This window comes from Chrysemys picta, chromosome 12 (assembly GCF_011386835.1).
Source record: "Chrysemys picta bellii isolate R12L10 chromosome 12, ASM1138683v2, whole genome shotgun sequence".
NCBI classification, from domain to species: Eukaryota; Metazoa; Chordata; order Testudines; family Emydidae; genus Chrysemys; species Chrysemys picta.
This window is the reverse complement of record NC_088802.1, coordinates 2,235,618-2,304,234: the sequence shown is the minus strand read 5'-3', so window position 1 is coordinate 2,304,234 and position 68,617 is coordinate 2,235,618. Positions and strand designations below refer to the sequence as shown.

Genomic DNA, 68,617 nt, shown 5'->3' with positions numbered 1-68,617 from the left:
TAACCCCAGGTGCTTTTGCTTTGCTTGTAACCTTTAAACTGGACCTCACGAAACTGTTCTTGATGCTTAATCCTTATAGCTGCTCTTTTTAAATCTAGCACTAGCCTGAGTTCCCAGATGTATTTTCTTTCTTTTGTTTTTTAATAAAATTTACCTTTTTTAAGAACAGAATTGGATTTTTGTGTCCTAAGAGGTTTGTGCACATGTTGTTTAATTAGCTGGTAACAACAGCTGATTTCCTTTGTTTCTTTCTCAGATCTTCCCCAAAGGACAGGGTGAAAGGGCTTGAGGGTACCCACAGGAAAGAAATTCCCAAGTGCGTCTTCCTGGGTTCTCAAAGGGGTTCTGCACTTGGGTGGTGGCAGCATCTACCCATCCAAAATTAGAAAAAAGCTGTAACCTTGGGAGTTTAATACAAGCCTGGAGTGACCAGTATTAATTTTTAGAATCCTTGTGGGCCCCCACCATCTGCACTCGAAGTGCCAGAGTGGGGAATCAGCCTTGACAATGTGTACCTGGCTCAGCTATGCGCCCGCCGGCCATCACTGAGTGCTGACCCCCTACAGAGTGTGTTGAGTGAACAGGGGTCCTGTTGTGGAGACACTGGCACCCTGAGGGCCTGTTTTGACCAAGCCTAGCAGGGGATCTGCCAGGAGCCCTGCTGTGTGCAGGAGAACGCCAGGCTGCTGATCCGGTGGGGCGAGGAGAAGCTGGAGTTTGTCTCCGGGCAGGGGGAGAATTTAATCACCATGTGTGAAGGTGAGGAGGGGAGAATCATCCTGTAGGTGTCAGGCTGGTGGCTATGGATTGCTAGACTTCTCCCATAAGCTGAAAAGTATTGGGCAGAGACTAAATATCATAGAATCATAGAACTGGCAGGGACCTCGAGAGGTCATCTAGTCCAGTCCCCTGCTCTCAAGACAGGACTAAGTATTATCTAGACCATCCCCAACAGGTGTTTGTCCAACCTGCTCTTAAAAATCCCCAGTGGTGGAGATTCCACAACCTCCCTGGGCAATTTATTCCAGTGCTTCACCACCCTGACAGTTAAGAAGTTGTTCCTAACATCCAACCTAAACCTCCCTTGCTCCAATTTAAGCCCATTGCTTCTTGTCCAATCCTCAGAGGTTAACGAGAACAATTTTTTTCCCTCCTCCTTCTAACAACCTTTTATGTACTTGAAAACTGTTCTCATGTCCCCGCTCAGTCTTCTCATCCCCAGACTAAACAAACCCAGTTCTTTCAATCTTCCCTTATAGGTCATGTTTTCTAGACCTTTAATCATTTTTGTTGCTCTTCTCTGGACTGTCTCCACAGCCTTCCTGAAATGTGGCACCCTGAACTGGAATACAGATGAGGCCTTATCTGCATGGAGTAGAGCAGAAGAATTAGTTCTCGTGTCTTGCTTACAACACTCCTGCTAATACAGCCCAGAATGATGTTTGCTTTTTTTGCAACAGCGTTACACTGTTGACTCATATTTAGCGTGTGATCCACTATGGCCCCCAGATCCCTTTCTGCAGTACTCCTTCCTAGGCAGTCAATTCCCATTGTGTATCTGTGCAACTGATTGTTCCTTCCTAAATAGAGTACTTTGCATTTATCCTTATTGAATTTCATTCTATTTACTTCAGACCATATCTCCAGTTTGTCCAGATCATTTTGAACTTTAATCCTATCCTTCAAAGCACTTGCAACCCCTCCCAGTTTGGTATTGTCTGCAAACTTTACAAGTGTACTCTCTATGCCATGATCTAAATCACTGATGAAGATATTGAACAGAACCGATCCCTATAGGACCCCACTCGTTATTCCCTTCCAGCATGACTGTGAAACACTGAGAATTGCTCTCTGGGAACGGTTTTCCAACCAGTTCCACACTCACCTTATAGTAGCTCCATCTAGGTTGTGTTTCCCTAGTTTGTTTATGAGACAGTCATGCAAGACAGTATCAAAAGCCTTACTAAAGTCAAGATATACCACGTCTACCACTCCCCCCTCCCCCATCCACAAGGCTTGTTACCCGGTCAAAGAAAGCTATCAGGTTGGTTTGACATGATTTGTTCTTGACCAATCCATGCTGACTGTTACTTATCACCTTATTATCTTCTAGGTGTTTGCAAATTGATTTCTTATTTGCTACATTATCTTTCCAGGTACAGAGTTAAGATAACTGGTCCCAGGTTGTCCTTATTTCCCTTTTTATAGATTATCACTATATGTGCCCTTTTCCAGTCTCTTGGAATCTCTCCCGTCTTCCATGACTTTTCAAAGATAATTGCTAATGCCTCAGATATCTCCTCAGTCACTCCTTGAGTATTCTAGGATGCATTTCATCAGGCCCTGGTGATTTGAAGACATCTAATTTGTCTAAGTAATTTTTTACTTGTTCTTGCCCTATTTTAGACTCTAATCCTACCTCATTTTCACTGGCATTCACTATGTTAGACGTCCAATCGCCACCAGCCTTCTTGGTGAAAACCGAAACAAAGAAGACATTAAGCACCTCTGCCATTTCCACATTTTCTGTTATTGTCTTTCCCCCCTCACTGAGTAATGGGCCTACTCTGTCCTTGGTCTTCCTCTTGCTTCTAATGTATTTGTAGAATGTTTTCTTGTTACCCTTTATGGCTCTAGCTAGTTTGTTCTCGTTTTGTGCCTTGGCTTTTCTAGTTTTGTCCCTTCATACTTGTGTTATTTGTGTATATTCATCCTTTGTCATTTGACCGAGTTTCCACTTTTTGTGGGATTCTTTTTTTGAGTTTTAAATAATTGATGATCTCCTGGTTAAGCCAGGGTGGTCTCTTGCCATACTTCCGTCTTTCCTACACGGTGGGATAGTTTGCTCTTGTGCCCTTAATAATGTCTCTTTGAAAAACTGCCAACTATCTTTAGTTATTTTTCCCTTTAAACTTGCTTCACATGGGATTTTACCTACCAACTCCCTGAGTTTACTGAAGTCTGCCTTCTTGAAATCCATTGTCTCTATTTTGCTGTACTCCCTTCTACCCTTCCTTAGAATGGCAAACTCTATGATTTCATGATCACTTTCACCCAAGCTGCCTTCCACTTTCAAATTCTCAACCAGTTCCTCCCTATCTGTCAAAATCAAATCTAGAACAGCCTCTCCCCAGTAGCTTTCTCCACCTTCTGGAATAAAAAATTGTCCCCAATACATTCCAAGAACTTGTTGGATAATCTGTGCCCTGCTGTGTTATTTTCCCAACAGATGTCTGGGTAGTTGAAGTCCCCCCATCACCACCAAGTCTTGTGTTTTGGATGATTTTATTAGTTGTTTAAAAAAAGCCTCATCCACCTCTTCTCCCTGGTTACGTGGTCTGTAGTCAACCCCTACCGTGACATCACCCTTGTTTTTCACCCCATTTATCCTTACCCAGAGATTTTCAACAAGTCTGTCTCCTATTTCCATCTCAACCTCAGTCCAAGTGTATATATTTTTAATATACAAGGCAAGACCTCCTCCCTTTTTCCCCTGCCTGTCCTTCCTGAGCAAGCTGTACCCTTCTATACCAATATCCCAGTCATTTGGATCATCCCACCAAGTCCCTGTGATGCCAACTATGTTATAGTTGTATTTATTTACTAGCATTTTGAGTTCTTCCTGCTTATTCCCCATACTTATAGAATATCAGGGTTGGAAGGGACCTCAGGAGGTCATCTAGTCCAACCCCCTGCTCAAAGCAGGACCAACACCAACTAAATCATCCCAGCCAGGGCTTTGTCAAGCCTAACCTTAAAAACCTAAGGAAGGAGATTCCACCACCTCCCTAGGTAACCCATTCCAGTGCTTCACCACCCTCCTAGTGAAAACATTTTTCCTAATAACCAACCTAAACTTTCCCCACTGCAACTTGAGACCATTACTCCTTGTTCTGTCACCAGGTACCACTGAGAACAGTCTAGATCCATCCTCTTTGGAACCCCCTTTCAGGTAGTTGAAAGCAGCTATCAAATCCCCCCTCATTCTTCTCTTCTGCAAACTAAACAATCCCAGTTCCCTCAGCCTCTCTTCATAAGTCATGTGCTCCAGCCACCTAATCATTTTTGTTGCCCTCCGCTGGACTCTTTCCAATTTATCCACATCCTTCTTGTAGCGTGGGACACAGTACTCTAGATGAGGCCTCACCAATGCCAAATAGAGGGGAATGATCATGTCCCTAGATCTGCTGACAATGCCCCTACTTATACAGACAAAAATGCCATTAGCCTTCTTGGCAACAAGGGCACACTGTTGACTCATATCCAGCTTCTCATCCACCGTAACCCCTAGGTCCTTTTCTGCAGAACTGCTGCCTAGCCATTCGGTCCTTAGTCTGTAGCAGTGCATGGGATTCTTCCGTCCTAAGTGCAGGACTCTGCACTTGTCCTTGTTGAACCTCATCAGATTTCTTTTGGCCCAATCCTCCAATTTGTCTAGGTCCCTCTGTATCCTATCTACCACTCCTCCCAGTTTAGTGTTGTCTGCAAACTTGCTGCAGGTGCAGTCCATGCCATCCTGGAGATATTGAACAAAACCAGCCCCAGGACCGACCCTTGGGGCACTCCGCTTGATACCGGCTGCTATCTAGACATGGAGCCATTGATCACTACCCCTTGAGCCCGACGATCTAGACAGCTTTCTGTCCACCTTATAGTCCATTCATCCAGCCCATACTTCTTTAACTTGCTGGCAAGAATACTGTGGGAGACCGTATCAAAAGCTTTGCTAAAGTCAAGGAATAACACGTCCACTGCTTTCCCCATATCCACAGAGCCAGTTATCTCATCATAGAAGGCAATTAGGTTGGTCAGGCATGATTTACCCTTGGTGAATCCATGCTGACTGTTCCTGATAATCTTCCTCTCCTCTAAGTGCTTCAGAATTGACTCCTTGAGGACCTGCTCCATGATTTTTTCAGGGACTGAGGTGAAGCTGACTGGCCTGTAGTTCCCCAGATCCTCCTTCTTCCCTTTTTTAAAGATGGGCACTACATTAGCCTTTTTCCAGTCATCCGGGACCTCCCCCGAACACCATGAGTTTTCAAAGATAATAGCCAATGGCTCTGCAATCACATCCGCCAACTCCTTTAGCACCCTTGGATGCAGCGCATCCGGCCCCAGGGACTTGTGCTCGTCCAGCTTTTCTAAATAGTTCTGAACCACTTCTTTCTCCACAGAGGGCTGGTCACCTCCTCCCCAAAACAGCAGAACTAAAATTCATTTGCAAATTTAACACCATTAATCTGGGCTTGAATAGGGACTGGGAGTGGCTGGCTCATTACAAAAGCAGCTTTTCCTCTCTTGGAATTGACACCTCCTCATCTATTACTGGGAGTGGACTACATCCACCCTGATTGAATTGGCCCTGTCAACACTGGTTCTCCACTTGTGAAGTAACTCCCTGCTCTCCATGTGTCAGTATATAATGCCTGCATCTGTAACTTTCACTCTATGCATCCGAAGAAGTGAGGTTTTACTCACGAAAGCTTATGCCCAAATAAATCTGTTAGTCTTTAAGGTGCCACCAGACTCCTTGTTGTTTTTGTAGATACAGATTAACACGGCTACCCCCTGATACTCCTCCCCATACTGTGCTGCCCAGTGCAGCAGTCTGGGAGCTGACCTTGTCTGTGAAGACAGAAGCAAAAAAAATCATTGATTACATTAGCTTTCTCCACATCCTCTGTCACTAGGTTGCCTCCCTCATTCAGCATTTCCTTGACTTTCTTCTTGTTGCTAACATACCTGAAAAAACCCTTCTTGCTACTCTTAACATCTCTTGCTAGCTGCAATTCCAAGTGTGATTTGGCCTTCCTGATTTCACTCCTGCATGCCTGAGCAATATTTTTATACTCCTACCTGGTCATTTGTCCAGTTTTCCACTTCTTGTAAGCTTCTTTTTTGCGTTTAAGATCAGCAAGGATTTCACTGTTAAGCCAAGCTGGTCGCCTGCCATATTTACTATTCTTTCTACACAGAGGGATGGTTTGTTCCTGCAACCTCAATAAGGATTTTTTAAAATACAGCCAACTCTCCTGGACTCCTTCCCCCCTCATGTTATTCTCCCAGGGGACCTTGCCCATCAGTTCCCTGAGGGAGTCATACTTCTCACATTAGTATACAGATAATCTAAGATACTTATTTGATTACCCACCCCCTGCCCAGTTCTGTCTTGTCTCTGCTCTAACAGCACATGCTCCCCCCAGATTCTTACCCTTCTCCCAGGTCTCCATGGTTTTGACTTACCTGTGGGCTTTGGTCACTTGCCCCTGTTGAACCTAGTTTAAAGCCCTCCCCACTAGGTTAGCCAGTCTGTAGCCAAATATGCTCGTCCCCTTCCTCAATAGGTGGACCCCATCTCTGTTGAGCAGTCCTTCTTCCTGGAACAGCATCCCGTGGTCAAGGAAGCTGAAGCCCTCCTGGCGACACCATCCTCACAGCCAGGCATTCACCTCCAGGATGCATCTGTCTCTGCCGAAGCCCCTACCCTTGACTGGAAGGATCAAAGAGAACACCACCCACGCTCCCAACTCCCTCATCCTTATTCCCAGAGCCCTGTAGTCCCTTCTGATCTGCTGGGGGTCATACTTTGCAGTATCATTAGTGCCCACATGGATGAGTAGCATGGGGTAGTAGTCAGAGGGCCGGATGATCCTCAACAATCCCTCCATAACATCTCGAATACGGGACCCTGGCAGGCAGCATACCTCCCAGGATGCCATGTCAGGGCTACAGATGGGTGTCTCCATCCCCCTCAGAAGAGAGTCTCCAACCACCATTACCCTACATTTCCTCCTGGGAGTGGTGGCTACGATCCTCCCAGCCTTGGGGGTACATGGCTCCTCCTCTGGGGTGATTCCTCATCTCTCATTGCCAGGGCAGCATGACAGTTTTCCATCACCATGGTGGGTGGGTGGGGAGTAGGGGTGGAGCACTGCCTGCTGCCAGAAGTAACCAGCAGCCAGTGTCCTCCCTGTACCAGAGCCTTTTCCTCCTCCCCCGGGGTGGTGTGACAGCAGTCTGCTCTAGCTGGATAGCACCCTGAGCCTGGGATGTCTCCACATCTGCCACCTCCTTCCTGAGAGATTCCCCCAGCAGGCACCTCTCACACTGGATGGTCCCCCTAGCCTGGCTTTCTGTGAGTGGGAAATGCAGGCCACAGTGTCTGCAAATCCACACCAGGATCTGGGTAGAACCCAACCAGGGGTGCTTATCTGTCTGGATACAGGTGCAGCGCATCTAGGTACGGTGGCCACATGGGGGCTTTAATCCAAAGCTCTTTGCTGCATGTGAGGTAACTTGCAGGATGCAATAATGCCCACACGCAGCCTGGTCTGTTTTCAGTTTGCAGTGTAGGAACACAGAGCACTACAAGTACAACATTCTCTAGGTGTTTTTGTAAAACCCTGTGAATTATTTCTTATTTAAAAGGTTTTTCTGTTTCATAATAAAAACTATTTACAAGCTGCCCATTAGGAGGCCTGATTACATTTAACTCAGGGTTTGTCTTCAGGGGGCAATTGAAAACAGGTAGCTGCATTTACTAAGGCTATGTCTACACTAGCCCATTTATCAGTAAAATGTTATGTTGGTCAGGGGAGGGGGAGAGAAATCAGCCCTCACCAACACAAGTTTCACTGAGAAAAGCGCCGGTGTGGACAGCGCTACCTCACCCAGAGACTCTTTCAGTCTGAAATTGATTCATTCCCCATGAATCAAGCTCACCACTCCCCCCCAAAATGTTCCTCTGCACCCCCCAGACATTTGAGGGTTCAGGTCAGTCCTGCCCAGCAGGGCTTGGGGAGAGAGCACCACCTCCAGCCCCCACAACTCATCTCAGCAGCCCACCCAGTCTGGTTGGGGGGGGGGCACCAAAAATTGCAGCATCACTGCAGAAGAGACATTATCTGCCCCATCCCAGCCTTACGAGGTTGCCTCACAGCCATGGACTCCAGGAGCAGGCAGCAGCTGGCCAAGGAGACACCGCAACTCTGCTCCTCCACCACCACCCCCAACACTTCAGCAGCAGGGCCAAACAGAAGGCACAAACGGGGGGGCACGTGGCACACCCCCCACCTCCTATGTGTCTGCTCTGAATGCAGGTGAGCAGTGAGGTTTTTTCCCTCCATACTATTTTGCAAAGCCCCTGTGCAGTGTCTATGGACCCCTGGGGCCCACAGACCCCAGTGTGAGAACAGCTGGTTTGGGCAGTGGGACATGTTCCCTTCTAGATGGCCTGGCTCTAATCAGGCCCCAGGGTGGGGGGGAAAAATGGGACCTTGTTCCTCAAGGGGCTACTAGACAGTGAGAAGGTAAAGATAAAAAAATTCAAAGTGGGAGAGGAGAAGGTGAAAAGGGTGCAACCCCCTTTCCTCTCTCTCCATTTTCCCTTACCATGGCAAGGAGAGAACCCAGGAGTCCTGGCTCCCAGCCCCCCCCATCCCATAATCCCCAGACCCCACTCCCCTCCCAGAGCCAGGGAGGGAACCCAGGAGTCCTGGCTCCCAGCCACTAGACCATGTTCCAGTATTGCACCCCTAGATTCCTCCATCCTCTATACAAGTCCCAGAGGGATCCTTGTCCCCAAAGGAGAATCCCCCCCACAAACACAGGTCTAGCGCCCCCTGCCTGCCTGGCCTCCACCCAGCCAGGCTGCACTGGGGTGAATAACGAGCCCAGGGACAGCGCAAGGTGACGAGCAGATTCATGTTTATTGGTAGGTTTTTAACTCCCCATGGAGGGGGCGGAGCCATCAGGGAAGGGGAGGAGCCAGCAGGAAAGGGGTGGAGCTACTTGAACTTGATGGACTTGACCCTGAAGTCTCCCTCCACTGAGAAGAATTCAACAGCCTCCAGCCCCAGCCGGTTGGGGAATTTCAGCTGCTGCTCCCCCGGCAGCGCCACCGTCAGCTCCTGGGCATTGAAGGAGATGCAGACCTGGGGGAGGAGCCAGAGGGTGAGGGGTGGAGCCAGAGACACCTGCTCCCTACAGGGTTAAATATCATCCCAACCTTACACCCCCCACCCCCCCCCTCACATCCCAAGCAGGACTGGAGACATCCCCACTAGCAATAGACTCATCTGCTCAAGATGGGGTGGCTGCAGTCTTCCCCACACAGTGCCCTGCCTCCTCCCCCTCGTTCAGCTGACCCCAGCAAACGGGAGCTGTGATTTTCCCCCACAGTCCCCCAGAGATGGAAGAAGGCTGCCCTCAAAGAGAGGGATCTACCCTCACCCCACAATGCCCTGCCCCCCGCCCATCTCACATCATGAACAGGAGCTGTGATCTTCCCCCAAACAGTACCCATCACCCCACCCTAGCTAGGAGAGAAGAGGGCTGTGTTTGCTACCAAGGAGCTCAAGATTCATACACACACACACACACACACACAATCAGTCCACCCCACAGAGGGAGAGCTGGGATCTCCCGCCAGGCAGTGCCCCCCTCACCTTGGTGTCCTGCCCCGGCTGGAAGGGGAAGTCCAGCTCCTGCTGCTCCTCCCCCCACTCCCCACCCTGCAGCGAGTTGCAGATGATGATGCGGGCGTCCCCGTGGCTCTCGAACCGGGGGTTGAAGTGAAGGGCCAGGTCTGAGCCAGCCCGGCCCATGTTCAGGGCAAAACTGGAGGGGAGAGAGACAGGCTGGGACCCGCTGCCTGGGCCAGGCAGCTTCCCCAGGGGCCAGCGGGGATCCCACCCCAGGGCCCCCCCACAAACAGGGACAGCTACTTGCTTTGCATTGTGGGAAGCCTCCAGCCACCCCTGTGCCATGCAGAGCATCATGGGAAATTCCTCATCATCCCCTGCTGCCCTGCACCATGGGAAAATCTCCCAGAATTCCCTCTGCTCGATTTGTTGCACTGGTGGAAGCTTCCCAGCATCCTCTGGGACAGTGCTGCATCATGGAGCCCCCTGCAGTGACATGTGTTGCATCATGGGAATTCTCCAGCATCCCCTGCTGTCACCCCCACAGGCTCTGGGTCACAGGCTAGTCTCCCAGAATCCCCTGGGAGAAAGCCACAGCCCTGCTGCCTTGTGGGAAAGTTTCCCACCATCCTCAGCAGCAGGGTCACCTGCTGGGCATCACCTGGGAGCTTCCCACATTGCACCAGCCTATGGCACAGCTTTCCCAGCATCGCCTCTGCCGCCCTCCGGCCCCTTCCCAGGGTGGAGAGGAGCATCAACGGGCCCAACGCAGCCCCAGTCCCCCTGCAGCCCAGGCCCCCCAGTCTGTGGGGCTCTGTCCCACTGAGCTCACCCCATGCAGGGGTTGAGAGCCAGCCCCACAGAAGGGGCTGGGGCCATAGACACCTCAGGGGTCAGTCCTGGGGAGACCATCCCCCATCCCATGGGGGAGTCCACTGGTACACACCCCATCCCCACAGCTCCCCCTGAAGGGGGTCAGGGCAGAGGCAGGGGACCCTGGAGGATTCAGGGGGGTCTGAGGATGCAGATCCAGGACTGAGATGCCTTCAGGGAGATGTATAGGTCCCAGAGACTCCCCCACTGTGCTGTTGGGGGGCAGGGGAACCCCAGCATTGCCCCCCAGGGATCAAGTTAACCCTTCCCTCCTCACACCCATCAGCCCAGACTCACCTCTTGGCATCCGGCAGCACCATCCCCTTCACGGCGATGCACTCGCCGGGCTGGACCTTCAAGTGGGTCAGAACCATCCCCTGGGGGTGGGGGAAAGGTGAGCACCCCCAGTCACTCCCACCACCCCTTCCCACAGGGGGCAGAGACCCCAATCCAGCCCTAGAGCAGGGACTGGCTGGCTCAGGGGGACCAGGAATAGGGCCTGTCCCCTCTAGGGGGCACTAGATGGGGAGCAGACAAGGAAGATGAATTTCACACAAGGTTGCAGGTGACAAAGCTGTGACCCCTCCAGCCCACTACACCTGCCCCCCCACAACATCACCCTCCCCCAACCTCAGGGAACTCACAGCTTCCCAGTCACCAGGTGGGGCTTGGCTACCAGGAGACAGACTCAACTCCCCAATACAGACAGGGGGCAGGACTAGGGGTCAACCCACCCACCCCCCCCCCCACACACACACACACACACACACACACACACACACAGGGAGAGGAATTAAAGATACCCCCAGTACCCAGCAACCCCCTGCCATCAGGCCTCCAGCCCCACATATCAACCAATCTTTTCCCACAGCTCTCATCTTACCCCCAGAGAACCAGCCTTAACACCCCTCTGCTTCCACAACTCACACACTCCATTATAACTACTCCAGACACAACACCCAGTTCCAACCACCATAGGGGCTTAGCCCAACCATGAGCTTTAAATAGCTGGGACACCCCCCTTGGGACCAATCAGGCATCCCAAGCCCTAAAGAACTGACCAATCAGAGAGGAGAGGGGTGTGGCCAGGGGAACCTTGAGCTCCAGCTGTCTGGGTGGGCTGGGCCAATCACAGTGGAGCTCATATTCCCAGCTAGGGAAGAGCAGAAAAGACCAATGTATTAGACAGATGGTGTCTAGGGCCCGGACCCCTTTCATTCCCTGGCCAATCAGAAATGGAGCCTTTTGCAAACTGATGAAGAAACTACAATTCCCAGCATTCCTAGCTCCCAACTCCCAGCCTGCCTTGGGAGCTACTTGCTTATAAAAAGGACACAAATGGGGCTGGTTTCACTATATTGCTGTGTGCAGTTGTATGCAGTTGTGTGGCTGAAGGGGTATGTGCTGTCTGGTCTTTCTTTTGGCTGGAAGATACAGGAGAGTCCCCTGACCTGGTAAGGGGTTAGGATTTGAGGGGTGGGGTTCTTATAGGCTTGTTCTTGTTATTTAACTTTTATCACTTTTAGTACTTTTTCCTAAGAATGCTTTAACTTTCCAATGTGTCTTGATGAGTGTCTTTAATACCCATGTCTGGGGGGTACTTTAACTGAGGGATTGCTGCAGACAGGTGTATTACAGTAGGGCTTAAGGCTAGGATGCCTGGGTTCTCTCCCTGGCTCTGGGAGGGGAGTGGGGTTGGGTGGGTTAGAGCAGGGGGAGCTGGGAGCTAGGGCTCCTGGGTTCTCTCCCCAGCTCTGGGAAGGGAATGGGGGCTAGTGGGTTAGAGGAGAGCACATGTGGGGGGTCAGGACTCCTGGGTTCTATTCCCATCTGAGCTTTCAGGACCTGCCATGCTGTGCAGAGACAGTCCATGCCCTGAGTTGCTGTTAATCTGAGTAAATCAGATGGTTAAAGGGGGACTGATCCCTAGGGTGTGGGGGATGATCTGACCCCCGGTTTTGTGCAAGTAGCAAACAAGAGTGTGTGGGAATCATTGGGAAAGTTCTGGGGTTCTGGCTGAGCATGAACAGCCTGGAGTGGAGGGGCAGTATCTGAACACAGGTACGTCTACACGGCAATGAGGCCCCCTGGCTGGACTGGATCAGCTGACTGGGGTGTGGGCTGGGGGCTATAAGATTGCAGTGTAGATGTTCAGGCTTGGGCTAGACCTGGGCTCAAACCCTGCAGGGTGGGCCTGGCTCTAGCCCGAGCCCTAATGTCTACACACTTGTAGCTCCGAGCCCAAGCGAATCGACCTGGGCACTCTAATTTGGTGCAGCGGGTTGGCACTGCAGTGTAGACGTAACCCTTAGTGACCTTGGAGAAACTCTACCTAGGGGAGGAGCCAGTAGTTTTCTTCCATGTAGCTGGACCAGGACTTAAACCCCCCTGCCCCAGCAGTATGGGAAAGGCAGGGGCATCGAGCAGAATGGGCTGGGAATTTTGACCCCCAAAAGTTAGTGGAAACTGAAACTTTCAGCCAGAAGGGGGCAGGGTCCGTCCCAGGAGCCTCTCTCTGGTTTTACACAGAGGACTTGGAAAGGGATCACCTCAATCCCGGTGTAGAATAGCGAAGTTTTCTTGAAATCTGAAATGTTTCTGTGATAGGAAAACCATTTTGGGCCCATCCCTAGTCACCAGGTTCTGATGCCCATTCCTGACCCACTTCCCGGTTCGCCAATACGGCAGTCTCAAGGGTGGTGACTTAAAGGCCACACAATGGTGCATTCCCTTGGGAGATCTTAAAACAGCAGCCACCTTTGTCAAGTATCTTCTCTCCCCGCCCCCCCCCCTGTGCCTTCATTTCTCCATCTGCAAAATGGGACATTTATACAGTCAGTGGAAGGCCCAGGGATAGAACCTAAGAGTCCTAGCTCCCAGCTGCCCTGCCCCGCCCCTCCCCTCCCTGAGCTGGGGTGAGAACCCAGGAATCCTGGCTCCTCCTCCTCCCCCCCCCCCACTCTAACCCACTAGACTCCTCTAAGTGGAGACCAGAAATGATGTTCAACTCAGCACCATACATGTCACAAGGAGGGGGAGGGAAACTGGTCAGTTTATTTCAACTAGGTCTACTAACAACTAGGCTGAGACCACATGAAAACTCATCTCACTTTGTGATGGTGAAATAGTGAAACAGTGTTTCCTAATATCTAACCTGGACCTCCCCCACTGCAACTTGAGACCATTGCTCCTTGTTCTGTCATCTGCCACCACTGAGAACAGCCGAGCTCCATCCTCTTTGGAACCCCCCTTCAGGTAGTTGAAAGCAGCTATCAAATCCTCCCTCACTCTTCTCTTCTGCAGACAAAACAATCCCAGTTCCCTCAGCCTCTCCTCATAAGTCATGTGCTCCAGCCCCCTAATCATTTTTGTTGCCCTCCGCTGGACTCTTTCCAATATTTCCACATCCTTCTTGTAGTGTGGGGCCCAAAACTGGACACAGTACTCCAGATGAGGTCTCACCAATGTCAAATAGAGGGGAACGATCACGTTCCTCGATCTGCTGGCAATGCCCCTACTTATACAGCCCAAAATGCCGTTAGCCTTCTTGGCAACAAGAGCACACTGTTGACTCATATCCAGCTTCTCGTCCACTGTGACCCCTAGGTCCTTTTCTGCAGAACTGCTACCTAGCCATTCGGTCCCTAGTCTGTAGCAGTGCATGGGATTCTTCCGTCCTAAGTGCAGAACTCTGCACTTGTTCTTGTTGAACCTCATCAGGTTTCTTTTGGCCCAATCCTCTAATTTGTCTAGGTCCCTCTCTATCCGATCCCTACCTTCTAGTGTATCTACCTCGCCTCCTAGTTTAGTGTCATCTGCAAACTTGCTGAGAGTGCAGTCCACACCATCCTCCAGATCATTAATGAAGATATTAAACAAAACCAGCCCCAGGACTGACCCTTGGGGCACTCCGCTTGAAACCAGCTGCCAACTAGACATGGAGCCATTGATCACTACCCGTTGAGCCCGACGATCTAGCCAGCTTTCTATCCACCTTACAGTCCATTCATCCAGCCCATACTTCTTTAACTTGCCGGCAAGAATACTGTGGGAGACCGTATCAAAAGCTTTGCCAAAGTCAAGGAATAACATATCCACTGCTTTCCCCTCATCCACAGAGCCAGTTATCTCCTCATAGAAGGCAATTAGGTTAGTCAGGCACGACTTCCCATTGGTGAATCCATGCTGACTGTTCCTGATCACTTTCCTCTCCTCTAAACGTTTCATAATTGATTCCTTGAGGACCTGCTCCATGATTTTTCCAGGGACTGAGGTGAGGCTGACTGGCCTGTAGTTCCCCGGATCCTCCTCCTTCCCTTTTCTAAAGATAGGCACTACATTAGCCTTTTTCCAGTCATCCAGGACCTCCCCCGATCGCCATGAGTTTTCAAAGATAATGGCCAATGGCTCTGCAATCACATTCGCCAACTCCTTTAGCACCCTCGGATGCAGCGCATCTGGCCCCATGGACTTGTGCTCGTCCAGGTTTTCTAAATAGTCCCGAATCACTTCTTTCTCCACAGAGGGCTGGTCACCTCCTCCCCATACTGTGCTGCCCAGTCCAGCAGTCTGGGAGCTGACCTTGTTTGTGAAGACAGAGGCAAAAAAAGCATTGAGTACATTAGCTTTTTCCACATCCTCTGTCACTAGGTTGCCTCCCTCATTCAGTAAGGGGCCCACACTTTCCTTGACTTTCTTCTTGTTGCTAAGAAGAAACATTTAACTATCACCCTGGTAACTGCTGGATGGTGAACAAGTGTGCATTGGACCATCTGATGGGAAGATGACACTGTTTAAGGGACAGGCTGGAAGCAGCAGGAAAAGTTCAGAATATCATAGCTGTATGTTGTGTTCCACCCACTAGCTGTGAGAGCAAAGGGACAAGCTTAACAGCTGGGAGGCAGAGTAGCCATAGAAAACAGTAACACCTGGGGGACCTGCGTCAGGGATGCCAATTGTTAATAATTTGAGCCCCATGCCTGTACACGTGTGGTTGTTAGCCTGGGGAATGGGGTGTTGGGATAGATACAATGAAAGCGTTGGGGTATTGTGCATGGGTGGTGGATGTGGAATATTCCCTCTGTGCTTTTGTAAAACCCTGTGAATTATTCCGCCTTTATTTAAAAGATTTTCGGAGGGCTTGTTCCATAATAAAAACCATTTACAATCCGTCCATCATGAGTCCTTAGTGCATTTAACTCAGTATTACACCCCTAGATTTCCCCCATCCACTGTATGAATTCTGGAAGGATCCGTGTACCTAAAGGAGAATCCCCACCACCACACACCCTGGTCTAGCGCTCCCTGCCTGCCCAGCCTCCACCCAGCCAGTTCCTCTGGGCCAGTTGAGATGGGGGCCAGGTCCCCAATCCCAGCTCCCAGGATGCACTGGGGTGAATAACTAGTCCAGGGACAGCGCAGGGTGATGAGGAGATTCATGTTTACTGGTAGGTTTTAGCTCCCCATGGAGGGGGAGAAGACATCAGGGAAAGGGAGGAACTACTTGAACTCTATGGACTTGACCCTGAGGTTTCCCTCCACCCCTCTCCCCCATCTGACTTAGGACTGGAGATACCATCCTAGAAAGATACAGATTTATCTGCCAGAGAGGGGGTAGCTGTGATCTTCCCCACACAGTGCCCTGCCCCCTCCCCCCTGCTCAGTTGACCCCAGCAAAGGGGAGCTGCAATCTTCCCCAGGCAGTGCCACACAGTTCCCCAGAGATGAGAGAAAGGTGGAAGCTGCCCTCAGAGACACTGTGGGAGTCTTGCCCCCAAAACATGTGGTCTCCCCACAACTCCCTACAGGAGAATCCCCAGTTTCCAGCTGCCCATCCATTTGCCCCTGCTCCATCCTTTGTCCCTTTCCTGGGCTAACAAGTCAGCTGGGCCTGCACCTCACCTCTGGGTGTGACAGCCGGCTGGCTCTTGCAGAGGGTGGACCCCACTGCTGTCAAGTTAAAAATGTCTGGCCATTGTCAGGCCCAGGCAGTCACATCAGGCCATCTAGGGGTCCCTAGAGCAGGGGAGGGCAAACTTTTTGGCCCGAGGGCTGCATCTGGGAATAGAAATTCTATGGCAGGCCCTGAATGCTCATGAAATTGGGGTTGGAGCAGGAGAGGGGGGTAAGGGCTCTGGCTTGGGTGCAGGCTCTGGGGTGGGGTCAGAAATTTGGAGTTCAAGGTGTGGGAGGGGGCTCGAGGGTGGGGCAGGGGATGGAGGGTGGGCTCTGGCTGCGGGTGTGGGCTCTGGGGTGAGGCTGGTAATGATGGTTTGGGGGTACAAGAGGGTGCTCAGGGCTGGGACCGAGGGTGGGAGGGGGATCAGGGCTGAGGCAGGGGGTTGGGGCACGGAGGGGGGTGGCTCAGGGGTGCAGGCTCAGGGCAGCGCTTACCTCAAGCAGCTCCTGGAAGCAGGGTGCTCCAAGCACGTGCCTGGGGCGGCAAGCCGCGGGGGGGGCGGCCTGACGGTCGGTGTCAGGGCGGCAGTCAGGCTGCCTTTGGCGGCATGCCTGCAGGAGGTCTGTCAGTCCCACGGCTTCAGCGGCAATTCGGCGGCAGGTACGCCAAAGGCGCAGGACCGGCGGACCTCCCGCAGGCATGCCGCCGAATCCGCAGTGCCAGCGGACCTCCCACAGGCATGCCACCAAAGGCAGCCTGCCTGCCGTGCTTGGGGCGGCGAAATACATAGAACAGGGGGTGTATTTATCATCCATTTCCCGTTTAATGAAATTATGATTCCTCCAGAGTCAATCGGCTATCACACTACAGTAACGAAGGTAGAAAACAGCACCACATTGTGGTTTGAATACTCTAATCTTGGCCTTACCTGGGTATTGATGCCACACACATCACCAGAGTGTCCCATCATCTTACACATTGTAAAACTTACAAGATCTCCCATAAAAAACACCAACCAACTACAAAATCTCATATCCCTACAAGTTGTAGGTAGAGCTAGTCTCTGTAAAAACATGGTCCTGTCCCCTCACCCTCCACCAGCCCCTTTTCTTTGTTGCACCCGCATGTGACATGGTGTCTTAGATGTAGGCTCGTCGGGGCAGGGACTGTCTGTTAACATATGTTCGTACAGCACTGAGTGCCACGGGATCTGGTTTGTGGGGGGACTGTGGGTTCCCTGGGCTATCGATAATAACAATACAGAACGCAAACGGGATCTTTGTTCCTCACGGTGCATGTGGAGATTGGGACTACCCTGAGCGATGCACAAAGCCGTGGCCCCGAAGCTGGCTGGGCCCTCGCTGCGGCAGGAGCAAAGGGCTGCCTTGGACACCTCCCATTCCTGGCCAGGACTAGTAAACCAGCTGCCCCATGGAGTCGGCCCAACCAGCCCTGGTCCAACAGCATCACGGCTCCTGACGGGGGAGGTAGCGACTGGTCCCCGGGCGGGTCCTGTATTGTCACCGACAGCTCAGCACCTGGTGGCCTGTGACAAATTAAAAAATTAAATCACAGACTGGCCTGGTTTCCATGGCGACTGGATTCACTGCAGCCTGTTGGCCTTTAGGCCTGTTCACTGCCCAGCCTGGTTTCCATGGCGACTTGGTTCACTGGGGCCTGACGGCCCTTAGCAGCCATGCCAACTCTCAGGAAGTTTTCACGAGAGACATGATTTCTGAGGGAAATTAAGCCTCACTCATGATCTCGCGATAGAACTCTTAAATGTCGGATTTTTTTGTTTCAGCCCCGTGAGGCTGACGGGGGGGGGGGGGGGGGGGGGGCAGCCACCCAGGGCTGACAGCGGGAGCCCTGGGGAGGGGTGGCATGCAGGGTCATGTGCCCCCCCGCCCCCACAGATTTCTGCCAGGGTGGTTGTCAGACTGAACATGGCTGTGGGGGACGTGCCTGGGAAAGGCACCCGCACCTCGCACTCCGGCTGAGCCCCGCTAGGTGCCCGGAGCAGGGTTCCCTGTAAGCTGTGCACACGTCTGGCTGCGCAGTGATCTTGTCACTACTACACACATCACATGGCTGAGAGCACGGCCGGCACCTGGGTCCTGCTCTGCAGGCCGGGCCCTTCTGAACCCACGGCGTTGTCTCTTGGTGCTGAGGGCTGGGAAGTGGGAGGGACCCAAGACTCGCTGGCAGGGGTAAGGAGCGGGGTGGGAGAGGCAGGGGTCCTGGGAGGGGGTGGGTGTAGAGGCTCATGGGGGAACGTTAGCTGCAGTTGTCACTAGGATCCTTCATGTATCAGCGATCAGACACAGACCCAAACACAGGCCTGACTCGCTACTGTGTTACTCCAGGTTTACACCAGTTAGAGTCCGGTGTAAATCAGAGGGGTTCTACCGGTGTGAAACCAGAGTCACACAGTGGGGAATCTGGTCCACCATATGGATGCAAAACGTTGGACTCTGGAGTTACTCTAGTTTTACGCTAGTATAAATGTCATCAGAATTTAACCCAGCGTGTCTACGAATATTCAGCAAAGCCGGACTCAACACTGAAGCAGGATATTCCACTCGCCTACACAGGAACAAAGGACTCCCCGTCCGGCTTCCCATTCACAGCCAGGACGGCCAGACCAGCAGTGCAGAGAGGGTCGGCCCAACCAGCCCATGTCCTATACAATCACCTGCTGTGGGAGGAGATCAGACACCTGGGGGCCCCCTGATAATTACCTACAGTACCTGGCACCTTATTTGCTGTAAAATAATAATAAAAACAGACTCGCTGTTGTTGGGATCCACTAGGCATAGCTACCAGGTAACTCGGGAGAGTGGAAAGCCAAAGTGTCGATGAAACTCTTTTGCTCTGGGCCTATCTGTGAACCACAGTGACTCCATCTTGGGAACTCTCACCTACTTCTATGCTAACTGCTTACATGTTAAAGCAGAAATGTATTGGTCAGCGTTTCTGGCAGATGGCTGTAGTTTCACTCATATTAGCAGAAATAATAGAGATAAGGAAGAGGGAACAGAGAGAAATAGTTAGTTTGCAGCCGCTTTCCCATATATCCCCAAGGTATTTAGTGCAAAGGGTCAAGGGATGTACCTTGTTCTCCCTTCAACATGATAAATGTATCCGCAACAGATGTCTCTTGTATCCCCCGTCCCCAAAATAATATATGTATTCTGTGTAACCTATTATCTATCGGTCAGCATAATGACGTAAAAAGGATGAGAACTGAATTGTTTGTTACTGGTTATAAAAAGGGCCTATGTTGCCCATGTAAGGTGTGTCTCTTCTGGCATGAGCCGAGGAGCACCCTCTCAGCTGACTGACAAATAAAGGACCTGGTACCCGTCTTCTTGTCTCTCTGTGCCTCCTTGGTGTAATTAGGTAAGCTCCGGGGGGAAACGGGCCCTATTTGGCCAACAAATTGGCGACTCCGCCGGGACTTCTCTCCCTGTGGAGGGCACTGACCGACGACCGAGGGCGATTCCGAGGAGTGGCCACCTCGAGCTGTTGGTTTGCTCGGGCCTCGGGTCGTCACAATCGGTCGGGGCGGCTGTGTCCTCTCTAAAGAGAACTCCTAACGACACGGCGATAAGACGGTACCAGAAGAAGGGGAAGGTCCAACAGCCGGACGCGGCCACTCCGGGCGGTAAGTGCGTTTACCTCTTGGGTTTGAGGGATAACGCCCCCGCAGTGTAGAATTGGACCCTTTGGGTAATCCCTGTGTGGAAAGGTACTGTAAATGGACAAATGTTTTGTGGTCATGATAACTAAGCCAGGCAACGGTTAATAAATAATTTCACTAACTTCCCTAGTCTGTGGACCGTATTGGACAATTACTGGGACGTAGAAAAGCCCCAGGGCTTGCTTTTATTCTTGGCAGGGGTATTGTTCTTTTTCATACTAATGATATGCTGGAAGCCAAAATTGTGATAACCAGGTCTAGGACTTAAACCGACTCTAGCCGCACCGAGACTCCTGCGAGGGGAAACCCCGTGACCAGGATATCTTGATCGCAAGGGGGGTCGGTTGAACCCGTGACCAGGTTTAATTAAACACGAGCATAATGGGGTCCGGACAAAGCACATATGCTGGGACACCCTTGGAATGTATGTTAAATAATTGGAAGGCGTTTAGACGCCAGGCTGATTATGGAATGGTATTATGTAAAAATGATCTGATATTTTGTTCAAGTGCCATTTGACTCCGACAGGCTCGGTAGTAACGGCTGCTAAACCCCAGAACCCTCCCACTGTTGTAATGCCAGAATCGGTGTCCCCTTCGGCTCCTTCACCCCCACAGGCTTTAGAGAGTAACCCCCCCCCCCTTGGTGGGATTGTATCCGTTGATTACTGAGAGTGTGTTAGCCCATCCAGGAACACAGGATCTTGTGTCATGTTGCTTTTAACATCTGGCTGCTTTTATCAGCAGAATCAAGGGAAGGGTAGGGACGGTTTTGTGGCCTGCAGCATGCAGGGGGTCAGACCAGATGATCATAATGGTCCCTTCTGACCTTAGAGTCTATGAGTCTATGTGTCTAAGGCAGAGGCAGGAGAATTCTCAACGAATCCAAGCAAGTTCATTTCTATCTTTGAATGTTGTCTAGCTAGCCATAAGCCTCACGAGGGAGGACTCGGGTAGCCTTATGAGTAAGAATGTTTAAGGGAAGAGACCAGGAAGGGTGGGGGCTAGTTGAGAAACCCACCCTCCTAGCTAAATTGGTAGTGGAAAAAAAAGCCGGTGCCCATGGAAGGGACGGTTCAGTGAAAAAAAAAAAAAAAGCAGGATCGGGCCCAAGCGGGTAGGCAACAGATAGAGAGATTGGAAAACAGGTTGGAAACTTTGAGGGCATAGTGGAAGGAAAGGAGTAAGTAATTATAAGCATGGGGATTTCAAATCCCCAGGACAATAATTGGAATGGTAAAATCTGAGTTGATTGGGTGTCGTTTTGGGAGACAAGCAAGTGATTTAAGAAAAGAGAGTGAGAAGTTAACTCTGTAGTTGCTAGAGGGAATCAAGCAGTGAAACTTGGTAGGAATGTCTGTAAGTAATTCAGGCAAGAGGTTATTTAAGTGGAATTATTTGACTATGAATACGTTAGTCTAATTTGCTGAAGAACACTCCTGCTATATACAATCTGTGTTTTATAAGTTTGAGATGAATCGGTATTGTTTTAAAGTTGCAAAACTGAGAATACTTTTGCCAGACACAGGAAACTAGTGTTGTTTAAGGTATTTAGCATTTAATCCTTAAGGTGACTTAACGCTTTACAAGATTTAAAATGTTTTAACTAAAGACCAAAGGTTGTGGCTGCAGCAGGGTAGTTAAAGCCAGAAGAATAAAAGATTTGAATTTGTTTTTGGGTAACAAAATAGCAGATAAAAGATCTGGTAAAGAGAGAGAAGGCATTTAAGGTTTAAAAAGGGAAAGCTATTGGACACCAGAGGTTGTACAGAGTGAAATCCTCAGAAGTGAGTGTGCTTGTCCTGGTTTGTTGCTTCAAAGCTTTGCACAGAAGTTATGTTACTGGAAAGGTGTATGATGGCAATGAGTATGTGTTAATGGTTAGAGAAAAGGTGTATAAGTGAAGAGTAGAAGGTTCCTTTGAAAGTTAGAAGAAGCCGAGAAAGGGAGAAGAAGAAAAAAAAAACACAGAATGAGTTAACTGAGAGGAAAATACAGCTGGCCTCAGTCCAAGGACATTGTACACACAGCCAAAACTTTGCTGACAACCAAGAAAGGGGGGCTTGAATGTGCCCAACCAACTATGAGATCTGCAAAATACTGCAAGGCATAATGAGGACAACAGAAGGGTTAAAAAGTAGCTTTGCTGGATAGTATTGGCTCAAGGATTTAAAAATTCCCCCACTCTGTTCGGACAGGCTTTGGTCAGAGACTTGGAGAAGTGGGATAATTCAGACAGAGCCCTCCTGCTGCAATATGTAGATGACTTGCTAATTGCTGCTGTGGATCTAATCCCTTGTCTCAGAGCTACTGTGAGTCTCCTAAACTTTATTAAACTGCGAGGATACAGGGTATCTCAAAGCAAAGCCCAAATTGCTGTTTCAGAGGTTCAATATCTGGGATTTCACATCAGGCAGGGAGAGAGACAGCTCTCAAACGAAAGAAAGGAGGCTATCTGCCAAGTTCCCATCCCCAGCAAACGGCTTAGGGCATTCCTGGGCATGGCAGGTTTTTGCAGAATATGGATTCCAGAGTTTGGACTGTGGGCTAAACCTCTGTATGAATGTGTTAAGGGAGCGGAACATGACCCCTTTCACTGGTCCCCAGAAGCGGACAGGGCATTTCAGCTATTAGGTGCCTGGAAGCATCCTGTGGCATACTTTCCTAAGCAACTGGATCAAGTTTCAAAGGGATGGCCAGCCTGTTTGAGGGCGGTCGCAGCTACTGCTCTAGTGCTTGGGGAAGCGGAGAAACTGACACTGGGAGGAACTGTCCAAGTGTATATTCCCCATATGGTCTGAGCCTTGCTGGACACTAAGGGTGGTCTTTGGCTCACACAGGCTCGGGTTGCTCAGTACCACGCGAAGCTGTTAGAGAATCCTGAAATCACCCTGCAGACCTGTCCCTCCCTTAATCCAGCTACATTGCTACCAGAGACAGAAAACCAGGAACATGACTGTTTAGAAATCATAGATGTTCAGTATTCTAGCCGCCCAGATCTAAAAGATCAGCCACTCCCAAATGCTGACTTGGAATGGTATACAGATGGAAGTAGTACTGTTGTGGATGGGCAAAGGAGGGCTGGTTATGCTATTGTGTCTCTTCATGATACCGTGGAAGCTGAGAGTTTACCAGCAGGAACGTCGGCCCAGCTTGCTGAACTAGTGGCCGTGACTCGGGCACTCAAGCTGGCAAAAGACAAACGGGTTAATATCTTTACTGACTCGAAGTATGCTTTTGGGGTATTGCATGCTCACGCTGGTTTGTGGAAGCAAAGGGGGATGCTAACAGCCCAAGGCTCCCCGGTCAACCATGGGTCTCAAATTCTCCGGCTGTTAGAAGCAGTACAACTCCCCTCAGCAGTAGCAGTGGTGCATTGCAAAGCCCATCAAAGGGAAGATCAAAATGTAACCAAGGGCAATGCCAGAGCAGACAGGGAAGCTAAGCGAGCTGCTACCCTGAAATCAGCAACTGAGGAGAATGCCCAAATGCATGCCCTCATCCCATCAGTGGGTGAGCTTGCAGCCCCTCAGTACTCCCAAGAGGACAGAAACCTGGCTGACAGTCTCGGTCTCCAGGAAAGGGAGGGATGGCTTTATTCCACAGAGGGAAAAATCCTCCTGCCCAAGGGCCTGATTCAACCAGTGTTGCAGAAACTGCATCAAACCACACACGCAGGGAGGGATGGCTTTATTCCACAGAGGGAAAAATCCTCCTGCCCAAGGGCCTGATTCAACCAGTGTTGCAGAAACTGCATCAAACCACACACGCAGGCAGAGAGGCTCTTATCCAGCTCATGAATAAATATTTTCTAACCTCTGGACTTAAACCACTAGCATCACAGGTACAAGCTGAAGGTTTAATCTGCCAAAAGAATAACCCTCGACCAGAAGTAGCAGTGCCACCAGCCACCCTGGAACCTACCCCAGGCCCAGGATTGGTGCGGCAAATAGACTTTACTGAGTTTCCCAGGACTCAAGAGTACAGGTACCTTCTCGTCTTAGTGGATCGATTCAGCGGGCGGCCTGAAGCCTTCCCATGTCGCAACAACACTGCCAAGACAGTGGCTCTTAAGTTTGTTAAGGAGATCATTCCTCGCTTCGGCCTTCCTCAGTGGATGGAATCTGACAATGAAACACACTTCACATCTCAAATGGTTCAAAAGATATCAAGTGCTCTGCAAATGCCCTGGAAACTCCACACACCCTGGCGACCACAAGCCAGTGGAGTAGTGGAACGCACAAATCAGACACTCAAGCGACACCTCTCAAAGGTCTGTCAGGAGGCCTCTCTTGAGTGGCCTGATGCTTTGCCCCTTGTGTTACTTCGCATTTGTGCTCTCCCTAAGGGCAGGATAGGGCTTAGTCCCTTCGAGATTATGTTTGGAAGAGCATGGCCTATGAATGGTACCCCAGTTCTGGCAGGGGAGTGGGAGATGGGGTATGGTTTCTTGTCTCAGTACATGTGCCCTCTGTCTGCTGTTCTTTCTTTTCTTCACAGGCACACCAAAGATTCACAGCCTCTTCTACTGGATACTCCGGGTCCACTCCCTGCAGCCTGGTGACTCCGTTCTCGTGCGAACCTGGAAGGATGAGCCTCTCCAAGAGAAGTGGAAGGGACCCCACACCATCCTGCTTGTCACCCATACAGTGGCAAAGGTCGAAGGACACAAGAACTGGATTCATCACTCTCGACTGAAAGCAGTGCCCACTCCTGAACAGTGAACTGTCCAGCCTGCAGAGAAGACTGCTAACGACGATTTGGGACTTAAGCTGCTATTCAAAAGACAGTAAGGGTCACTGGGAATGCGTTGTGATCTTTCTGAATAGTCACGGCATACTCCCCGCGAGAACCCTGAGCATTGGTTTTATTTTCAATGATAATCCTGATTGCATGGAGCTTAATCGCATTTTGTCTTTAGAGTATGAGAAAACTCTGACAAAGGTTTGTTGAGTATTCTCAAAGGGGGGATTGTTGGGATCCACTAGGCATAGCTACCAGGTAACTCGGGAGAGTGGAAAGCCAAAGTGTCGATGAAACTCTTTTGCTCTGGGCCTATCTGTGAACCACAGTGACTCCATCTTGGGAACTCTCACCTACTTCTATGCTAACTGCTTACATGTTAAAGCAGAAATGTATTGGTCAGCGTTTCTGGCAGATGGCTGTAGTTTCACTCATATTAGCAGAAATAATAGAGATAAGGAAGAGGGAACAGAGAGAAATAGTTAGTTTGCAGCCGCTTTCCCATATATCCCCAAGGCATTTAGTGCAAAGGGTCAAGGGATGTACCTTGTTCTCCCTTCAACATGATAAATGTATCCGCAACAGATGTCTCTTGTATCCCCCGTCCCCAAAATAATATATGTATTCTGTGTAACCTATTATCTATCGGTCAGCATAATGACGTAAAAAGGATGAGAACTGAATTGTTTGTTACTGGTTATAAAAAGGGCCTATGTTGCCCATGTAAGGTGTGTCTCTTCTGGCATGAGCCGAGGAGCACCCTCTCAGCTGACTGACAAATAAAGGACCTGGTACCCGTCTTCTTGTCTCTCTGTGCCTCCTTGGTGTAATTAGGTAAGCTCCGGGGGGAAACGGGCCCTATTTGGCCAACACTGTCAGGACAGCTGACGCCATGAGCTGCTTTATCTGGGGCCTGGTGTCTTGATGGCCTTTTGGGGCAATAATTTTCTCTGTTACCCACTTTCCCTGAAGCCTGGTTGCTAAGGTACTAGTTTCCCTGATGCCTGGTTTCTGTATAGCCTGGTTTCCCTATGGCTTAGTTTCCATGGCACCCAATTTCCCACAGGCCTGTAGTCATTGAAACCTGGTTTCTGAGGCCTGGTTTCTACACAGCCCGTTTTCTTTGAGGCCCAGTTTCCCTAAGATCTCGTTTCCATGGCACCTGGCTTTTTTGTAGGCCTGTTTCCCTGAGGCTTGCGTTGTCATTGAAGCCCAACTTCTGTACAACTTGGTTTCCATGACACCAGGTTTCTGAGCGGCCTGGTTTCCATGTCAACTGGTTTCTCTCAGGCCTGGTTTCCATGGCACCTAGATTCCCTGTGGCCAGGTTTGGTTTCCATGGCACCTGGAATACACTGACCCAGTAAATTACATGGCCTCTTCTCTTTCATTCTACAACTCTTCCTCACACCACCTGGTTCAGGGGAGTCAATAGGCAGACTGTGGGCCAAATCCGGACCACCAGACATATTTAAACAGACCACAACATATTTTTATTTACTTATGAGTATCATTATTGTTATGTCGACGTGGAAAATGTTTCTCTGGAGTCTGGACCTTGACTGTACCTTGACCAAGAGATTTGAACCTTGACAACAAAAATTGACTACCCCGGCCTAGTTCTTCTGCACCCCTCTCCCAGCACCCCAGGCCCATCTGAGTCTGTTTCTCCCCCGTTCCTTAGAGAATCCCGGCCATGGGTCCCGTCTTCCCCTCTCCCCAGCTCTGCAGGGATGCTCAGGGTGGGGTGGGCAGGCTGCTGTGCATTGCAAGAAGCAGGTGATGGGGCCAGTTGTGAGAGTTCAACCCCCCGGATGGCCACAAGCTGGAAGAGCAGCATTACTATAAAACCCCGCTCTGTGCCGGGATCTCCGGCTGGAGGGTGAGCTGGGCAGGGACCGGCCCCTGGGGCTCTCCACAGCAGCAGAGATGTCTGGGTGTTAGGGAGGGGTGGGAGAGTTTAGCGTGGCTGTGAATGGCATTTATCAATAAGCTAACGAGCTGTGCGGGCAGCGTGATGGTTGGTGCAAGGGGTACATGACAGGCCGATAATTAACAACAGCTAATCCCAGCTGGGCGGCAGGGGCTGGAGCCAGCATCTGAACTGGGACACATCAGCATGGGAAATCCAGGACTGCTGGGCCAGGCTCCCATGGGGTGTCTCTCTTCTCCCAGTCATTTCTTTATCTCTTTCCCCTCCACCTGGAATCAAAGTCCGCAGGGGAGGTGTATCAGGGCAGGCGAAAGGCCCTTAGTCCTCCACCGTGTGTCTCTCCTGACCCAGCCCAGTTGTGGGCAAAGGGCAGCTCTAACCTGAGCTCAAAGTCTGTGCTGATCCAGAAAAGGCTCCAGAGGCATTTGGAAACCAAGACGTGTCATGAGGATAATGGGGGATTTGAGGCCAGAGCAGAGCCCGTCGGCCGATCCCTAAAAGAGAGGAAGGAATCAGGGAGATTTCAAGGTCTCTCTTCAAATCCTCACTAACCCGGTAAGTAGGTGACCTAGTCTCAGGGTCTCTCTCTCTGTTGTCTCTTGTTCCCTCTCCTACGCAGAAAAGGATGAAGTCCAGGCCCCACTGAAGTCAGCGGGAAAACTCCCAGCATTTCACCCAAGATTTTCAGAGAGTGGGGGGAGGCGCTGGCTTTGGGAGATGGGAACTGAGCCACCCCTGGTCCCCCAGCCCCACCAACTGCCCCCACCGCTGAGGAGTTTCTTGTTCCCTGTGGGAGTTTGCGGGAGGCCCCTCTGCTGCGCCCGGCACCGGGTATGGAATGACCTGTCCCCACTCCTCACATTGTGAGCCTCTTCCCACCCCTCAGCATTTTCGGGTGCTTCTTCTCCTCTCCCTTCCCAGCCTGTGGTAAAGGGGTTCTCCCATTTCTCTGTCTCCTGAGAAGACATAGGGCTTAGCCCACCCACCCCTCTCTTCCTACAGTGTTCCCATCTCTCTCTGCCTTTGAGGTCTCCCTCATTTCTCGTCTTTAAATCCCATGGTCTCTCTTGCCCTTTTATGTCTGTCCTCAGATGTCCCCCATGTTTGTGTCCCCCCACATTTCTGTCCTCCCAGCTATTCCTCCCCCCAGTTTTGCTGATGTCCCTCAATCCCAATGAGCTATCCCAACCCTGGCCTCCCCCACAATCCTCAATTCTGCTGGTACCCCTTAATCCCAACCCACAGCCCCCTGCTATCCCAGTCCTGGGCTCCCCACACAGTTCTGCTGGTGCCTCTCAATACCAACCTGCAGGCACTGCTAGCCCAGACCTGGGCTCCCCCAACACAGCTGTGTTGATGCATCTTCATTTTAGCTGTTTAGGTACCTTGTTGTCACTTGACAATATTAACTGTTTTTTTAAATGAATAACTTTGACTTTGGGAGAAGAGAGAGGGATTAAAGTGTTTATGTCCTTTAGGAGAGACAGTTTTAGGGTGGGCATGTTTTGTTGCAGGGGCAGAGTTAAGGCTGTTTGGGCGCAGAACATTAGGATTGTCACCTTAGCTCGTGATGCCCTTAGTTGTTTGGGTGTTTTTAGTAAGGGGGTGAGATGCTTTAGCCTGGCTGGGAACAGAGCTCAGCAGACGTCACTGCGAGTTACCAGAGGGTTTTGTGGCTACACAAATAATAACCATCCCTGAGCTGAGCTGCAGGGGTCTGTGCTGGGAGGGGAAGGGGCTCGGAGGAGGCCCCAGTGTCCCAGTGGGAGATTTTATAGGGGTAGGAGGGGATTCCTACCCAGGGATCCCATGAGGAATTTCTCTTCTCCCAGTCATTTGTGTCACTCTCCCCTCCACCTGGAATCACAGTCCCCAGGGCAGGAAGAACAGGCTATTCAGATATCCTCAGCCATGTGTTTCCCCTCCTGCCCCAGCCAGCATGGATGCAGGTGCTAGGGTGTTTTGACCCTTTGCCCCACTCTTTTCTCTCATTCTAGGGCTAACAGCTACATTTCACAGTGAAAGGATACGATAAGTAAATCCTCCCCCTTCAATAGTGGTTGTTAAAACATGAAATGAGACTTTCTCATTTCAATTTCAGGTCAGTTGTGTCCTCTCTAACTTCACTAGAACATAACCAATCTGCCTGAAAAGTGGCAGAAAGGGTTTCTAGAAGGGGAGAATGTTCATGGAAAATCTGTGGTGAAACAGACAAGGCAGTACTGAGATTCAGGGGAGCCAGGAAAAAGCTCTTCTAGAGTTTCAAAAAGTTTCCAAACATTTTTGCCCCTTCATAGCTCGGATAAAATGGGTTTGGCCAAGAGACGCTACATTTGTTTTCTGATCTGGCTTCAGCCAGGAAGAAGAGATAGAGCCGTGTTTCTCAGACTGGGGGTCCCGACCCAAAAGGGGGTTGCAAGACTATTGTAGCGGTGAGCCACAAAAGCAGTGGCTGCTAATTGGATGCCCAGCTCTGAAAGCAGCACCACTGCCAGCAGCAGCACAGAAGTAAGGGTGGCCTGTTATAGAGGGGTTATCACAGCCTGAAATATTTTCAAAGGGGGTCCCAGCAAAAAAGGTTTGAGAACCCCTGAGATAGAGGAAGATCTGAAGGAGGAGGACTCTAGTTTGGAGAGGAGGTTAGTTATTTCATGCACAATCAGCTGTTTAACAATAACAACTAGAGGGCAGAGTTAAGGTTGTGTTGGTGACTTGCACTGTGTATTTTCAGACTTTTCAATGTTTGTTTCTATAAGGATAGGATTATTTGCTGTTTTCAGTTGTTCTAAGGAGGATGACACAAGGGCAGAGTTAAGGTTGTTTGGGTGAGTTTGTCAGATCTGATAGGAGTTGCTGTTATGTGACTGAACTCTTTGCCAGCTGGGATTGAGGGGCTGTTAGGGTCCCAGGTAACTTTGGAGTTCCTTGCCTCTTCCCTCAGGGACAAGGGCCTGGGCAACATGGACAACAGGTCTGATCCCATCTGGGAATTCCTACGGTCCAAGAAGTGACAAGGTTTTTAAATATAAATCGTCTCCCTTTGATGAAGTTTGTTAGTTCTCTCTCCTCCTCTGTTTGATCTAAAATTATATTCAACCCCCCCCCCCCCCCAAATCCTAAGGGGCTAACAGAATGGTTTTGATCTATAAAATGACCAGCAATAGGGGAGATGGTACCGCCCTTCCTAACGGCAGATTGATGGTCAGCAATTCTCCATAGCAAAGGTCAGGTGGTCTCTACTATGTACAATTCAAACATATATTTCATCTGTGTAATTAGGAAAGGATCACATGTTATCCCCCAACCAATGGAAATCCTTCTGCCAGGGAAGGGATGGTTGAAATTTGTACTTTGAATCATACGGATGCAATAACTACACGATAAGGAGAAATTCCAAGGAGCAGGATTAGATAAAATGTTCTGGTTTTACATAACCAATAGGGTCAGCATGTACCAGCAAACCATATAACTACTTCTCTCTTTTATAAGAAACCACTGGCAATTTTTTTAAACCAGCAGTATTAATATTTGACAGCAAATACAATAGTATTTAACTTTAATACCATGTAAAATTTCCCAGTAATTTTACTGATCTTCTTAGAAAACATAATTCCCCCTAATGCCCATAATTTTATGTTTCTTGACGCGACTTTTCATCATGACCCCTGTGTATGAACCTGTCATACATTTAATCCTCCCTTACTGCAAGCTGTGTCTAATTAGAACAATGTCTCTGCATTCTGGAGAACGGAAAGTCTGGCAAACCCCTGTAGATCCAAGGGAGCGAGGAGAAAGGAGCCAAGTGGCAGGGAAGCATGTAGAGGGGAGAGGACGACCAGGGCTCTCAAGTGCTCCACATTCTGGGGGTGGGGGCTGTGGAATTAATTTAGAAGGAACACATGTTACAAAGGTGTTATCATAACCCAGCCCCTGCCCAGCATTATGGTTTGGTGTTTGGTCTCTAGAGACATCAGCCTGCCTAGTCTCATGGCAAACACCCCATTAAAAATCCTTTAAACCTTTAAAGACAAAGAAAAGAAGGAAAAACAGTGGAAGCATTGGAAATGGAAAGCATTACGTAAGGCTTTCATCGTAACAACATCCCCTGTTGACTTTCCCTTTAGCTGGAGAGAATCTTTAAAGAACAAACCTGTTTGTTTGACAGTCTATTAGAGGGTAGCGAAGATGGTAATAACTGTCCCTTGGGGAAAAGAAAAGAAGTTAGTTGAGATGGATTGGAGTTGTTGTTAAGGTCCAATCCTTTTTCATCTCAGATGGTGTTTGGGATTCAGGCGGTGTCATCTGGATCAGACTCTCTAGCCCGGTCTGGTCAGAACATTTCTCAGGATCGGGATGGTGAAGGCCCAGGGTCCCAGGAAAGGGTGGGGGTTGGTAGCCATGATGATGACAGCCTCCCTCTGTTCTTCTGTATTTCCCCCGCAAAGTCTCTCTCTTCGAGAACCCAAAAAGGGAGTGATGGGAGGAGTAGCCCATCCCCTCATTATTTTGTCCACCAACTAGGCATAATATCCGTCCCACCGATTGTGGTTCATTAATTTCCAGACCCACATTTTCTCATTTACCAAGCAGAATTTTAACTCTATCCTTGGGTTGTATCAGGAGGCACCTTTGTTTGGACTAACTCCTGACTTTCTGTCTCTCATTTGTACCTTTTTCCCTTCAGCGTTTCTTATTTTAGATTGTAACATTTTATTTGAACTTTTGCATACTAATTATAGTTGAGCTCACGGTGAGGGTAAATTTCAGCCCCACTCAATCTGTGACAAATCTGAGGCATTTAGGGGAGGAGGGATAGCTCGGTTTGGGCATTGGTCTGCTGAACCCCAGGGTTGTGAGCTCAATCCTTTTGGGGGCCACCTAGGAATCTGGGGCAAAATTGGTACTTGGTCCTGCTAGTGAAGGCAGGGGGCTGGACTCAATGACCTTTCAAGGTCCCTTCCAGTTCTACAAGATAGGATATCTCCATTCATTTATTATTTTTATTTTATTTATGAGGTGTCACTAGAGGAGGTTTTGGAATTAATTGATAACTTAACAGTAACAAGTCACCGGGACCAGATGGCATTCACCCAAGAGTTCTGAAAGAACTCAAATGTGAAGTTGCAGAACTATTAACTATGGTTTGCAACCTGTCCTTTAAATCAGCTTCTGTACCCAATGACTGGAAGATAGCTAATGTAACGCCAATATTTAAAAATGGCTCTAGTGGTGATCCCAGCAATTATAGACCAGGTAAGTCTAACGTCAGTACCGGGCAAATTAATTGAAACGATAGTAAAGAATAAAATTATCAGACACATAGAAGAACATAAATTGTTGGGCAAAAGTCAACATGGTTTCTGTAAAGGGAAATCATGTCTGACTAATCTATTAGAGTTCTTTGAAGGGGTCAACAAACATGTGGACAAGGGGGATCCAGTGGACATAGTGTATTTAGATTTCCAGAAAGCTTTTGAAAAGGTCCCTCACCAAAGGCTCTTACATAAATTAAATTGTCATGGGATAAGAAGAACTGGTTACAAGACAGGGAATAATGGGTAGGAATAAATGGTAAATTTTCAGAATGGAGAGGGGTAACTAGTGATGTTCCCCAAGGGTCAGTCCTAGCACCAATCCTATTCAACTTATTTATAAATAATCTGGAGAAAGGGGTAAACAGTGAGGTGGCAAAGTTTACAGACGATACTAAACTGCTCAAGATAGTTAAGACCAAAGCAGACTGTGAAGAACTTCAAAAAGATCTCAAAAAACTAAGTGATTGGCATTGGATACTGGGCTGGATGGACCTTTGGTCTGACCCAGTATGGCCATTCTTATGTTATGCTCTTATGTTCTTATCACAGGAGAACTCTGCATGTCGCATCCTTTCTTCCACCTGCTCTGCTCAAGGAGGACAGGACAGGGACTCCCTTCCCCAAACCCCCTGCTTTAGAGACCCCTCACCCCCTTAAACCCACTGCTCCTGGCTTTAACGCTGCAGCACTCCACCACCCCAGTGGCCCAGCCTTTCAGGGACCCATCCGCATGGGATGTACGTATTTAGGCCCCTTTGCTAAACAGCTGGTGTGTAGGAAGATGAGGAGAGAATGCAGGTGACAGAGCTAGCAGGGAAACGCGTGTAGGTGGCAGGGGGAGAGGGGTTCAGGCAGCAGAGACACACGTACAGGGATATGGAAACGTTCAGACCACAGGGGAGGAGGACAGGAGATGAAGAACAGGAGGAGACACAGTGGGGTGAGATGTTCTCACACAAGTGAGAACGCTTGTGGCAGGGGTTTCAGACTCATTCAGAGCACAGGGCCGGGTTCCCTCTAGGGCTGTGATCTCTGGGCTGGGGTTTAAATTCTGAACTACGCACTTCCCACAATGCACAGCAGGTCTCGCACTCAGGTCAATGGCAGGATGTGGCCTTTATGTAACAGTAAGGGGCAGATTTTGACAGGCTGACTTACGTGTCCCCCTACCTAACCTGCTGGCTTTTGTGTGAATCGAAGTCTCAAGCACCTGGCTCTTCCCATTCATTGTATAGGAGCCAAGGCACCAAACTCAGGCGCGGTGAATGGCAGTGATCTGCCAGACACCTGAAAGTCAGGCGTGGTGACACTCAGCGTCACAGCCCCTCGTTCCTTTAGTGTCTCCGCTCCCAAACCCTGCACAAGCTGAACATGTTGTGCAGCCACGTAAACGCAGAGCGAAGGCTGGATCCAGCCCCGGGCTGCATGTTGGACACCCGGCCTGGTGCCATTACAGACAGAAAAACTTCTCTCCTGTGTCTGCTCCATGGGCCATTGCCTGGGGCTGAGGCCTACAGCTCTGGGAGACTCCAGACTCTCCCCCTGACCAGCCCTAATATTCCCCTGTTTTCTCCTCAGTATCTGCTGGAGCAGGACAGGAGAGGAGCTGAGCGGAGGCCCTTGGGAGGAGGATGCTCCGGAAACCATGGATCCATGCGACCTGCGTCTGCTCCGCCCTGGGAACCTGGTGGAAGCTGCAATCCCAGGGGGACGCGACGGATGAGCTGAGAGCCCGTTTCAGCCCCGCTCTGCAGGACTCCGATCTAGAGCCCCACTAAGGGCAACACAAAACCAAACTGTGACCCGGATCTCGGGCCCGTGGTGCGGGTGTGTCTCCATGGTCAGAGAGGGGAGAAGTCTAGGGTAACGTACAAGTCACAGGCTGGGCTGTGGTTCAGGCTCCGGAAACGGAGAATGAGAAAAAACAACAGACTGTGCAGCCAAGAGTGAAGATGTGGGAGGAAAAGGCCAAACCCCAGAGCAGCTCTTTGGCTCGGGGCCTGTGTGAGTCCCCCAGAAAACCCCCGGGTGTACAGGGCAGCTGCAGGAGGGCCATCCCAAGCCAGGGGGCAGAGCTGATGCTCACCTCAGGGGACGGGGAGTGTGAGATGCGCGTGTGTGACACCGATGGGGAGCCCCAGTGCCACGTCGCTGAGCCCACGGGGGATGTGTGTCTGGCCAGGTTACGCGCCCGCCCCCAGCTGCTGAGCATGGAGACCCTGCAGGGAGCGCAGGACGGACTGGAGCGATGCGGGGAGCTGGGCGAGGAGCTGGGCAGCTGCCTGGACCTCGCCCTGGAGAGGTTCTGCCGGGAACCCCGGTGTGTGCAGGAGAACGCCAGGCTGCTGATCCGCTGGGACGGGGGGGAGCTGGAGTTCATCTCCGGCCAGGGGCAGTGTGAGATCTTGGTGCTCCACACCGAGCTGAGACCCCAGTATCACATCACAGAGCTGGGAGGGGACAGGCCAGTGACTTGGTCACACACCAGCCCAGAGCCGCTGAGTGTCGCAGACCTAGCGAGGGTGCGGGACAGACTGGGGCGCTGGGGGGCGCTGGGTGAGGAACTGAGTGTCTGCTTTGGGGAGGCCATTTCCCAGTTCAGCCGGGAGCCCCCGTGCATGCAGAGGAATGCCAGGATGGGGATCCAGTGGGACAGGGGGAGCCTGGAGTTCCTCTCAGGGGACGGGGAATGTGAGATCTCCGTGCGCTACAGGGACGGGAGACCCCAGTATGACATTGGGAAGCTCCCCATGCGCATGTACCTGGCTCGGTTACGCGCCCACCCAGAACCACTGAGTGCCGACACCCTGTGGAGTGTGCGGGACAAACTGGGGTCATGTATGGGGGATAGAGATGATCTCAGAGCCTGTTTTCACTGCGCCTGGCAGGGTTTCCGCCAGGAGCCCCGGTGTGTGCAGGAGAACGCCAGGCTGCTGATCCGGTGGAGTGGGGAGGAGCTGGAGTTCACCTCGGGGAAGGGGGAATGTGAGATCACTGTGCGCTATGAGGATGGGAAACCCCAGTACCGTGTTGTGAAGATCCCAGTGCCTGTGTACCTGGCTCGGCTACACACCTGCCGAGAGTCACTGAGCGCTGACACCCTACGGAGAGTGTTGAGTGAACTGGGGTCCTGTCATGGAGACACTGACGCTCTGAGAGCCTGTTTTCTCTGTGCCTGGCAGGGTTTCCGCGAGGAGCCCCGGTGTGTGCAGGGGAACGCCAGGCTGCTGATCCGCTGGGACGGGGGGAACCTGCAGTTCCTCTCGGGTGAGGGGCAGTGTGAGATCTCTGTGTACTGTAGGGACGGGACACCCCAGTACGAGGTTGGGGAGCTCCCTATGCACATGTACCTGGCTCGGTTACGCGCCCGCCCAGAACCAGTGAGCGTTGACACGCTGTGGAGAGTGCGGGACAAACTGGGGTCATGTATGGGGGACAGAGATGATCTCAGAGCCTGTTTTCACTGCGCCTGGCAGGGTTTCTGCCAGGAGCCCCGGTGTGTGCAGGAGAACGCCAGGCTGCTGATCCGGTGGGGCGGGGAGGAGCTGGAGTTTGTCTCCGGCCAGGGGCAGTGTGAGATCTCGGTGCTCCTCGCCGATGGGAGACCCCAGTATCACATCACAGAGCTGGGAGGGGACAGGCCAGTGACTTGGTCACATGCCAGCTCAGAACCGCTGAGTGTCGCAGACCTAGCGAGGGTGCGGGACAGAATGTGGCGCTGGGGGGGGCTGGGTGAGGAGCTGAGCGGCTGCTTTGGGGAGGCCATTTCCCAGTTCAGCCAGGAGCCCCCGTGGGTGCAAGGGAACGCCAGGATGAGGATCCGGTGGGATGGGGGGAGCCTGCAGTTCCTCTCAGGGGAGGGGCAGTGTGAGATCTCCGTGAGCTATAGGGACAGGAAAGCCCAGTACCGTGTTGTGAAGATCCCAGTGCATGTGTACCTGGCTCAGCTACGCGCCCGCCGGCTGTCACTGAGTGCTGACACCCTACGGAGCGTGTTGAGTGAACTGGGGTCCTGTCATAGAGACACTGACGCCCTGAGAACCTGTTTTGACCGAGCCTGGCAGGGTTTCTGCCAGGAGCCCCGGTGCGTGCTGGAGAACGCCAGGCTGCTGATCCGGTGGGATGGGCAGGAGCTGGAGTTTGTCTCCGGGTGGGGGGAGAATTTAATCACCGTGTGTGAAGGTGAAGAGGGGAGAATCCAGTACACGGTTCAGGTGTCAGGAGGTTGGCCATGGATTGCTAGACTTCTCATGAACTACAAAGTGTCTGGCAGGGACTAAATATGTGTCTACATGGGGCCTGTAATCCCAAGTTCTTTGATGCATGTCGGGTAACTTGCAGGATGCAATCGCGTGCCCACACACGGCCCATTCCCGTTCCATTTTCAGTTCATATCATGGGAACACACAGCGGCCATTTGCTATGCACTGACGGCAGAGCATCCTCCAGGGACATCCCAGGGTCCTTTGCTTCACTCCTGAGCAGCGAGCATCCTGGGATTGCTTTTGCTGTGTATCGTGGGAAGCCAGGTGGGTTCAAATGTTTTTTTTTTAAAGTCCCAGGTTTCCACTGTCTGCACCCCCGTGGTTCCTTTCACCCTGGGCTTCCACCATTGTCAACCTGCTGCCAGCCAGCCTGGATCCAACACTGCTCCCCTCTGCCATGGGACAACCGCCAGTACACAGAGGTAGCTTGGGCTGTATTACAGCAGTCAAAGCTGGACAATTTGTCCTTGGACTTCACCCATTGCACCACCGAGCAGATGATGCCGGAGCAGGAGAATATTCTACGGCTGAGACCACACTGTGTTGGTGGCACCAGGAGGCAGAGGACAATACTGAGCTGTTGGAACTTGTTGACCAGTTCCTGTATCAGCTACACAGGGTTCAGTGCTGTTTCTGGGCCCGGGAACCCGGCGTAGGTCGGCGGGAGAGGACGGTTCTGCAGGGCTGGGGCGACCCAGCAGTGGTGAGACAATCTCCGGCTGGGGAAGGTTACCTAGTCTGAGCTCTGTGCAGAACGGACTCCGGAGCTTCAGCGACACGTAGCGACACACGGTGCCCACACACATGGAGAAATGGCTCACCGCTGCCCTCTGGAAGTTGGCCGTCCCACCACGTAACTGGTCTGTAGCCAACCAATTCGGCACAGGGAGATCAACTCTTGGGGCCATGCCCAGGCAGGACGGCTGTGCCATTGACAAGGTGCTGGCCAACCAGGTCACGCTGCTGGGTAATGCTCAGGAAATCACTGGTGGCTTTGCACACATGGGGTTCCCAAACTGTGTCAGGACATCTGATGGGAACCATGTGCCTCTCCTTTGCCCCGCTCCCGACCAGGGTGCAGAATTTATAAACACAAAGTGATATTTCTCCATGGTGCACCAAAGACGGACAGGCAGGGTGGTTTGGGAGGGTCCCTGCTGGTAGCAGTTGTTGACACTCCGTGCTCTTTAAATTAACAGAGGAAGAACTGTTTGCCCCTAGAACACTATGGACATTAATTGCATGGAGGTTGATCCCGTTATTCTGTGAGAGCTGGGTTCCCCTCAGATACCCTGATTAATGAGGCCACATGCAGGCCATGTGGCCAGAAAGGGACATTTCACTATCACCCTAGTAACTACTGGATGGTGGGCAAGTGTGCATTGGGCCACCTGATGGGCAGATGACGCTGTTTAGGGGACATGCTGGAAGCAGCGGGAAAAGTTCAGAACATCGTAGCTGCATGTTGTGTTCCATCCAAGAGCTGTGAGAGCCAAGGGACAAGCTTAACAACAGCTGGGAGGCAGAGCAGCCAGATGTAGAAAACACTAACACTCAGGGGTCCAGTTTGAGGGATGCCCACGGTTAATAGTTTGAGCCCCCTGCCTGTACGTGTGTGGTTGTTAGCCCGTGGAATGGGGTGTTGGGCTAGATACAATGAAAGCGTTGGGGTATTGTGCATGGGTGGTGGATGTGGAATATTCCCTCTGTGCTTTTGTAAAACCCTGTAAATTATTTCTCTTATTTAAAAGTTCTTCTAGTGGCTTGTTTCATAATAAAAAAACTACAATCTGCCCCTGAGGAGGCCTGAGTACATTTACCTCAGGCTTTGTCTGCAGGGGGCCATCCAGAAAAGTTAACCAGCATTTACTAAAGCTATGTCTACACTAGCCCATTGATCAGTAAAACATTATGTTGGTCAGAGGGGTGGAGGGGAGGGGGAAACACCCCTCACCAGCACAAGTTTCCCCAACAAAGGCAGCCATGCAGACAGCGCTAATTCACCCACCTTGATCAAGCTCCCTGCTCCCCCTCAAATGGTCCTCTCCACCCCACCCCACCCCCAAACATTTGAGAGCTTGGGGAAGGAGCACCAGCTCCAGCCTCCCGACTGTTAGAGCAACAGGTCAACTATTTTCTTATAAGCCCAGCTGTTATATCAGGAGCAACGGCTGTCTCTGCAAAACACCCGCTGCAGCCCTCTGTGCAGCAAGATTATGCGATAAGACAAGGTGGCCAAACCACCAGCCTAGGTGAGACAGACAGGCACTGCTATTTTAGTCTAACATATGCCTCAGAGTGGAGTGCAGGGGGGAGAGGAGGGGGGTGCTAAGGAAAGAGGTGATAAGTTCAAGTAAAATGTTAAACCGCATCCTGTTATGTATCCATTCCCTTGCCCCTCTCTCAATCTGCATACAAGGCCCTTTGAAATGTTCCTTCCGCATATACGTATAAGGTATGCATGCTAAGTTGTTTGTTGCTAGGTATAAAAAGGCTGCTCTGTACTTGTAAGGGGCTCTCTCTCTCTGGCATTAGCCAAGGAGAGCACCCACTCAGCTGACTGGTCAATAAAAACTTAAAGCCGTCTTCTAGACTCCCGTGCCTCCTTGGGGTAATTGGGCAGCTCCAGGGGGAAACGAGCCCATTTGGCTAACAATGGCACCCCAGATGGGACTTCTCTCCCTGTAGAGGGCGCTGACCAGCGGCCGAGGGCGATCCTGAGGAGTGGCCACCTCGAGTTGTTGGTTTGCTCGGGCCTCAGATCGTCACAATCGGCCGGGGCGGCTGCGTCCTCTCTGAAGAGAACTCTGAAGGACACGGAAGCAAGACGGCTTCAGAAGGAGGGGAAGTCTGACTGCCGGACGCGGCCACTTCGGGCGGAAAGTGCGTTTGCCTCCCGGGTTTGAGGAATAACGCCCCCGAGGTGTGGGTCGGACATGGTGGAAATCCCCTAGGCAGCCTGTATACGGGAAGGTATGTTAACGTTATTGTCGTTTTGTAAATGTCTTGTTGTTGTGTTTTTCGTTAAAGAGTAATGGCCAATGACTAATGTAACTTAGTCCACAAATCTATGGGTCGTTTGTAATAATTGTGGGGACTTGGAGTAATCTCAGGGATTACTCTTGTTTCTGGGATGGGTAATTCTGTATTTCTTTTTAATGATGTGTTGGAAACTGAGATTGTAACTGACTAAAAGATCTGTGTGAAAGCTGAATGAGTGCCACTGACAGGTCTGAGGCTAAACTGACTTCAGCCGCCCCAAGACTCCTGCGAGGGGAAACCCGGTGACCAGGATATCTTGATTGCAAGGGGGGTCAGTCAAACCTCGTGACCCAGTGGATATCTGATACCTTCCCCTTTTCCCTTTTGATATTTTTGTTTCGAAGGAAAAAAAAAAAAGAGAGAAAACTTTGGATAAAGCATCATGGGGTCCGGACAAAGCACCTTCTCCGGGACACCCCTGGCATGTATGTTGGAAAATTGGAAGGCGTTTAGACGCCAGGCTGATTATGGAATTGTATTATGTAAAGACAATCTTGTAAAATTTTGTACTCTTGAATGGACGACATTTGGGGTAGAATGGCCCGAGGGAGGAACACTTAAACCAGAGATTGTACAAGCAGTACATACCATTGTGACCCGAGATGGGCATAGGAACCAATATCCCCATATAAATATTTGGCAGGACCTCGTGGCCAATCCTCCCCTATGGTTGCAGAAATGTAAATCACAAAGTATTAAGACCTTAATGGCCCGGTAATCCAAGGGCCCCTGCGACAGAATTATTTGTGTCCACTGCGGGAAACTGTAACCCCCGGTGGTGACCTCACTATGATATATGTCCCCTTTACTACTAGTGATCTCTATAATTGGAAACAACAGAATGTCCCATTCTCGGAAAAAAAAAAAAAAAAAAAAAAAAAAAAGGGGCCCGTGTTTTAGCCATGGCCCTGAGAGAAGGATGTGAGGAAAGGGGGGCCGGGGGACCCAGCGGCCCCTCCTGGCGGCGCAAGTTGCCAGTCTGGATCTCACGGTTAAATTTAAAGTGGAGGGCCGCCCAATTGAAGCCCTTATTGATACTGGGGCCACCCTTAGTTTGCTCCCCATGAATAAGGCTCCCCGAGGTAGAGCCCGGGGACGTGCCATGGTCCAAGGCATAGAGGGACAAACTACATCTTTGGAAAAAAAAAAAACTTTGCCTCTTCTAGTGAAAATAGGGGACTGTCAAATCTCCCACCAGTTTGTTTGCAGTCCCTCTTGTCCCATCGCGCTCCTCGGTCGAGATATCCTTACTAAAGTGCAGGCAGAAATCTCATTCGACAATGGGACTATGGAAGTTAGACTTCCTAAACAGCACTCCTCCAATTACCAGATGGCCCTGACAAGCGCTAGAAATCAGTCCCCGGAATTTCCGGGAAGGAATGGAGGGAGCCAATTGGCAGGAGTTAACCCTGAGGTTTGGGCGGAGGAGGGAGGCGTCGCTCGGGCCCGGAATGCTTCCCCAGTGCATATTTCCCTCAAGGAAGGAAGCAGGCCGGTCCGAATTCGACAATACCCTCTTAAGTTGACCACTAGAATCGGGTTAAAACCTCTGATTCAAAAGTTTCTGCAGTATACATGGCTCAGGGAGGGTACGTCCCCATACAATACTCCGATACTGGGAGTGCCTAAGCCTAATGGCCAGTATCGGTTGGTCCAGGATCTAAGACAGATTAACAAGTTAATAGAGGCCCCCTATCCAGTTGTCCCGAATCCCCATACTATTCTGGGCCAAGTTCCCAAAAATCACAGTTGGTTCTCTGTTATAGATTTAAAAGATGCCTTCTTTTCCATCCCCCTTGATCTGGAGTCTCAGAGACTGTTTGCCTTTGAGTGGGAGGACCCAGATACTCACTACAAAGCTCAATACGTTTGGACCATTGTCCCACAAGGACTTACCTCTACACCTGAGATTTTTGGTTGCCAGTTAAGAAGGGACCTCGCCCCATTCCTGGCTAAACCCCCTTCATGTAACATAGTCCAATGTTGTGATGATTTGCTCTTAAGTTCTGAAACAGAGGCAGCCTGTCAAGAGCAAACTATAGAACTCCTTAATTACCTTGGGGCACAGGGATATAAGGTCTCAAAGGAAAAAGCACAACTGGTTAAGCAGCAGGTCACTTTCCTTGGGTATTATTTGTGTCAGGGAAGTCGTAGTCTGGGTAAAGAAAGAATCCAGGTGATACTTAATTGTCCCCAACCCCGGAACCCCCGAGAATTAAGGGCCTTCCTGGGATTGACTGGCTTTTGTCGGCTCTGGATCCCTGACTACGGGGGAAGAGCCAAACCACTGTATGAATATTTAACTAAAGAAGGTCTGCTCCATTGGACATGGACCAGAGAGATGGAAAAAGCATTTAGAGAGCTAAAAGAGGCCTTGGTTCAGCCTCCCGCTCTAGCCCTGCCAGACCCCTGGAGACCATTTACCCTATACGTTCATGAAAGGGGAGGGGTAGCTTCTGGAGTTCTATGTCAAAGGTCGGGACCAACCTGGCGACCCATTGGATATTACTCAAAGGTGTTGGACCCTGTTGCCAAGGGGTGGCCCGCCTGCTTACGGGCCGTGGCAGCCACCGCTCTTCTTGTACAGGAGGCTGAAAAGTTGACCCTGGGGGGGAACACTGAGGTTCTGGTTCCCCCCGGGGTGCCTCAAATACTGGGGACAGGTGCTGGGGAAAAGCATCTAAATCCCAGCCGACATACCAGATATGAAGTAGGGCTCTTACTAGCCCCTAACTTAACCTTTAGGACAGTTAGCTCCCTCAACCCAGCTACCCTATTGCCCGATCCTCGAGTCTCCCATGAGACTGGTCCCACTCATGACTGTATTGAGGTTTTACAACAGGAAACCAAGCCCCGCCCTGACCTCTCAGACTTGCCTTGGCCCAATCCTGAAATTGAGGGATACGTTGACGGGTCCAGTTATGTGATAGATGGAAAAAGGTATACCGGAGCAGCAGTAGTAATTAAGGACAAAGAAGTATACAAGTTTAAACTTAGTCCTAATTTGTCCGCCCAAGCAGCGGAACTAGTGGCTCTTATTGAGGCTCTCCGGTTGGGGACCGGGAAAACTATTAACCTGTATACTGATAGTCGCTATGCCTACATGGTGGTACATGCTCACGGGACCCTGTGGAGAGAAAGGGGATTTATCACAGCGTCAGGTCAAAGAATCGCACATGGGAGTCTCATCAAAACATTTCTTGAGGCCCTAATGCTTCCCCTCCGGGTCGCCGTAATACATGTGCAGGCCCATGGAAGGGCCCCGGAGGCCGAACAACGTAGATATAATCAATTGGCTGATCAGGCCGCAAAGGAGGCCGCACGGGAAGGGGCCTCATGGCTCCTCTTGATTCAAGATACAGAAGTTCAAAACTCCCCTCCTCAATACACAACTGAGGAAGTGTGCCACGCGCAGGCTGCGGGGGCCCGGCAGGTTCCCTCTGGATGGTGGAAATTACCAGGGGGGGAGATTTTTGTCCCCCAAACAGTGCTTCAGAAAATTCTTCGGCACATACATAAGGAGGGACATATGGGGTCAGGGGCAATGGTTGATCTGGCCACCCAATCCCTTAAGGGGCTGGGCATGCACATGGAAGCCCAGAGAATTGTTAGTAATTGCCCTGTTTGTCAACGAACCAACCAAAAGGGGTGTGGCCCTTCCACCCCAATGGGAGGCCTGCCATGGGCCACATACCCTTTCCAGAAGTGGCAGCGTGACCCCCTTACACCACGGTGGGATGGCCCACACACTGTCTCGCTCATCAGCCAAGCTGCAGTTAAAGTTCTTGGGAGTGACAAATGGGCACACCATACACGGGTAAAGCGGTTTCTGAACCCTAACCCGGAGATTGAACCAGTGGAAGAGGACACCGGCCCTCTGCCCGCCCCGGCTCCGGACGCCCGGGGTGGCACAGGTGAAGACTCCACCTGTGAGTATCAGCAACTGGACGGACTAAAGGAACTGTTTAGAAAAAGATAATGAAATTATTGTTAATATCTTTGTTTATGTACTTCCACCACTATTATGGTTGGGAAAATAGGTTTTTACAGCTGGGGGAGACAATAGCAAAATCCTTTAACCTCAGTAACTGTTGGGTGTGTGGAGGCCCCGGGGAATTAAATGAATGGCCTTGGGTAGCCCAGCCGGTACAGCCCAAATGGTGGCTCAGCAATTTGAGTATAGTCCACGATGGAACGGGAGTTTGGACTGAGGATAGTAGCCCCTGGCGACTTTATTCTTCTGGAATGGGTATTCTCTGCCTTAATCGAACAAGGCGGGAGGGAGTGTACTTGGGAGAAAGCAAGTGTGATTGGACTCTATCCCCAGGGTTTGACTGCTGGGACCCTTATTGTCGCCCGTGTGACTGTTCTAGATATCAGGGGCGATGGAACCAGACCCATGTGAGGCTCACCAATAATACTTGGGTGAAATGCTCCAAACAATACTACCCTACAACCGAAGGTTGCAGGGTGGTAGGACGGGATGGGTTCTTCGATGCCCTATTCCCGAGTTGCCAGCTAGACAATACCACTAGTAAGGACCACGTGGTACGGTGGTTTCAATGGGCATGGCAGAATCAGAATGGAACTCGAGTATGGGGTTTTAAACAATTCTGGTCTAACACCAAACAGCCAAAATGGGGCTGCGATTGTGTCTGGAAAGCAGGAGCTGGGGCGTGGAGATGTAATTATTGCAACTCAGCTGATGGGATGGTGGGGGGACCTTTAGGGCCAGGTAATCCTTTATATTTTGACCATCTAAAGGACGACGAGAACGAGGAAACCTGGGATGGCCCCTTTGCTAATGGAACCTGGGCTCTAAAGGGCCATTATTGGATCTGCGGGTCCTATGCCTACCGAAGATTGCCTCCAAATTGGTCTGGGATATGTTATGTTGGATATATAAGACCCTTGTTCTTTCTATTACCCCAGATGCAGGAAATAAATTGGGAATTAAGGTATATGATGATTTAATTAGAGAAAGGTGGTTTGTGGATTCCACCCTGACTGCCGGAAGCTCCCAAAAGTGGGGAGCTCAGGAGTGGCCACCCGAAAGGATTATACAACATTATGGACCGGCCACTTGGAATCCCAATGAGTTACTATCCGGGGCCAGAGAACCTATTTATAACCTAAATCGAATAATTAGGTTACAGGCTGTCTTGGAAATCTTAACTAACCAAACAGCCGCAGCTCTCGATCTCTAGGCCGATCAATCAACCCAAATGAGGAGTGCAATCTATCAGCACCATATAGTCCTTGACTATTTACTGGCGGAGGAAGGAGGGGTTTGTGCAAAATTAAATGAGTCTAATTGCTGCTTACAAATTGACGATAATGGAAAAGCGGTAAAGCAGCTAACAAAGGAAATGAGAAAGTTAACCCATGTCCCCGTCCAAACCTGGGGAGGGTGGAATATGGACTGGGTTACTTCCTGGTTACCGCAACTGGGATGGCTTCGAAAAGGCTTCCTCCTCTTTGTACTCTTTATTGTAACCCTATTAATCCTAGCTTGCTTTGCTCCCTGTATAGTGGCACTGATCAGACGAATGACTAATCAAATTGCATACCAGCAAATGATAGCACTGTACCAGCCAGTGAAGGCTGAAGATTGGGGGCCATAAAGCTCTCAAAATGCTTTTAAGGGGGGAGAATCCTGTTAGAGCAACAGGTCAACTATTTTCTTATAAGCCCAGCTGTTATATCAGGAGCAACGGCTGTCTCTGCAAAACACCCGCTGCAGCCCTCTGTGCAGCAAGATTATGCGATAAGACAAGGTGGCCAAACCACCAGCCTAGGTGAGACAGACAGGCACTGCTATTTTAGTCTAACATATGCCTCAGAGTGGAGTGCAGGGGGGAGAGGAGGGGGGTGCTAAGGAAAGAGGTGATAAGTTCAAGTAAAATGTTAAACCGCATCCTGTTATGTATCCATTCCCTTGCCCCTCTCTCAATCTGCATACAAGGCCCTTTGAAATGTTCCTTCCGCATATACGTATAAGGTATGCATGCTAAGTTGTTTGTTGCTAGGTATAAAAAGGCTGCTCTGTACTTGTAAGGGGCTCTCTCTCTCTGGCATTAGCCAAGGAGAGCACCCACTCAGCTGACTGGTCAATAAAAACTTAAAGCCGTCTTCTAGACTCCCGTGCCTCCTTGGGGTAATTGGGCAGCTCCAGGGGGAAACGAGCCCATTTGGCTAACACGACTCACCTCAGCAGATGATCCAGTCTGTCTGGGTTGGGGGGGGGGCCCCCCACCAAGAATTCCAGCATTGTTGCAGAAGATATTCTCTCCCACCCCCCTGCCACAGCCTTAAGAGGTGGCCTCAAAGCCATGGACTCCAGGAGCAGGCAGCAGCTAGCCTAGGGTGACCACATGTCCTGATTTTATAGGGACAGTCCCAATTTGGGGGTCTTTTTCTTCTATAGGCTCCCCTTACCCCCACCCTGATTTTTCACACTTGCTGTCTGGTCACCCAAAGCTCACCCAGGGGACCCCCCTGCTCTGCCCCCCCCCCCCCCCCCCCATCAGCACCAGGGGCTAATGGAAGGCACAAATGTAGAGGATGACACCCCCACCTCCCATGCATCTGCTCTGAACACATGTGAGCAGTGAGGTTCCCCCCCATACTATTTTGTAGACCCCTGTGCAGTGTCCATGGACCCCCTGGGCCCACAGACTCCAGCATGAGAACAGCCGGTTTAGGCAATGGGACCTGTTCCCCCATAGGTGGCCTAGCTCTAATCTGGCCCCAGGATGAGGCCAGCAGCTGGCTCTAGGGTAAGGGGGAAATAGGACCTTTCACCTCATGCGCCTACTAGCCAGAGAGACAGTCAAGATAAAAATTCAACGTGGAAGAGAAGGTGAAAAATGGTGTGACACCCCCTGTCCTCTCCCTGCCATGGCAGGGGAAACCTCTCTGGAGGGAGAGAACCCAGGAGTCCTGGCTCCCAACCACAAGGCAATGTTCTAGTATTGCACCCCTAGATTCCCCCCCTCCCCTGTATGAATCCCAGAGGGATTCATGTCCCCAAAGGAGAATCCCCCCCCCCACACACACACACACCCCCCTGGGGTCTAGTGCCCCCTGCCTGCCCAGCTCCACCCAGCCAGCTCCCATGGGCCAGGCCCCAATCCCAGCTCCCAGGCTGCACTGGGGTGAATAACGAGCCCAGGGACAGCACAGGGTGATGAGCAGATTCATGTTTATTGGTAGATTTTAACCCCCCATGGAGGGGGTGGAGCCATGGGGAAGGGGAGGAGCTACTTGAACTTGATGGACTTGACCCTGAAGTCTCCCTCCACTGAGAAGAATTCGATGGCCTCCAGCCCCAGCCTGTTGGGGAATTTCAGCTGCTGCTCCCCCGGCAGCGCCACCGTCAGCTCCTGGGCATCGAAGGAGATGCAGATCTGGGGGAGGAGCCAGAGGGTGAGGGGTGGAGCCAGAGACACCTGCCCCCTACAGGGTTAAATATCATCCCAACCTTACACCCCCCTCCCCTGATCCCAACAAGGACTGAGACATCCCCCACTTGCAATAGACTCATCTGCTTGAGATGGGGTGGCTGTGATCTTCCCCACACAGTGCCCTGCCTCCCCTCCCCCCCATTCAGTTGACCCCAGCAAATGGGAGCTGCAGTCTTCCCCAGACAGTGCCCCACAGATGGTAGATCCCTCTCTTTGAGGGTAGCCTTCTCCCCCCACCCCACAATGCCCTGCCCCCCACCCATCTCACATCATGAATGGGAGCTGTGATCTTCCCCTGGACAGTCCCCCCCTCACCTTGGTATCCTGCCCCGGCTGGAAGGGGAAGTCCGGCTCCCGCTGCTCCTCCCCCCACTCCCCGCCCTGCAGCGAGTTGCAGATGATTATGCGAGCGTCCCCATGGCTCTCGAACCGGGGGTTGAAGTGAAGGGCCAGGTCCGAGCCGGCCCGGCCCATGTTCAGGGCAAAGCTGGAGGGGAGAGAGACAGGCTGGGACCCCCCACCTGGGCCAGGCAGCTTCCCCAGCCCCCCACCCACCCCCAAACAGGGACAGCCACTCACTTTGCATTGTGGGAAGCCTCCAGCCACCCCTCTGCCACACAGGGGATCATGGGAAATTCCCCATCACCCCCTGCACCATGGGAGAATCTCCCAGAATTCCCTCTGCTCAATTTATTGCACTGGTGCATTGTGGGAAGCTTCCCAGCATCCTCTGGGACAGTGCTGCATCATGGAGCCCCCTGCAGTGACATGCGTTGCATCATGGGAATTCTCCAGCATCCCCTGCTGTCACCCCCACAGGCTCTGGGTCACAGGCAGGTCTCCCAGAATCCCCTGGGCTAAAGCCACAGCCCTGCTGCCTTGTGGGACAGTTTCCCACCATCCTCAGCAGCAGGGTCACCTGCTGGGCATCACCTGGGAGCTTCCCACAATGCACCAGCCTATGGCACAGCTTTCCCAGCATCCTCTCTGCCACCCTCCAGCCCCTTCCTGGGGTGGAGAGGAGCATCAGGGGACCAACGCCAGCCCCAGTCCCCCTGCAGCCCAGGCCCCACAGTCTGTGGGGCTCTGTCCCACTGAGCTCATCCCATGCAGGGGACTGAGAGCCAGCCCCACAGAGAAGGTGCTGGGGCCATGGACACCCCAGGGGTCAGTCCTGAGGAGACCAGCCCCCCATCCCATGGGGGAATCCACTGGCACACACCCCATCCCCACAGCTCCCCCTGAAAGGGGTCAGGGCTGAGGCAGGGGGGCCCTGGAGGATTCAGGGGGGCTGAGATGATGCAGACCCAGGGGGTGAGGGGTCTGCAGGGAGATGCTGCCCCCTGTGGGGGGCTGAGCCCCATCCTGGGGTCCCAGAGAGTCCCCCACTGTGCTGTTGGGGGGCAGGGGGACCCCAGCATTCCCCCCCCAGGATCAGGTTAACCCTTCCCTCCCCATGCCCGTCAGCCCACACTCACCTCTTGGCATCCAGTGGCACCATCCCCTTCACAGCAATGCACTCACCAGGCTGGACCTTCAAGTGGGTCAGAACCATCCCCTGGGGGTTGGGGAAAGGGGGAGAGGTGAGCACCCCCCAGCACCCCTCCCCACAGGGGGCAGGGAATGGGGCACAGGCCCCAACCCAGCCCTAGGGCATGGGACTGGCTGGCTCAAGGGGGTGGGGGAATAGGGCAAGGGCCTGTCCCCTCTAGGGGGCACCAGTACCCATCCAGCCCCAGGGCAGGGACTGGCTGGCTCAGGGAATGGGGCCTGTCCCCTCTAGGGGGCACCAGGTGGGGAGCAAACAAGGAAGATGAATTTCACATAGGGTTGCAGGTAACAAAGCTGTGACCCCTCCAGCCCACTACACCTGCCCCCACCTCAACATGACCCTCTCAGGCCTAGAAGAGGGAATCACCCTCTCCCAACCTCAGGGATCTCACAGCTTCCCCGTCACCAGGTGGGGCTTGGCTACCAGGAGACAGACTCAACTCCCCCATACAGATAGGAGGCAGGACTAGGGGTCAACCAGCCCCCCCCCCAGCCCAGGGAGAGGAATTAAAGATATCCCCAGTACCCAGCAACCCCCTACCACCAGACCTCCTGCCCTATATATCTACCAACCTCTTCCCACAGCTCCCATCCCACCCCCCAAAGAACCAACCTTAATACCCCTCTACTCCCACAACTCACACACTCCATTGCAGCTACTCCAGAGACAACACAACACCACACACAGCACCAACCACCATAGGGGCTTAACCCAACCATGAGCTTTAAATAGCTGGGACACCCCCCCTTGGGACCAATCAGGCACCCCAAGCTCTAAAGAACTGACCAATCAGAGAGGAGAAGGGTGTGGCCAGGAGAACCTTGAGACCCAGCTGTCTGGGTGGGCTGGGCCAATCACAGCGGAGCTAATATCCTGGATAGGGAAGAGCAGAAAAGACCAATGTATTAGATAGATGGTAGGGCCCGGATCCCTTTCGTTCCCTGGCCAATCAGAAATGGAGCCTTTTGCAAACTGATGAAGAAACTACAATTCCCAGCATTCCTAGCTCCCAACTCCCAGCCTGCCTTGGGAGCCACTTGCTTATAAAAAGGACACAAGTGTGACTAGTTCTACTATATTGCTGTGTGTAGGTGTGTGGCTGGAGGGGTATGTGTTGTCTGGTCTTTCTTTTGGCTGGAAGCTACAGGAGAGTCCCCTGACCTGGTAAGGATTAAAGAGGGGCTAGGATTTGGAGGACTAGAGGGGTCCTTATAGTCTTGTTCCTGTTATTTAACCCTTGTAACTTTTAGTATTGTGTTCTCTGTTCTAGGAATGCTTTAACTTTCCAATGTGTCTTGAAGAGTGTCTTTAATAACCTGTGGAACCTACTGCTGGGGGGGTATGTCAACTGAGGAATTGCTGTATACAGGTGTATTATAGTAGGGCTTAAGGCTAGGATGCCTGGGTTCTCTCCCCAGCTCTGGGAGGGGAGTGGGGCCCAGTGGCTAGAGCAGGGGGGCTGGGAGCCAGGACTCTTGGGTTCTCTCCCTGGCTCTGGGAGGGGAGTGGGGGCTAGTGGGTTAGAGGAGAGCACATGTGGGGGGTCAGGACTCCTGGGATCTAGTCCCATCTGAGCTTGCAGGACCTGCTGTGCTGTGCTGTGCTGGGATAGTCCATGCCCTGAGTTGCTGTTAATCTAAGTAAATCAGCTGGTTAAAGGGGGGCTGATCCCTAGGGTGTGGGAGAGGATCTGACCCCTGGTTTCATGCTAAGTGGCAAACAATGGTGTGGGAGTAATGGGGAACGTTCAGGGGTTCTGGCTGAGCATGAACAGCCTGGAGTGGAGGGGACGTATCTGCCCCCAGGTACGTCTACACGGCAATGAGACCCCCCTGGCTGGCCTGGGTCAGCTGGCTGGGGGCTATAAGATTGCAGTGTAGATGTTGTCAGGCTCGGGCTAGACTTGGGCTCAAACCCTGCGGTGTGGACGTGTCTCTAGCCCGAGCCTGTCTACACTTGTGTCGCTCTGAGCCCAAGCGAATTGACCCGGGCACTCCAATTCGGTGCAGCGGGCTGGCACTGCAGTGTAGACGTAACCCTTAGCGACCTTGGAGAAACTCTACCTGGGGGGAAGCCAGTAGCTTTCTTCCATGTAGCTGGAGCAGGACTTTAACCCCCCTGCCCCAGCAGTATGGGGAGGGCAAGGGCATTGAGCAGGACGGGCTGGGAATTTTGACCCCCAAAAGTTAGTGGAAACTGAAACTTTCTGCCAGAAGGGGGAAGGGTCAAAGACTGCTTCGTTGGGACGATTACTTGGGTCCATGATGGAGTTTTTGGTCAAAATAAGGGGGTGGGTCCGTACCAGGTGCCTCTCTCTGGTTTTACACAGAGGACTCGGAAAGGGCTCACCTCAATCCCAGTGCAGAATAGTGAATTTTTCTTGACATCTCAAATGTTTCTGGGATTGGAAAACCATTTCGGGCCCACCCCTAGTCACCAGGTTCTGACACCCGTTCCTGACCCACTTGGAAGTCTCAAGGGTGGTGACTTAAAGACCACACAATGGTGCATTCCCTTGGGAGATCTTAAAACACCAGCCACCTTTGTCAGGTATCTTCCCCACCCCCCCGGCCCGTGCCTCCATTTCTCCGTATGTAAAATGGGATGTTTAGATAGACTACTCTGAGTGGGAGGGCTGGGAGCCAGGACTCCTGGGTTCTATCCCTGGGGCTTCCACTGACTAAGTAGAGACCAGAAATTGTGTTGAACTCAGCAGCATCCATGTCACAAGACCGTCTACTCAGTTTCCAGTTTATTTCAACTAGGTCTACTAACCGAACTAGGCTGAGACCAAATGAAAACTCATCTCACTTGTGAGGGGGGGATGGGTGTGAACCCAGGTCTCCAGGGAACTAACCCCAATTTCCTTCCTTTGTAGATTGTATTAGTCTCCTGCGATCAAGTCCCAGTGAAGGTCAGGGGATGACCCATGGGTGGGTGTGTGGTTAAATCCACCCTCCCAGAACCCCTGAGCATCGAGCGGCTTCTCCAGGTCCGGACGCGTCTGGAGTCCCGGAAGCGGCTGACCGAGGAGCTCAAGGCCTGTTTCAATCTAGCGCTGAGTGAGTTCTCCCAGGAGCCGCTTTGTGTCCAGCAGAACGCCAGGATGACCATCCAAAGCGAGACCACGGTGCTGGTCTTCGTGTCCGGCACGCAGGAGAATGAAATATCCATCTTCCATGTGGAAGGGCAAGTCCAGTACAACATCAAAATGCCCCGATGGGACACTGCTGTGGCCAGAGTCTTCAGCAGGAACATCGTGAAGACTGTGGCGGAGATGGTCAACTACATCCCGGCTGGACCGCTCTTGGAGATGGTGAAGAAGATGTATTAGCTACTGGGGGGTTAGATCTTCAACAAGCCAAGTACAATTAACAGAATGGTTTAATTGTGGAAGAGACTCACAAGCAAACTGTCCCAGATTCCCCTTCCCCCAGAAAGTAGAAACCATTGTTCTTCCATTGTGGAAGACGTTCATGGGTGAGAGATATTGGGTATAATTCTAATGGGTCTTGGGGGTTACAGGCAATGACCCGGATTCTGCTCTGAGGTTTGCTGGTGTTGGTAGAGTTTGACCTTCTCTCAGTGAGAGGTCAACCAGACAGACTCAAAAGTTGATGTGACTTAAGGATTGCCTCCTTTGACGATGGTGGACTCGGTCTGGATTCATGCTGGGGTTCTAGGTCAGGATTCAGTCCTGTCTAACCACAACTGGTGCCTTTTCAGGACTTGATCCTGACCTTGTTTCCACTGAAAACAGGGTTAATCCTGATTTACACCAGTCTATTCATCTCTGTCGCCCTCTCCAGCGACCTCGGTCTTCGCCTCTATCTTCACTCCCTTCGGGATGGAGTCTGGTAGCTGTAATCGCTTCCCTGGGTGGACATTGGACATACCCCAAATGAGCCCCTACTTCTGCTGCAACAGATCTTAACCCCATGTAAACTTCCTTTTGATTTTAGCATTTGCCAGGCTACCTGGGTGTCAGTCAGGGGCCCTCAAATAAAGCTTGAATATCTGTCGACTGGATGTGGATTTGGTGTCTGTCTTTGCATGGGTGGGGTCTTCCCGATGATGGGCTGAGACAGGGTCCCCAGCTGGTGTGAATGGGTCATGGCTCTGCTGGCGTGACTCCTAGTATTGGAGATCTCCAACATCCCAAGAGGGAACTAAGCTGTGAGTTGAAACTTTGCCTCTGGAGATCCACACTTCCTTCTCCGAAGGGGTGCCTGGACATCCCTTAATAAATGGCCTGAGAGTCCCTGCTGTTGGGGTAGCTGGGTTCACTCAGGGGGATCCCTGCATTTCTGTAGATGGTGGGAACTTGGGGGGGGGGTCCCCAAATGGGATCCATCCCCCTTTCTGGTTCTCCCACCCCCACAGATGCCTCTATCTATCCACCTATCCCACACCCCTCTCTTCCCTGGCCTTACATGGCCCATAGACAGTGGTGTTCCCAACCCCCTACTTCCATCCCCAGCTCAGAACGTCCAGGGCACAAAACTACTGTGATAAGGAACAAGTGTCCCAGGACCTGCAGTGGGACTCCTGTGTTCTCACTGACTCTGGGAGGGGAGTGGAGGGGAGACTGGGAGCCAAGCTGCCTGAATCCCCTTCCCAGCTCTGGGAGCAGAATGGGATCCCGTGGTTAGTGCAGACAGACCCACCACTGCCCCCTTTCCTTGAGGGCTGTTTGGCTGGGTACAGGAGTGAGGGGCCCCAATGGAGCTGTGGGGGCAGGGGGAGCCCAGGGCTGGGCTAGCAGGGGGCTGTAGGGGTCTGTTTGCAGGGGAAACAGCAGGACTCACCCAGCTGCTGTGGAAGGGATGGGGCAGGGGCTGAAATGTAGGGAGCCCCATAGAAACAGGGTCCCCTCCCTTTCCCATGATGTGGGCACCAGACACCCAGGGGGTCAGACCTGCCCACAGGCCTCCCCAGCAGCCCCTTAGCACAGGGCCCTGCGTAGAGACCATTCACCCAGTAGCTGCCAGGGCAGGGCCCTGGGGGAGGTCACTCACTGCCTGCCCCTCTCCCACCTTGGCACAGGGCCCCTGCCCCACCAGCTGCCCCCAAACTGCATCCAGGAACCAGCTCTACACATGTGAACTCCACCCTGTCCTTGTGTCTTGCCCTGACACAGAGCAGCAGGACCTGCTGCCCCAGGTGGGTGAGGGGCCCCAGTGGGCCAGCCTGGGCTCCCTACTGGTGCCATGGGGCTAGCTGGTGCCTCCTCTGCGGAGCTGTGGCACAGGTACATCCCCAGCCCTTTCTGCAGCAGTGGGAGAACCTGGCACCTCTCCCCACCCCACTTCAGCCTGGCACACCCCAGCCAGGATCACCCCCTGCCCCCAAGCCACAGGATCTCATCAGCCTCTACTCTGTGCCAGCCAAGATGCACCCCCATCCCTTCAGGGCAGGGGGAGGAGATCTGTGAGCAGGGGGTCTATTTCCACTCCCTGGCATAGTCCTGCCTTGGGGCAGAGCATGGGGGTCTCTGCTCTCTGTCCCCTGTGTAATGTGTGCCATGTGCCAGCAATGCCCCTCTATGTACATCAGCTAAATTCCACAGTCCCTATGTAAAAGGATAAGTGGACACAAGTCAGATATCAGGAATGGCAATATACAAAAACCTGTAGGAGAATACTTCAACCTCCCAGGCCACACAATAGCAGATGGAAAGGTAGCCATCTTACAGCAGAAACACTTCAGGACCAGATTCCAAAGAGAAACTCCTGAGCAAATTTGACCCCATCAGCTCAGGATTAAACAGAGTGTGACTGGCTAGCCCACTACTAAAGCAGTTTCTCCTCCCTTGGTGTTCACACCTCAACTGCTAGAAGAGAACCTCATCTTCCCTAATTGAACTAACCTCATTATCTCCTGACTGATTCTTGCCGGCATATTTATACCTGCCCCTGGAAATTTCCACCACATGCATCTGGTGAAGTGGGCATTCACCCACAAAAGCTTATGCTCCAATACATCTGTTAGTCTATAAGGTGCCACAGGACTCTGTCGCTTTTTACATTTCCAGACTACCACAGCTTCCCCTCTGGAGCCCTCACTACAAGCCTCAACCTCACCCCCACACCTGTTTTCTCTTCCCTTGTCCCCACTGTTCAGCTGAAGGCTGGGCTCAGTAGCTCCTCCCCCTTAGCAAAGGGGGCAAGCCCCCCACACCACCCACCCCCAGGGCTTTCAAATAGCCCCTGGACTCCCCAGTGAGGGTCAGGCCAAGGGTGAGGACAGCCAGACATGGGCCCAATGGAAGAACACCACATACAGAGACCCCAGCACCCAGAGCAAACAGGCTGGAGCCAGGGAACGGCTGCAGAGCACAGGTTGTGGGCAGAACCCAGGAGTCCTGGCTCCCAGCCCCTCCTGCTCTAACCACTAGCCCCCACTCCCCTCCCAGAGCTGGGATAGAACCCAGAAATCCAGGCTGCCAGCCCTCCCCACCCCTGCTCTAACCCACTGGACCCCACTTTCACAGCTGAGAATCAAATCTTCCTCGATTTATTTTTGAAAAAAGAAACAAGAATACTTCTGAACTTTTTCTGAGTTTTATGTGTGTTTTTCTGAGAACGAAATATTAATTTAAAGGCAACTAAAATCAGACTCGATAAGAGGAAAGCAGGGAGGTGGGGACTCAGACCAGTCCAAGGGGACCCCAAAAAAATCAAACCGAAGTGGCCCTGTCCCAGGGGGAAATGGAGGAAAAGGGGCTGGCTTAGGAGATGGGGACCCAGGCATCCAGGCGGAAGATCAGCGGATGGTTTTGACAGGGCTCTTGAAGTTGCTGGCGGCTTGCAGTTGCAGCTGATACGCCATGGGGTGGATCTTAAAGCCGTAGAGCCTACCAAAAGGAGAGGAAGGGGTTAACATTTGGGAGTAAGTGGTGGGGGTTACCCAAGCCCCAGCCATGCCCACAAGCCCCCCACCACAGCCCCAGGCAGCCGCCATAGATTTCTGTCAAGCTGGTGTTTGTGGGGACATCAGTAGGTTCCAGAGTCAACGGTCATCTGTATGAGGAGGAAGAGCCGGAATTGGCATAGTTGTGCCCAAGGGAATGGACTCTAGCTGCAGCCCTAGTTTGTGCATGGGAGAAGGAAGACCCGGAACCAGATTCCCATATGCCCCCTGGAATGGAGCCCAGCTACAATCAGTAGTGGTGGGAAATACAGGAGCTGGATCCCCCTGGAACGGAGTCCGGCCACAGCCACAATGGGGGAGGGAGGAGAAAACCTGGAGCCAGATCCGTGTGCCCAGCTGGAATGGACTCTGGGAACTGGCCCATGAGGGGCAGGAAGGAGGAGCCGGATTGGGGGCCGAGCCGGATTGGGGGCCAAGCCCCCGGGGGAATGGATGGAAGACCTGGATATCTGGATCCACTAGAATGGGCTGCCAGATACAGCTCTCCAGAGGAGATGGAAGAGCTGGAGGCGGATCCAGAGTCCACTGGAACGGACTCTAGCCACAGCCTGCCAGGGGAGGGAAGAAGTGGAGCTGGCCCGCCCCAGTACAGACTTGGGCTCCAGCCCATCAGGACGGGGGAAAAAACCCGGAGCTGGATTCCCCGACCCGCTGGGACTGGACTCTGCCCCGGCCAATGGCAGCGGGTGGCAGCTCACCTGGGGACAAACTGATTGGCTGGCCGCTTGGGCCTGTACTCGGGGTGCACCATGAAGAGCATGTGGGGGAAGCCGGTACCGAAGTAGGCCCCGTCCGTGTGGTGGTGGCGGGAGGACTTGGGGGTGTAGACGTCCATGCACTTGGGGCAGTAGAGTTTCACCATGGCCTCGCCGGGGATGTCAGACAGGCCTGGGGGGAGGGAGAGAGGTCAGGGAGAACCCAGGAGTCCTGGCTCCCAGTGTCCCTCCCCCTCCAGTTCTAACCACCAGGCCCCACTCCCCTCCCAGAGCCGGGAGAGAACCCAGGAGTCCTGGCTCCCAGCCCCTCCTGCTCTAACCACTAGCCCCCACTCCCTTCCCAGAGCCGGGAGAGAACCCAGGAGTCCTGGCTCCCAGCCACCCTGCTCTAACCACTAGCCCCCACTCCCCTCCCAGAGCCGGGAGAGAACCCAGGAGTCCTGGCTCCCAGCCCCTCCTGCTCTAACCACTAGGCCCCACTGCCCTCCTGCACTTACCAATGGGCAGCATGGGCTGGTTTTCACAATAGACACGAGGACAGTAGCCGAAGTCTCCCTGCTGGTACTTCTCAAGCTGGGAAGAAAAGAGAGAAAGGATGAGACACTGGGCTGGGAATGGGACCTCCCTCCTCTAGGGGGCGCCAGCTCCCACCCAGCCCCAGGACGGGGACTGGCTGGCTCGGGGGGCGGGGAAGAGGGCAGGGGCCTGTCCCCTCTAGGGGGCGCCAGCTCCCATCCGACCCCAGGGCAGGGACTAGCTGGCTCGGGGGAGTGGGGCATGGGGCCTGTCCCTTCTAGGGGGTGCTGGCTCCGATCCAGCCCCAGGGCAGGGACTGGCTGGCTCGGGGGGCGGGGAAGGGGGCAGGGGCCTGTCCCCTCTAGGGGGCGCCGGCTCCCATCCGGCCCCAGGGCAGGGACTAGCTGGCTCGGGGGAGTGGGGAATGGGGTATGAGGCAGGGGCCTGTCCCTTCTAGGGGGTGCTGGCTTCCATCCAGCCCCAGGGCAGGGACTGGCTGGCTCAGGGGGGCGGGGGCTGGCACTCACCATCTGGGCGATGCCGCGGTTGGTGAGGATGTACCGGGCGTGGATCAGCCCATACAGCATCTCTGCTGCCTGTTCAATCAGGTCGCTCTGGTTGGGGTTGTCCTCCAGCTCCTCGTCTGCAAGGAAAGGGGCTGTGTGAGAGAGACAGGAGGGGGAGACCCCACAGAGCCGGGGGGCGGGGGGAACGCTGGGCGCTCAGGGTCACCCCAACCCAACCGTACAGTCTGACCACAACGACTGCCCGGAATTAATTCCTACGGCGAATCGGGGAGAAAAACCAGCCCCTCTGGATTTAAACATCGCCAGCGACCGTACATCCACCCCGACCCGTCGCAAATCGTCCCCCTGCTTAATCCTCCTCAGTGCCTACAACGCGCGTGTTACTTCCCCTCTGAATTCATCTAGCATCTGTCCGCCTCCGCCCATGGGGTCCCCGTCTGCTAGATCGGAGAGCCACTGCCAAATCTATCCTCCGCGGGGGCACGTCCAGACAGGATCAAATCACCCCTTTCCCTTCCCTCTGTGAGGAAGAGCCCGGCAGCGGGGCTGGGATCCCGCAGGACCTGCTGCCGTAATAGCAGGAGAGGGGAAAATGGACTTTGTTGTGGGCAGGATTGGATGGACAAAAATACCAGACCGCAGGAATTTGAAGGAAAACAAAAACGCACATTTAGCTACTTAGTTTGAGCTTTTTATGATTTATTTTGACCAAAAACTCTAGCGCTGGGAGCAGTTTTCCTGGTAAATGTTTTTTCAAAAAGCCGTAATAATCCCGACATATAAATAACTTGAATCGTACATTTCAATAGAGTAAAAACGGCGTTAACGTGGTTTTAAAAAACTCCCGGATTTTTTTTAAACTTACTTTTTATAAGCATTAAAAAAAAAAATCTGCACTTACGGCAAAAAAGTGGCGCAATTTGGTTTGAGGTGCTGTGCGATCTACACACGACAACAGTTGGTCGTAAATAGAATTTCAGCAGCATAAAGCAAGTGGCTTTTTTTTAAATAAAGGTTTTTTAAATTTAAATGTTAAAACCTTCATTTAAGTGACAGATAATAAGATTTGAGGTCTGTTATAACAGGAGTTAAAGATTTTTGTTTTCTTTTTAACATGACTTAAGCACGATTTGTTTTATTCTTTTAGAGGTAAAAATTGTGTCTGAATTCCATATTGAATGACCGTGGGGGGAGGTTGGTTTTGGTAGCACGGTGGAAATCTGTCTCACTCGCAGGATTTGCAGGATCTAAGCTTTTTGCAGGTGGAAGCGGAATAAAAATGTAAGAACCAATGCGGGAGCAGGTGGGAGTGGGTATTGCAAGTCAGAGTGAAATTAAAAAAATATTCTCGCGGGGCGCTTTAAAGCTCAACAGAGTGAGTTCCTGAAATCTCTGTTCTCCAATCCTTTATTCATTCTCATGGTTCTTGTCCGGCCCCTCGCCAATCGATCACCCTCCTTTCTGGAACTGCAGCCACCAGAACCGGACGCAGGATCCTAGCAGCGGTCGCACCGGAGGGAAAAGAACCTTGCGATTCCCCTGTTTATATCCAGCATAGATTTGTCCCAGGAGCGTAATGAACCATCGGCACAAGATCTGGGGTCGTGGCGGATTCTCCATCGCCAGCCGTTTTCCCATCAAGCCGGGCTGTTTTTCTAACAGATCCGCGCTGCGTGATCCGGGAGGGCAGGTGAGCTGAGCACCGTGGTCCCTTCGAACGCTGGAGTCGCTGAATCAATGACTCTTCTGGCCTTGAAACCTTCGGATCTCCGTCGCAGCCTCGCATTCACCCACGTCACGCGGGGAGATTCTGTTCAGCTGATTCTCCCCCAGGACCCCATTGGCCGGAGGGCTTTATTCCTGGTCACACGGGCTTATATTTGGCCATATTAAAGTGGAAGGAAGAGGCGGGAGAGGGTGGGCCCCAGTCCCAGCGATTCAGGCGACGGACACCCCCGAGCCCAGCCCATCGCATGGCTGAGACACCCATGCCGCTTTCGCACAACTGGCCGGGTGTGAGGGCAACCACTGCCCAGTGAGGGGGTCATGATGAGCCCTCCGTTGAGCCCGCCCCCCCCGCCCCCCCTCCGCAGTGTGAAACGTGCAAGCTGGGGCTCCTTGCGCACGTGTGAAGGGGCAGCTATACACGAGTCAGACCCCTGTTGTTGTGCAAAGGGCAGGCACAAGCAATTCACGCCCTCACGGTTGTGCAAGAAGGGACAAGGGGCTCAGATCCAGGTGTGCCATGTGCATCTGTTGTCCGCAAACAACCATGCGATGGACCCACACACACCCCTCCTCCACACTTGTGCAAGACACACAACTCTGCGATAAACTCACAACCCTGTCCTCCATGCACACCCTTCCTCCACGCTTGTGCAAGACATGCGCACACACACACCCTGCCGCATACACAACCGTGCCACACGCAGCCTGGCCTGTCAGTTGAACGAAGGGCAGGTGCCAAGCGTGGCAGGTTTGGGGCTGGTCCATTCGGTGGGGTGGGGGGCAATGTCAGGGCCCCTGCCCACAAGGAAGGAGACAAAGGCCACACGCAAAGCAGGCGGGGAGCTGATGGGGCCAGGGGACTCAGACAGGGACCCCCCCGCCCCGGCACCTGGCTCCAAGTCGAGGATCATGTCGAGCGCCTGGCGATAATGGGGGACCTGCTCATTCAGCCCCGTCAGGTTAAACTTGTCCTGGATGTAATCCTCGTCCACCTGGGGGGGGAGAGAGACAGGATGAGAACCCAGGAGTCCGGGTGCACCCCCCCACCCCCGCAGACCACTAGACTCCCCTCCCACAGCCAGGAGAGAACCCAGGAGTCCTGGCTCCCAGCCCCGCCGCTCACCTCACAGAAGAATTCATTTCCACGCAGGCCACAGAACCAGGAAATCCAGGACACTTCCTCGGAGCTGCTCATCTTCCCGTCCTCTGCAGAGAGAGGCGGCATCAGCCCAGCCCGCACCAAAGCCCTGCTCGCTTGTGTGATGAGCGGGGGGGAGGGGGGGGGCTCAGCCTGCAGCCCCACAAGCCAACACTCACGCAAGCTCCCAGTACAGACAGTACAATCTCTCCCAGCCACTGCTGAGAAGTGCCCTCTCTGGGGTGGGGCAGGGGACTAGTTATACAGGGACCCCCTCACCCAGCACTGAGATGCGGCTAGCTCTGGGGTGGGGCGCAAGAGGGGTCAGTTATATGGGAAACTCTTGCCTGGCGCCAAGACACAGCTGGTTCTGGGGTGGGCCAGTTATACAGGGACCCCTCGCCTCTTACAGAGATGTGGCTGGCTCTGGGGAAGGGATGGGAGTCGGTTATACAGGGACCCCTTGCCTGGCACTGAGATGCAGCTGCCTCTGGGGTATGGCACGGGGGTCAATTATACACCTCTCTCTGACCCCCCCGAATCAACATAGAAAATTACCACTGGCTCAGGAACGACGGGGCACCCCTTCCTCTTTCATCCACAGGCTGGGAACTCCCCATTCCCAGCCACAACGGGGGGGCTCCCTGAACCATCCACCCCGGGACAAGGGGGTCCCCCCTGGCTGTGGAGTAGAGGAAACCCCTGCCCCCCATGACCCTCCCCCCCACTTTCCGGATTGCAATGGGGGGAGGGGGAAATCACCGGCCCGTGGCTCCCCCACACGGCACTGGGGGGGGGGGGGGTGAATGGCCCTTTCCCCCGTTGCACCCCCCAGCTCGTCCCCAACTATTGCCCAGGCGGAGGTGAGGGGTAAATGCTCCCCCACATTGCACTGGGGTGCAAATCCCCCTGCCCCCTCCGCCCTGGAGGGTCAGCTCCCTCCTCCCCTCCCCCCCGCACTAGGGACAGATCGCTCAGCACTGGAGGGTCCGCCCCCAGCCCCCCACGCACTAGGGCAGATCCCCCGCCCCCTTTGCACGGGGGGGCCGCGCCCCACTCACCCCCGGGCTCTCAGCTCCCGTTCAGCAGCAAGCGGTGCCCAACGCGCACAGGCCCCGGCCGCCCCGCTTGTCCCCCAGCGCGCAGACGCACCGGCACGCGGGGCATCACGGGGGATGTAGTTTTACAGCCGGAGGCTCCCCATAGGGGAAGACGGGAGCGGGGCCGCCCGGGAACTATCGCTCCCACAATGCACAGCGGGAAGACACGTGGGGGGCGAGGGGCGGAGAATGATGGGAGGCGCAGGGCGTGGCGGGAGATGTAGTTCTCCACCGGCCCGAGGCTCATTGGGATGACTGGTCAGCGGGGCCCCGCGGAACTACATCCCCGGGAGTGGTGCACACGGGGGAGCCCGGTGCAGGGGCGGTGCCGCAAGGCAGTATGGGATTGGTAGTCCACGGGCTGCATTGCCCTCCTAGGGTTCCATGGGCAGCAGGGTCCCCGAGAACTACACCCCTCCCGAGGCAGGAAGGGGGCCTGAGTGACGCAGGGGTGTGCCGCAAGGCATTATGGGAGTTGTAGTACCTGCGTTCCCAGAGCTCCATTGGGATGAATGGGGCTTTGGACTCCATCAAACTACAACCGCCATGATACAAAGTGTCCCGGGGGGAGGGGCGATGTAGCCGCAAGGCACCATGGGAATTGTAGTCCTGTAGCTGCCTGGCGTGAATGGGGATTTGGACACTGTGAAACTGCAAAGCTCAGAGGAGGGGGCAGGGAAGGGAGGGACCCGGGGAAGGGGCGTGGAGCATCATGGGAGGTGCCCCACTGAGGCGCATAGGAACAGGAGACCAGAGAACTACAGCACAGACACATGTGGGGGGAGGGGGCCCGGACTCCTGGGTTCTATCCTGGCACTGGGAGGGGAGTGGGGTCTAGCGGGTCAGAGCAGGGTGGGACTGGCAGCCATCAGAAATGGGCGTGGCCTAATCCAAGAGGGGCGTGGCCTCTCTTAAAGCAGTGTACATGATTGGGTGTGGTCTCATCCCAACGAGGGTGTGTCCTCTCCTGGGATGGGCGGGGCCTGCCCAAAGGGGTGTGGCCTGCCCAATGAATGGGCGCGGTCTAGCCCCTAAGGGGGCGTGGCCTCCCCGACGGGGCGTGGCCTCCTGAACGCCTTCGCCTTATTGTACCGTCTCTGACGCTGCTGCTGCTCCGCCGGTTGCCGGCCCTGCTGTACTCCATGGCGCCCGTTGTGCTCATCCGCCCCCAGAATGTTAATTGGCACCAAGCATCTCCTATTAGTGAACTAACTAGTCCCCTAAAGATTAATTATGAATATGTTAATTAGAACTCAATGCCTAGGTATGTTTCGAGTATATATCGAGGTTAGGGTGAGATAACATAGTCTTAGTTACTGAAGTGAAATTTGGGTAACATCACATCGTTATGGGCTGTAAATACTTTTAATTTTTTTTAGTTCAATTTTTATTGAAATGGGGTAAAAATGACGCTATCTGGCGGGGTTGGAGGGGGAACGGCATGCTGGGCAATATGCAAATTAGTTAAACGGCCGCAGCGACTGGAGAACGTGTCGGGAACAGGCGCCTCGCGCTTCCAGGCAGTGGCCGTTAGGGGACGTGAGAGGGTCAGTTGGGGGCGGGACGCGGACGCATGCGCTGTGCTAACCCCCGGGTTGGGGGCGCGCGGTTTGCGCATGCGCCTGATTTCAGTTTCGGTTCCCTTTGCAGTCAGCGGCACGTGTGCCCACTCCCTTTGTTTCTCTGTGTTCCAGTGCGCATGCGTCTAGACCCTCCCACACAGGGATGATGCCTGAGTGCGCATGCGTAAAAATTTGCTTTTCCCTCCGCTGCACACTGCGCGTGGGCAGTCGCCACTTCGGGGGCGCGTAATACGCATGCGCGGTGATCGCCATTTGTTGCCCAGAGTAACTACCACGCAGGAAGACGTCCGAGCCTCCTTCCCTATTGAGCATGCGCATCCAAATCCCTCGCGGCCTCCCGGCTCCCAATGCGCATGTCGAGAGCAGAATCCGGCGGCTGCGCGCTGCTCTCTGACCGGCGTCGGCCCTCACGCGCCACTGCCGCGGCGGCGCCTAACGCGCGTGCGCCTCCAGCGCCCCGGCGCCTTCTAATGCGCATGCGTCACCTCTCCGCCTGGTGGCGGCGGCGCGCTGCTCCGGCCTCCGGCGTCTCTATGGTGAGTCGGGCCCCGGAGGCTTCTGGGTGAAGGCCAAGGGGAGCGGGAGTTTGGTCAAGGCCGGGGCCGGGTTCCAGCCCCGCCCCCCAGGGCCCCAGGGCCCGGCCCCGCCCCCATGGACCTAGCCCCGCCCCTCAGTGTCACAGCCCTTCCCCCGCCCCCCAGACACTTAACCCCGCCCACCACCGCCCCATGGACCTAGCCCCGCCCCCAGGGTCCTAGCCCCGCCCCTCAGGGTCACAGCCCTTCCCCCCGCCCCCAGACACTTAACCCCGCCCCCCACCGCCCCATGGACCTAGCCCCGCCCCTCAGGGTCACAGTCCTTCCCCCGCCCCCCAGACACTTAACCCCGCCCCCCACTGCCCCAGGGACCTAGCCCCGCCCCCCAGGGACCTAGCCCCGCCCCTCAGGGTCACAGTCCTTCCCCCGCCCCCCAGACACTTAACCCCGCCCCCCACTGCCCCAGGGACCTAGCCCCGCCCCCCAGGGACCTAGCCCCGCCCCTCAGGGACCTAGCCCCGCCCTTCCGAGTCACAGCCCTTCCTGCCGCCCCCCAGACACTTAACCCCGCCCCCCAACGCCCCAGGGTCCTAGCCCTGCCCCCACCCCAGAGACCTAGCCCCGCCCTTCCGGGTCACAGCCCTTCCCCCCGCCCCCCAGACACTTAACCCCGCCCCAACACCCCAGGGAGCTAGCCCCGCCCCCCAGGGACCTAGCCCCGCCCCCCAGGGACCTAGCCCCGCCCCTCAGGGTCACAGCCCTTCCCCCCGCCCCCAGACACTTAACCCCGCCCCCCAACACCCCAGGGACCTAGCCCCGCCCCCCAAGGACCTAGCCCTTCCCCCTCCCCCAGACACTTAACCGCGCCCCCCAGGGCCCTGCCCCCACCCCCCAGAGACCTGGCCCCACTCCCACCCAAGGGATCTAGCCCTGCCCCATCCCTCCCCTATGGCCCTAGCCCCGCCGCTCCCCCCATGACCCCGGCTCCACCCCCTAGGGCCCCTGCCCCACCCCTATAGGGACATATCCCAGGCCCGCAGAAACCCCTGGCCCCCACCCTTCCCCCAGAGACCTGGCCCCATCTCCCACCCTCCCGAGCCCTGCACCCCCAATTGCCAGACCTGTCCCCACACCCGTGGCCTTGTCCTCTGTTACCCCGAGGACGCTAGTGCCCGCTATGAGGATCACCACTCAGTGACCTTCATTTGCTGACCTTTTTCCTGCCCCCTTAACAGGCTGATCCCGCCCTGTAACCCACCTCCATCCCCCGTCTCCATCGCCAGCCATGAACCACGGCCCCCAGCTCATCACCTTCACCCGTGCCCGGGAGCAATCGGACTGCTGGAAGGATGGGCACCTCCGGAAACGGGCCGGCTCCCCTGCCAACCGCCGGGAAAAGGAGGGGGACGTGGAGGGCGAGGAAGCTCGGAGCTTCTACGAGAGTCTCCTGGCCTCGGGCGAGAGCTCCAGTCTCCCACGGAAACGCAAGGCCCCACTGAGGCGCCCGGGGGTGCCTGAGCCACCCATCGCCCAGCCAGGGCAGACGGACCCTCGTAGGGGGAACCTCCTGCTGAGATCGGCCCAGGAGGGCGACATGGGGACCCTGCGGCGGCTGCTGGAGAGGGAGGGGTGCGATGTGAACTATCGGGACGGTTACTATTGGACGGCGGTGATGTGTGCCGCTTACGCAGGCCGGGGGGAAGCTGTGAGGTACCTGCTGACCCGGGGAGCCGCATGGGTGGGAGTGTGCGAGTCGCAGGGGCGGGACGCGGTGGACCTAGCCGAGGAAGCCGGGCACCAGGACGTGGTGAGGATCCTACAGGAGCGTGAAACGGTTCAGCCAGAGGAGAGGATGGCCAGGTGAGTCTTCTGTTCCCCTGCCCTGGACCCAGCCAGTCCCCCCACCCTGGGGCTGGATCGGAGACAGCAACCTCTAGAGAGGAAAGGCCCCATGTCTCATTCCCCTCATGCCTTAACCAGCCAGTTCCCCCAACTTGGGGCTGGATGGGAACCAGCAGCCCCTAAAGGGGAAATGCCCCATGTCCCATTCCCCATCTCCCTGAGTCAACCAGTATGCTCATCCTGGAAGCAGCTGACCCCGTTGTCTCCCCATCAGGAGGATTCCAGTGGAGAGAAAATACTGTGCCGTCTGCCAGACACATTACAGCGAAGATAGTGTCGAGCTCCATGAACGCTCCACTGCCCACCTCTTCAACCGGCGCGACCCGCTCCCTCCAACCCGCTACCACATCCCCGAGAGCAACGTCGGCTTCCAGCTCATGGTCAAGGGGGGCTGGGACTGCGAGGCCGGGCTGGGGCCTGAGGGCACCGGCCGTAAATTCCCCGTCCAGACCGTCCTCAAGAGGGACCAGAAGGGCCTGGGCTTCCGTAGCGACCTCCGGCCCAAGGTCACCCACTTCAACGCTAACGATCCCAGTGCTGTGGCGCAGCCCAAGGAGCAGCAGCCTAGGACAGAACGGGCAGCTACAGTGGGGAAGAGAGAGGCCCGTCGCAGAGAGGCCAAAGCAAAGGCCTGGGAGCGTGACCTCCGCACCTACATGAACCTTGACCTTTGAATTCTTGGGATCAAAAGCCCCTATAGTCGTTGGGCTACTGGAATTGCTTGGATGGCGCACCTACGTGAACTTTGACCTTGAACCTTTCATGATCAGTAGGTCCTATAACCATTCAGCTATTTTAATTGCCGGGATGGTGTGTCTACATGAACTCTGACCTTTAACCCCCAGTGACTAATCAATAACTCTAAAACCGTGTCACCAATTGGATTAACCAGATGGGGTACCTTTCGGGAACTTCAACCTGTGGTACTTCTGACATCTGTAACGTTAACCAACAAACCTGAAACTGTTTAGCCAATCAGATCCCTCATGTCTACATGAGCGTTGACCTTTAACCTGTGATGTCATCTCTGTGGTGCACCATTAACTAATAAATGCACGGTCCTTGAAAATGTTCAGCCAATTGACTTCCTTGACTGGTTGGACGCCAACCCCTGACACAATGTTGACCATTAGTCGGGGGCATCTCAGTGGCATCGCTGTACCGTTAACCAGTGAGCCTACAGCTCTTTAAAGCATTTGGCCTATTGGATTCCTGGATTGGCAGAATGATATGACATCACTTTTCTTAAAGGGCCAGTTGTGATAAGGGAAGAGACGCATCTCTGCACTCCTGAGGGTCTTAGAACGCCAGATCTGCTGACCAGAGCAACGTGCAGAAGCTCTCGCTCCTGTAACCCAAGAGGAGACGATCCAGTGATGGGAATGTGGCCTGTGTTCTGTCCTCCCTTCCACGTAGAAAGCAGTGAGATATTTGGGTGGGAAAAGACGCCAGCAGGACTTTTGGATCTCTGGGGATTTTGCTGCATTGACTGATTGGGGGAGCAACTAATCTCCTCACTTGTTGTCAGGATTCTGTTTGATCTGAAATCTTTGAGTGAGAATAAATATGGTCCCTCACTAGTTGTTTTATGTCTCTAATAATTACTGTTTCCAAAGAGATCTGGATTTCCTAATTACTCTAAGATCAGACTCCAGCCCTGACTCCATTACATTCCAAATTTACCCCATGTGTCCCTGGCTCCATTGACATCAGTGGGGTTACTTTGGATTTAGCTCAGGGTCACTGAGATCAGCATCCAGCCCTTTCTTTTTTTTTGTAAAGTCAACAAAACGGGCCTTTTATTTCCTTGCGTCCAGATGCTTTTTCTTGCTGCTGTTTCCTCTGCTTTGTTCACAAACCCTGACCTCACATTCTCGTTCTGTTTGATTTTGTGTTTGATAAGGACGTAGAAACTCCTTCGCTCACAGACCACTACATGGCTATATATAACACCCAGCAGAAGCCATCAAGTTGGTCGTGACCTAGAAACATCTTTCCGCTGGTCTGTTTTATTCTTTCAAGAAAGAGGCAGCAGAAAAAAAAATGTAATCTCAGATTCAGAATTGGCTGCAGAAAAGGATTTTTTTTTTTTTCCACAGAAAATTTCAACAAATAGATTTTACACTCTCATGGATTATTTTCTGTGGAGAATTTCAACTTTATGGCAAAATCTCAAAAAGTGAACAATTTTGATTCAAAGCAGGGCCATGTAGGAGTTGTCATTCCAGAGCCTTGTTCTCTTTGGGCCAGAGTATATCTTCTATGATGCATCACTGCTAGGGACTCCTATAACACCCTCCCCTCATTGAGAGAGGAGAACGTGGTGCATCATGGGAGACGTAGTTCTTCCAAGGAGCCTGCCCCATAGAGAGTGAGACACCTGAGTTACAACTCCCATGGGGCACCACTTTGAAGTTTGGATGCCTCCTTTTCTGTGGGCCAGGCTCCTGGGCTGAACTGTACCTCCCCTCCTGCCGAGAGGAGTGACACAAATTCACACCAGATGGGAACTAGCCCATCAACACCCCAGAGCAACAGCAATTGACACTAGCTGGGGATCTGGCCCACAGCCTCACACATCTATCACCACAGTCATCTGTAAGTAACTGTCCTGAAGCAAAAGACTCAGCCCGTGGACTAAGCTAGCACTAACCCTCGGAGATGTCTCCAAGGTTGTGTGATGAAGGGATCTCCTGCTGTTCCCTGCGTCTCCCTTTGCTGCACAGTCAGATCTGACTCTTCAGAGCCGCTGGGTCTGGATGGAGGCGTATTCTGTGGGAGGCTGGAGCCTTGAAAGTGATCTCGGCGTAGTGCAGACCCTTGCTCACATTACCACCAGCTCTGCTGTGCCCCTGTTGAAGACACAAATCAAGTCACCCGGCTTCCATCTCCACTGACGTCTTTCCAGCCCCGTGAGTGCATTTAAGGGGGAAGTGGGTAAAATGGAGACCCCCTGGCTGTGTGTTGGAGGATCTGCATGTGCTATTGTCCCCAGCACACATAGCCCCACGCCGGTGTGACTCAGCCCCCAGAGGGACCACCCCCAAGCGGATACAGGTCGGCAGAGCTGTGTGCGGAGAAGGGAGCCCAGGGCTGGAATAGCAGAGGGGCTGCGAGTTGAGATTCTATCTGTTCACCTGTCTTTCTGCACCCTGATCTGTATGTACATGTCTGCCGATCCCCATGTGCACGTCTGTCTGTCTAGATCAGTGGTTCTCAACCTTTCCAGACTACTGTACCCCTTTCAGGAGTCTGATTTGTCTCGCATTCCCCAAGTTTCACCTCACTTAAAAACTACTAGTTTACAAAATCAGACATCAAAATACAAAAGTGTCACAGCCACACTATTACTGGGAAATTGCTGCCTCTCTCATTGTTACCATATAATTCTAAAATAAATCAATTGGAATATAAATATTGTAGTTACATTTCAGTGTAGAGTGTATGGAGCAGTATAAACAAGAAACTGTCTGTATGAAATTTTAGGTTTGTACTGACTTTATTGGTATTTTTTATATAGCCTGTTGTAAACCTATTCAAATATCTAAATGAATCGATGCACCCACTGAAGACCTCGGTGCTGAAAACCACCGGTCTAGATGATAGATAATCTGGTACTTTTGCAGCTTCCGTTATTGTAATATTTAATGGCTAAAGCATCCCTAACCCTCTCCTGTGTTCTGTTGGTCAGGTTTCTACCACAGTCACACGGACCATGCTTCA

At 52.9% G+C, this 68,617-nt stretch overlaps 5 protein-coding genes across 5 annotated transcripts; 2 read left to right on the top strand and 3 right to left on the bottom strand.

The window, feature by feature from the left end:
* Positions 1 to 8,701: 8,701 nt before the first annotated feature.
* LOC135974575 (galectin-1-like) lies at positions 8,702 to 11,261 on the bottom strand. Its single transcript, XM_065562997.1, has 4 exons — positions 11,182 to 11,261; positions 10,596 to 10,675; positions 9,450 to 9,621; positions 8,702 to 8,936 (listed from the first exon to the last, which is right to left on the bottom strand). The coding sequence occupies exons 2-4, from the start codon at positions 10,670 to 10,672 to the stop codon at positions 8,790 to 8,792; spliced, it is 396 nt and encodes a 131-aa protein (XP_065419069.1). The 5' UTR covers positions 10,673 to 10,675; positions 11,182 to 11,261; the 3' UTR covers positions 8,702 to 8,789.
* A 404-nt stretch (positions 11,262 to 11,665) lies between these two features.
* On the top strand, positions 11,666 to 37,948 carry LOC135974676 (uncharacterized). Its single transcript, XM_065563090.1, has 2 exons — positions 11,666 to 11,752; positions 33,469 to 37,948. Exon 2 carries the CDS (start codon positions 33,843 to 33,845, stop codon positions 36,168 to 36,170), a length of 2,328 nt encoding a protein of 775 aa, XP_065419162.1. The 5' UTR covers positions 11,666 to 11,752; positions 33,469 to 33,842; the 3' UTR covers positions 36,171 to 37,948.
* An 8,423-nt stretch (positions 37,949 to 46,371) lies between these two features.
* LOC101940438 (16 kDa beta-galactoside-binding lectin-like) lies at positions 46,372 to 48,968 on the bottom strand. Its single transcript, XM_065563093.1, has 4 exons — positions 48,857 to 48,968; positions 48,142 to 48,221; positions 46,979 to 47,150; positions 46,372 to 46,606 (listed from the first exon to the last, which is right to left on the bottom strand). The coding sequence occupies exons 1-4, from the start codon at positions 48,932 to 48,934 to the stop codon at positions 46,460 to 46,462; spliced, it is 477 nt and encodes a 158-aa protein (XP_065419165.1). The 5' UTR covers positions 48,935 to 48,968; the 3' UTR covers positions 46,372 to 46,459.
* Positions 48,969 to 54,764: 5,796 nt separating this feature from the next.
* CSNK2B (casein kinase 2 beta) lies at positions 54,765 to 60,985 on the bottom strand. The gene is made up of 7 exons (XM_065563092.1): positions 60,835 to 60,985; positions 59,759 to 59,841; positions 59,525 to 59,627; positions 56,908 to 57,023; positions 56,362 to 56,437; positions 55,847 to 56,036; positions 54,765 to 55,071 (listed from the first exon to the last, which is right to left on the bottom strand). Exons 2-7 carry the CDS (start codon positions 59,828 to 59,830, stop codon positions 54,981 to 54,983), a joined length of 648 nt encoding a protein of 215 aa, XP_065419164.1. The 5' UTR covers positions 59,831 to 59,841; positions 60,835 to 60,985; the 3' UTR covers positions 54,765 to 54,980.
* Positions 60,986 to 62,679: 1,694 nt separating this feature from the next.
* GPANK1 (G-patch domain and ankyrin repeats 1) lies at positions 62,680 to 66,474 on the top strand. The gene is made up of 3 exons (XM_005289310.4): positions 62,680 to 62,992; positions 64,228 to 64,852; positions 65,109 to 66,474. The coding sequence occupies exons 2-3, from the start codon at positions 64,278 to 64,280 to the stop codon at positions 65,566 to 65,568; spliced, it is 1,035 nt and encodes a 344-aa protein (XP_005289367.2). The 5' UTR covers positions 62,680 to 62,992; positions 64,228 to 64,277; the 3' UTR covers positions 65,569 to 66,474.
* The last annotated feature ends 2,143 nt before the right edge of the window (positions 66,475 to 68,617 follow it).

What these genes read in the sequence shown, in the direction of transcription:
- LOC135974575 (XM_065562997.1), bottom strand. Translation starts at nt 10,672, where the DNA reads ATGGTTCTGACCCACTTGAAGGTCCAGCCCGGCGAGTGCATCGCCGTG. An exon ending in GTGCTGCCGGATGCCAAGAG is followed by an intron (nt 9,622 to 10,595) that starts GTGAGTCTGGGC and finishes TCTCCCCTCCAG; the next exon opens with TTTTGCCCTGAACATGGGCC. An exon ending in AGCCGGGGCAGGACACCAAG is followed by an intron (nt 8,937 to 9,449) that starts GTGAGGGGGGCA and finishes CTCCTCCCCCAG; the next exon opens with GTCTGCATCTCCTTCAATGC.
- LOC135974676 (XM_065563090.1), top strand. Translation starts at nt 33,843, where the DNA reads ATGTGGGAGGAAAAGGCCAAACCCCAGAGCAGCTCTTTGGCTCGGGGC.
- LOC101940438 (XM_065563093.1), bottom strand. Translation starts at nt 48,934, where the DNA reads ATGGTTGGGTTAAGCCCCTATGGTGGTTGGTGCTGTGTGTGGTGTTGT. An exon ending in GAGTAGCTGCAATGGAGTGT is followed by an intron (nt 48,222 to 48,856) that starts GTGAGTTGTGGG and finishes CCCAACCCCCAG; the next exon opens with GGGATGGTTCTGACCCACTT. An exon ending in AGCCGGGGCAGGATACCAAG is followed by an intron (nt 46,607 to 46,978) that starts GTGAGGGGGGGA and finishes CTCCTCCCCCAG; the next exon opens with ATCTGCATCTCCTTCGATGC.
- CSNK2B (XM_065563092.1), bottom strand. Translation starts at nt 59,830, where the DNA reads ATGAGCAGCTCCGAGGAAGTGTCCTGGATTTCCTGGTTCTGTGGCCTG. An exon ending in GAAATGAATTCTTCTGTGAG is followed by an intron (nt 59,628 to 59,758) that starts GTGAGCGGCGGG and finishes CTCCCCCCCCAG; the next exon opens with GTGGACGAGGATTACATCCA. An exon ending in GCCAATCAGTTTGTCCCCAG is followed by an intron (nt 55,072 to 55,846) that starts GTGAGCTGCCAC and finishes TCCTTTTGGTAG; the next exon opens with GCTCTACGGCTTTAAGATCC.
- GPANK1 (XM_005289310.4), top strand. Translation starts at nt 64,278, where the DNA reads ATGAACCACGGCCCCCAGCTCATCACCTTCACCCGTGCCCGGGAGCAA. An exon ending in CCAGAGGAGAGGATGGCCAG is followed by an intron (nt 64,853 to 65,108) that starts GTGAGTCTTCTG and finishes TCTCCCCATCAG; the next exon opens with GAGGATTCCAGTGGAGAGAA.